The sequence below is a fragment of the Sorex fumeus genome, unplaced genomic scaffold (assembly GCF_029834395.1).
Source record: "Sorex fumeus unplaced genomic scaffold, SorFum_2.1 ptg000019l, whole genome shotgun sequence".
Classification (NCBI taxonomy): domain Eukaryota; kingdom Metazoa; phylum Chordata; class Mammalia; order Eulipotyphla; family Soricidae; genus Sorex; species Sorex fumeus.
In genome coordinates, this window is record NW_026606076.1 from 808,448 (window position 1) to 876,652 (window position 68,205).

The 68,205-nt window shown below is 58.2% G+C and overlaps 4 protein-coding genes across 4 annotated transcripts in view; all 4 read right to left on the reverse strand.

The window, feature by feature from the left end:
- Positions 1-1,012: 1,012 nt before the first annotated feature.
- PNPLA6 (patatin like phospholipase domain containing 6) lies at positions 1,013-27,375 on the reverse strand. The gene is made up of 32 exons (XM_056113148.1): positions 27,136-27,375; positions 26,878-26,960; positions 26,682-26,779; positions 25,354-25,494; positions 25,110-25,269; positions 23,861-23,941; positions 23,557-23,685; positions 22,475-22,555; positions 22,196-22,358; positions 21,785-21,871; positions 20,702-20,814; positions 20,438-20,605; positions 20,261-20,338; positions 14,883-15,088; positions 14,634-14,765; positions 14,378-14,501; positions 13,771-13,884; positions 13,480-13,555; positions 12,097-12,237; positions 11,690-11,753; positions 10,647-10,815; positions 10,342-10,524; positions 10,109-10,227; positions 8,671-8,827; positions 8,020-8,136; positions 7,840-7,909; positions 7,224-7,340; positions 2,850-3,151; positions 1,936-2,052; positions 1,578-1,674; positions 1,355-1,464; positions 1,013-1,270 (listed from the first exon to the last, which is right to left on the reverse strand). The coding sequence occupies exons 1-32, from the start codon at positions 27,347-27,349 to the stop codon at positions 1,196-1,198; spliced, it is 4,086 nt and encodes a 1,361-aa protein (XP_055969123.1). The 5' UTR covers positions 27,350-27,375; the 3' UTR covers positions 1,013-1,195.
- Positions 27,376-29,164: 1,789 nt separating this feature from the next.
- Positions 29,165-46,080, reverse strand: MCOLN1 (mucolipin TRP cation channel 1). Its single transcript, XM_056113153.1, has 14 exons — positions 45,930-46,080; positions 41,308-41,516; positions 38,525-38,692; positions 38,268-38,433; positions 36,862-36,970; positions 36,517-36,613; positions 35,784-35,883; positions 35,546-35,652; positions 34,318-34,467; positions 33,482-33,583; positions 33,249-33,371; positions 32,027-32,242; positions 29,515-29,645; positions 29,165-29,356 (listed from the first exon to the last, which is right to left on the reverse strand). Exons 1-14 carry the CDS (start codon positions 45,958-45,960, stop codon positions 29,320-29,322), a joined length of 1,746 nt encoding a protein of 581 aa, XP_055969128.1. The 5' UTR covers positions 45,961-46,080; the 3' UTR covers positions 29,165-29,319.
- A 3,685-nt stretch (positions 46,081-49,765) lies between these two features.
- Positions 49,766-54,846, reverse strand: ZNF358 (zinc finger protein 358). Its single transcript, XM_056113154.1, has 2 exons — positions 54,600-54,846; positions 49,766-51,351 (listed from the first exon to the last, which is right to left on the reverse strand). The coding sequence occupies exon 2, from the start codon at positions 51,308-51,310 to the stop codon at positions 49,766-49,768; it is 1,545 nt and encodes a 514-aa protein (XP_055969129.1). The 5' UTR covers positions 51,311-51,351; positions 54,600-54,846.
- An 11,094-nt stretch (positions 54,847-65,940) lies between these two features.
- The window catches only part of SAXO5 (stabilizer of axonemal microtubules 5), a 9,287-nt gene continuing 7,022 nt past the window's right edge, over positions 65,941-68,205 (reverse strand). Inside the window, exons 7-8 of the mRNA XM_056113251.1 lie at positions 66,931-67,016; positions 65,941-66,168 (exon numbers count right to left, since the gene is read on the reverse strand). Of these exons, the coding sequence (XP_055969226.1) occupies positions 65,941-66,168; positions 66,931-67,016 (314 nt within the window). The remainder of the gene's footprint in view (positions 66,169-66,930; positions 67,017-68,205) is intronic.

Below are 68,205 nucleotides of genomic sequence, written 5' to 3' on the forward strand. Positions count from 1 at the left end.
ATGGGCCGCACCCGGCGGTGCTCAGGGCTAACTACCAACTCGGATCACTCCAGGCGGGTGCCAGGGATCGATCTCATCTTGGCAGCGAGCTGCAAGGCTGCTCCATTATCTCCAGGTTCTTTCCTTTTTAATTGCTTTCTGGCCCACACCTGACAGTGCTCAGGGCACCTTATTCAGTGCCAGGAATCAAATTAGGACTGGCTACCTACAGGGCAAATCTTAATTCCCCTACAATCTCTCCAGACCCTGGCCCTAGATTCATTTTATTTTGGACGGAGGGGCTCAACCAGTGGTGCTCAGGACTTACTCCTGACTCTGAACTCAGGAAGGACTCCTGGCAGTCCTGGCGGGACCCTGCGGGGTGCTGGGATCAGATGGGGCTGGCAGCTGGTAAGGCAAGTGCCATCTCTACTGTACCATCATTATGGCCCTTCAGGTTTTATTTATTTTGCTTTTTGGGTCACACCCGGCGATGCTCAGGGGTTCCTCCTGGCTTTGCACTCAGGAATCGACTCCTGGCGGTGCTCAGGGGACCATATGGGATGCTGGGAATCGAACCCAGGTCGGCCGCATGCCAGGCAAACGCCCTACCCGCTGTGCTATTGCTCCAGTCCCAGGTTTTTTTTTTTTTCCCGTCCGGGGAAAGCTCCCAAGCAATGCACAAGGGGCGTGGGGAGCTCTCTCCGGGCTAAGCAGACAAGAGGGTTCAGAGCTGTGCTGCTCTGTGTATGCTGGTGTGTGTTGGGGGGGGGGGAGTGAGGAGTGCCCAGGGCGACAGGTGCTGGTGCTCAAAGGCGCGCACTGGGGGAACTTGGCGCGCATCCTTGTGGATGCAGAGCCCAATGCCAAAGAGTGGTGGGAACCAGTCAGGAGAATGAGGGGTGCCAGGTGGGGCCAGCAGCGCTCGGGGCACGGGGGAGGGAGGGGTTGGTGGCTGCCGAGCAGCCCGTGGGAGGAGCTGGGGCCCAGCGGTGCACCCCCAAGATCACGAGAGAGAGGCCACTTCCAAGAGGGCAACTTTATTGGGAGGACCCAAGGTCTCAGTGCAATGTCCTTTTAGTAAGGGGACCCCACGAGGGTCGCAGGTAGAGCAGCAGGCAGCGGGGGGCGCGCGCCACCCCAGAGAGGCCTTCCCCCAGCCCTGCCCCAGGGGCGTGCGCGGGCAGGGTGGGAGTCGGGGGCCAGTGTTAGGTCCTTAGGCTTCAGCCGTCGAACTGGGCACGTCGGAGGGCGCACAGCGCCGTTGGCGCAGAACAGACTTCTCCTCTTCCTGTGGGCACGGGCCAGAGTTGAGCGCGTGTCACCCCTGTCCGCCACCCCGCCCCGCTTCCCCCCAGGACCCCTCAGTTCTCACCTTCTCCGAGGCGGTGCTGGGGCTCGCGCCCTCGGGGGACCCGCCCTCGTCCCGCGAACAGTCGGGGCCCGCATCCTCCTCGTACTCCGTCAAGCAGTCCGACTCCTCCCCTGCGGATGCAGGGGGCGCAGGCAGGTGAGGAGGGTGGGGGTGGGGGTTCCCCTCTATCTAGCCAAGCTCCCCGGGATCGCCTCCCCACACCCCTCCCTGGTCCGCCCCTCACCGTCGGCGCAGCCGTCGGACACGTAGCTCGTGGGAGGCTCAATGCGGGACACGATCTCAGCCAGGTCGGTGAAGCCGGAGCTGGGGAAGGCCAGGAGCTGGGGGGAGGGGCGAGGGAGACGCATGGGGAGGGGGTCTCGGGACTGAGGTCTTGGGGGGAGCTCAGGGAGCCCCAGGGGGTTTGCAGAGGCAGGGGGGTTTGCAGAAGCAGGGGGGTTTGCAGAAGCAGGGAGGTTGCAGAAGCAGGGGGGTTTGCAGAAGCAGGGGGGTTTGCAGAAGCAGGGAAGGGAGTGAGATGGGGATGTGCAGGGGGTGGGACCTGCAGCCCCGTGGCCGGCCACCAGGGGGCGCGCGCTTACGTCGGTGCGCCGGCTCTCCTGCAGGTCCGCGGAGCGCCGGTCTCTGAGCATCTTCTCAATGATGTCGCCCCGGCTCCAGCCCCCGAACACCGCCTTCCCGTACTGGTAGCCCACATCCTGCGGGAGACCCAAGAGGGGATGTAGGGTCTGCCTGTGCCCGACCAGGGTTCAATCCCCGGCATCCCACAGCAGGGTCCCCTGAGCCCTGCCAGGAGAGATTCCGGAGTGCAGAGCCAGGAGGAAACCCTTATGCATCGCTGGGTGTGACCCCAAAAAAGGGAAAAAAAAAAGAAAAAGAGAGAGCTCCAGGTTTTATCCTCCACATGACCCTCTCCTCCCCCCCAGCACCTCAAAACATCATCCTGGGGGTGGGAGGGATACTGGGATCCGTGGTGGTGGGAAATGGGCACTGGTGGAGGGATGGGTACTAGATCATTGTATAACTGAAACCCAAGCACAGAAATTTGTAATTCTACAACTGTACCTCACGGTGTTTCACTAATAAAAATTTAAAAAAATTTTAAAAAGAATATGCATATATAAACCAGTCTTAACCAAAAGGAGAGAGAACAAAAGGGAATGCCCTGCCACAGAGGCAGGGTGGGAGGGATACTGGGATCCGTGGTGGTGGGAAATGGGCACTGGTGGAGGGATGGGTACTTGATCATTGTATAACTGAAACCCAAGCACAGAAATTTGTAAGTCTACAACTGTACCTCATGGTGTTTCACTTAAAAAAAAAAAATCATCCTATGTGAATCCCTACAGAGAGAGCACCTGCAAAGCTGCTATCCCTATAGACGCGTCTGATCGGTCGTTACTGTATCTGCCCTCCACGATGGGTGCTCCTCTGGGAAGGGATCCCCGGGACCCTCTGACCCCACTCTGGCCCGGGGCCGGTCCCATGGGCTCACATAGATCTGGTCGAACTTCCCGAAGTCCATGGTCTTGAAGCAGTCGATGGGCGGCCGCAGGTACTCGCAGTAGGAGCTGGACTTGACCACCTCTAGCTGCCGGACGCAGGACACGTAGGCCAGGCGGGACTGGATCTCCGCCATGTCGGGCACCTTGATCTTGTCGGCCCAGGGGTTCAGCCGCTTCCACAGCAGCCACCAGCCCGACAGGCTGTCCCCGTAGGTGCTGAGGTCCGTCTCGTCCTGGCTCCCCACGTCGATGGCGATGACCGTCTTGGCGCCCATGCTGCGGGCGATATCCGCTGTGGGGCCAGGGCATGGTCAGCATCTGGCCCCCCGCTTCCCCCCCTCACCCCCAGGCGGGTTGAGCCAGTTCCACCGGACTCCACAGACACTGGTATGGGGATGGTCACATGCGCGCGCACACACACACACACACACACACACACACACACACATAGACATAGACATACACAGATACAGGAAAACAAACAGACATGCAAACACCATGTGAACATGGGAATGGCACAGAAGTGGAAATCCAGGATGGGTTTGGGGGGGATGGGGAACTTTGGGGGTTCGGGCTCTGAGGGATGGAGGAGATGCAGGCTGAGGGGCGAAGCTGCCAGGACAAAAGGGAAGGGCGGAGGCCAGAGTGAGATAGCACAGCGGGGAGGGCGTTTGCCTTGCACGCGGCCGACCCGGGTTCGACTCCCAGCATCCCATAGGGTCCCCCAGAGCGCCGCTAGGAGTAATTCCTGAGTGCAAAGCCAGGAGGAACCCCTGTGCATCGCTGGGTGTGACCCAGAGAGAAAAAAAATATGATAAACCAATAAAATCAAGAATAGGTTATGGAGACTTTTTAACTGTACACAGAAGTATAAATCCAGCACGTTTAAAACATTCATGGAGGGGCCGGAGCGATGGCACAACAGGGAGGGCGTTTGCCTTGCACGCAGCCGACCCGGGTTCGATTCCCAGCATCCCATGTGGTCCCCTGAGCACCGCCAGGGGTGATTTCTGAGTGCAGAGCCAGGAATAACCCCTGTGCATCGCTGGGTGTGACCCAAAAAGAAAAAAAATATTTTAGGGGCTGAAGTGATAGCACAGCGGGTAGGGCATTTGCCTTGCACGCGGCCAACCCAGGTTCGATTCCCAGCATCCCATGTGGTCCCCTGAGCACCGCCAGGGGTGATTCCTGAGTGAAGAGCCAGGAGGAACCCCTGTGCATCGCTGGGTGTGATCCAGAAAGCAAAATAAATAAAATAAAATAAAATAAAATATTCATGGAGGGGCCGGAGCGATAGCACAACAGGGAGGGCGTTTGTCTTGCACGCGGCCGACCCGGGTTTGATTCCCAGCATCCCATAGGGTCCTCCAAGCACCACCAGGTGTAACCCCTGAGCATCGCTGGGTATGACCCAAAAAGGAAAATAAAAAAAAAACAGGGAAGGGTGGACACGTGAGGAAGAAGCAATGGCAATGTGGACAGAACCAGCAGATGGGGTACAGGAGTGAGAGCAGAGCACCAGAAGCACAGGAAGAGGGGACCGAGGACGGGGACAGCAAGGAAGGTTGCGCCTTGACTGTGACTGATCCAGGTTCGATCCCTGGCACTGCCCAGTACCCTGAGTGCCAGCCAGAGTGACCCCTGTGCATTGCTGGGTGCGGCTGAAACTCCTCCTCCCCCCCACTCCCCCCCACCAAATGAACAGGAGCCGGAGCGACAGCACAGCAGGGAGGGTGCTGGCCTTACATGTGATTCGATCCCCGGCGTCCCAAAGGGTCCCCTGAACCTGTCAGGAATGATCCCTGAGCGCAAAGCCAGGAGGAAACTCAGTGCGGCTGACGTGTGCCCCAACCCGATCCCCCCCCCAAAAAAAAAAATCAACCCACAGAAACAGACCCAGAAACTGAGAGTCGGAGAGTCAGGGAAGAGTTCGGGAAGGGAAAACAGATTGGGGAACAAAGATGAGGTAATAGAAGGTTCTAGGTGGTAGGGCCCGAGCCATAGGACAGCGGGGAGTGCATTTGCTTTGCACGTGGCTGACTCCCGACCCCCCAGCATCCCATAGGGCCCCCCTGAGCACCACCAGGAGTAATTCCTGAATGCAGAGCCTGGAGGAGCCCCTGAGCACTGCCAGATGTGACCCAAAAAAGTCGCCCACCCCCCCAAAAAAATAATTTGGGTGGAAATGGTGTAGTGTAGGAAGAGGAAGGATGGGGGCGGGGGGCTGAGGGGAGATAGTTCCAATGAAGGGTGTGTTCCTGCTGGCTCCATAGAGGAACTTGGGGTGCCCGGTGCTTCAAGTCAGACCTAGGCCCCATGACCTTTACAAACTCCAGCACCTGCGGGGACCCGGTGGCATCTGTCACTGCCAGGCGCGTCCTGTCTGTGTATGAGCACCGCGTCCCTACGCTCCGCCCCCGTCCTTGCCCCTGCACCTGTGCCAGCATCTCAGGATGGGACCTGGGGGTCTCGGGATGGGACCTGGGGGTATCGGACTTGGCTGCAGAGTTTTGGCCCAGCGCGGGTTTCTGTGCATGCCTCCCCGCGCCTCACATGCCTGCTCACGTGGGTGGGGCTGCTTCAGTGGCCCTCAGCCCGCCTCACCCCTGCCCCCCACCAGGAACTGGCCACACCCCCCCCCCCACCCCCAATCAACAGGCAGGCAAGGAAACTTGGTCCCAGACCCTGGCTCCCAGCTGCCTCAAGTCTCAGAACGCAAACCGGGTTCAGAACCATAGGTCAGCGGGGAGGGCGCTTGCCTTGCCTGCAGCGGACCCAGGTTCGATCCCCAGCAGCCACTGGGTCCCTCGGGCCCCACCAGGAGTGAACCCTGAGCGCAGAGCCAGGAATAAGCCCTGAGCACCGCTGGGGATGGCCCTCGAGCCAAAAAGAGAAGGAATAAAAGAAAGGAAACCCCTGGCCAGAGAGCAGGGGTGCGGCGGAGGGGGAGAAGAGGGTGGCAACACTTACCTTGGTCACCGAGGTACCCCACCTGCGGGCGGGCGCGGGGCGTGCGCGCCAGAGGCCGGAGTCCCAGCGCCCCGACTCCTCTGCGCATGTGCCCCCTCCCCAGCGCCCCCCACCCCAGCCCTGCCCAGAAGCTTCTGTGAGCACGTGCGCGGGTCTGTGCCTGGGCGTGGCTGGGGCCCACGCACAAAAGTGTCTCTCTTCCACGTGTGTGCGACTTGCTGCATGTCCCTGCTACTAGTTTTTTGGGGGGGAGGGGCTGGGGGCTCCCCAGGGCTGCTGGGAGGGATAACCCCACCCACACAGGCCAGGGTGGTGAAAATTCAACGGTCATTTGGGGCCTGGAGGTGCTGGGTGGGGGGGGGTCACCGGGGTCCCACTTAGCTGTGCTGGTGTGGGGAGGGGGGGAGCTTGCGGTGCTGGGGATTGAACTCGGGGCCTCGGGAGCACGCCAGGCATGTGCTCCTGTCCCCATAAACCATTTTCCTGGCTCTTAGATCGGGCGGTTTCTGACAGACAGGGGCATGGGCTTCGGGCACAGCCAGGTGGCTGCTGGTGCCCCCGCCAATAGATCCAGCGGGGGGCCGAGAGCGGTAGCACAGCGGGGAGGGCATTTGCCTTGCACACGGCAGACCTGGGTTCAATCCCCAACATCCCATAAGGTCCCCCAGGCACTGCCAGGAGTAATTCCTGAGTGCAGAGCCAGGAGGAACCCCTGAGCATTGCCGGGCGTGACCCAAAAAGCAAAAAGAAAAAAAGGAAAGAAAGAAAGAAAAAAAAAGGGGGGGCTGGAGCAATAGCACAGCGGGTAGGGCATTTGCCTTGCACGCAGCCAACCCGGGTTCGATTCCCAGCATCCCATAGGGTCTCCTGAGCACCGCTAGGGGTGATTCCTGAGTGCAGAGCCAGGAGGAACCCCAGTGCATTGCTGGGCGTGACCCAAAAAGCAAAAAAAAAAAAAAAAGGGGGGGGTGCTGGAGCAATAGCACAGCGGGTAGGGCGTTTGCCTTGCACGCGGCCGACCCGGGTTCGATTCCCAGCATCCCATGTGGCCCCCTGAGCACCGCCAGGGGTGATTCCTGAGTGCAGAGCCATGAGTGTAACCCCAGTGCATTGCCGGGTGTGACCCAAAAAGCAAAAAAAAAATTAAATAAATAAAATAAAGAGATCCGGAGGGCTGGGCTGGCCGGTTCATTTCACAGGGCGCAGGCGGGTGGGGGTGCGGGGAGGGGAGCGGGGCGCCTCGAGGTGGGCGCCTGTGTATGCCGGGGGGCAGGTGCGGGCTTGCAGGGGGGAGCGGGGCTGGGCCTCTGGGTGGGCACGTGGGCACGTGGGCGCAGGGGGCCGGGGCAGGGGGCGGTGGGGCCGGGGCCGGGGCGGGGCGGGCAGACACTTGCCTGGCAGGTTGTTGATGTAGCCGCCGTCCATGAGGAGGTGCCCGTCCTTGGGGTCGCACAACGGGGGCAGGTAGCCCGAGAGCGTCATGCTGGCGCGCACGTACCGCCACAGCGAGCCTGCCCGTGGGGGGGGACACACACAACAGACACGCGCAGACACGCTCAGACACGCTCGGAGGCCCCCGGCCAGCCCAGCGGGCGGGCTCGCTGACCTGGCACGTTGTTGACGTAGCACCCGTCCACCAGCAGGTGCCCGTCCTGGGGGTCGCAGAGTGGGGGCAGGTAAGGGCAGTAGGAGGCGCTGGCCCGGACATAGCGCCACACGCAGCCTGCGGGGACGGCGGGGCAGGGCATGAGGCGCCCAGCTCGGCGGCCGGCTCCCCGGCCCGGGGTGGGGGGACGCACGTACCTGGGGGCCGCTGGGGCATTAGTGGGTGGAGGTTAGTGGCCGGCAATTAGGCCGCGGGGCTGACGGTCACTCGTGTTAACAATCGGTCCCCGGCGCCCGCCCCCTGCTGCTGCGCCCCGCCCCCCCGCCCCCATGCAAATCATTGTGGCCCTTCCGGGCTGGCTGGTGGGACGGGGGGGCGCGCGGGGGGCGGGGTGGGCAACGCACCATCTTTGTGGACACGCATGGCCGAGGCAGTGATGTCCGTGGTGACGTTGAAGTAGGGTAACCACAGGTCCTGGGGGGTGGCGGGGAGGGGGGGAGAGAGAGGGTTTGGCGGGTGGGTTTGGAGGTGGGACCCGGGGGGTGGGGGGGTGGCCGCGATGGGGTTGCCGGGTCGCGGCGCACCTCGATCTGTTTGTCCTGGAAGACGCGGTGGATGCTGCGGTTGAAGGCGGAGCCGGTGAACATGGACGTGACCGGGTACGTGAGGTCCAGGACGGGCTCCAGCACCGAAGTCATCCTCTAGAGGCAAGGTGGGGCCCGGGGAGGAGGGCCGCGTCACGTGGGAGTCCCTTGGGGGCGTGGCCACCGGAGGACACGCCCACCGGGAGGCTGGGCGGGGAGCCAGGAGGAAGAGTGGGGGCCCCCCCAGGTTTCAGCCTAAGGTGATTTGTCCTGTTTGGGGGCCACATCCGGCTACGCTCGGGGTCTTTGCCTGGTTCTGCACTCCAGGATGTTTCCTGGTGGTGTTGGGGAGACCATACGGGGTGCCGGGGATCCAACCCGGAAACCACTCTGGTTTCCTATTTGTTTGGCGGGTTGATTTGCTTTTGGGGTGATAACCCGGCGGTACTCAGGGCTGACTCCTGGCTTTCCGCTCCACTTCTGGCAGAGCTCGGGGGACCCTATGGGGTGCTGGGTTCCGAACTTGGGTGGGCCAAATGAAAGGCCCATTTCTCTGGGCCTGGGGCCTGGTTATTTGAACTGGGGGAGGGGAGGTAGTGGGGGGAACTGGGGGTGGCGACGAAGCAGGAGGGGGTGGGGGGAGACACACACCTTGGCCCACTCCCGGGCCCTCTGCTTGGTACGGCTGGCGCTTCGTTCCTCCGCGTACAGGGCACCAATGAAGGAGCCGATGGATGTGCCGCCCACCAGGTCGACAGGGACCCCCGCCTCCTCTAAAGCCTTCAGCACCCCTATGTGGGAGCAGCCCCTACAAGGGAAGGAGCCCTAGTGACCTACTGGGATCCCTGAGGTCTGGATCCCAGGAGCTCCCCATCGCCCGAGGCTGCACCAACAGCTTTGGACTCAGACCTCTCCCTGGGGGGCAAGCCCCGCCCTTACCCAAGTATGACCACGCCCCTCTACTGGCCCCACCCTCAGCTCCCAGTCCCAGGTCCTCACCGAGACCCACCCCCACTGCTAAAGCATCCTGACACTGTCCCCCATTCTGACACTGTCACCCGATCTGAGCCAATCCTTCAGGGCTACCCAAATATTGCCAACCCACCCCTCGCAGCGCCCCTACAGAGGGCCCCATCAATTCCCCTGGGTTCTTCACAGTGCCCCACGGGGGCGGGGAGGGGGCTCCAATTTGACCCCGCCCTTCACCTGGCCCCACCCCCCGTGAAGTCCCATCAATCCAACTTGACCCTGCCCCTCACCTGGTCCCGCCCCTGAGGTCCCACCAATCCAATTTGACTCCGCTCCTCATCTGGCCCTGCCCCGTGAGGTCCCACCAATCCGACTTGACCCCGCCCCCAATTGGCCCTGCCCCTGAGGTCCCACCAATCCAATTTGGCCCCGCCCCTCACCTGGCCCCACCCCTCAGGTCCCACCAATCCAACTTGACCCCGCCCTTCACCTGGCCCCACCCCTGTGAAGTCCCATCAATCCAATTTGACTCCGCCCTTCACCTAGCCCTGCCCCCGTGAGGTTCCAGCAATCCAATTTGACCCCGCCCCCAACCGGCCCCGCCCCTGAGGTCCCGCCAATCCAATTTGACTCCGCCCCTCATCTGGCCCTGCCCCGTGAGGTTCCACCAATCCAATATGACCCCACTCCTCACCTTGTCCCGCCCCCCCCCCCCCCCCCGTGAGGTGCCACCAATCCGACTCGATCCCATCCCTCACCTGGCCGCGCCCCCGTGAGATCCCACCAATCCAATATGACCCCGCCCCTCACCTGGCCCCGCCCCCTGAGGTCCCACCAATCCAACTTGACCCCGCCCCTCACCTGGCCCCGCCCCCGTTAAGTCCCATCAATCCAACTTAACCCTGCCCTTCACCTGGTCCCGCCCCTGAGGTCCCACCAATCCAATTTGACTCCGCCCCTCACTTGGCCCGCCCCCGTAAGTTCCACCAATCCAATTTGACCCCGCCCCCAACTGGCCTCGCCCACCCCCCCCGTGAGGTCCCACCAATCCAATCTGACCCCGCCCACAACTGGCCCCGCCCCTGAAGTCCCACCAATCCGGCTTGACCCCGCCCCTCACCTGGCCCCGCCTCCGCCCAGCACCAGGGCGATGGTGTTGCCCGTGAGAACCCGCGCCAGGCGAGAGAAGTCGCTGTGCCGATCGGCGCGCCTGGAGAAGACCTTCTCGTAGAGCTCGTGCTGGGAGGGGTAAAAGCGCGGTGTAGGACGCGGTCCGTGGACCTCCCCGGCCCCCCTGGCCCAAGCCCCGCAGCTCCCCAAACAGGCAGCCCCTTGAGAGAACCCGGCCCTCACCAGCTTGGCGGGGCTGCGGCGGGAGAAGAGGCGGCGGGGACAGCGCAGGTGCAGGTGCCCCGAGCACCAGCTGCGCATGTTGAGCCACTCCACGGTGCGCGTGGGCCCTGCGCCCTCCTCCCGGTGCAGCAGCACCAGCTGCTTGAGCGCGCGCACGGCCGTGTTTTCCAGCATCTGCTCCAGCTGCGGAGAAGGAGGGGTGGGGGGTGGGGAGCGGAAGTCACCGGTCTGGGTCTTTTCCTCCCAGCTCTGCCCCACCTGTCCAGATCGGGTCCCCGGGGTGAGTAGCCACAGGCCCTCCGAACCTGGCCGAGTGTGGGCTCCTGGTCGCCCAGCCCCACGATGAGGATGCAGTCGGCCTGTCGCAGGCAGCGCACGGTCCAGGGCGTCAGCGACGCGTCCGTTTGGTAGAGGACGATGCGGTGCGCGTCTTCCTGCTGGGCCAGCCACCCGGACAGGCGGAATTCTTGGATACTGGGGTGGGGGTGGAGCCTGTCACCTCGAGGTTGTTCTGGGGTCCCCCCCAAAAAACAAATGTTCATTGCTAGGGGTGGGGTAGGGAGGGACCCCCACAGGTCTGCGCCCTCCAGGGAAATCGTCATTGCGTTGGCAACCCGTCGGTGAACCGAGTGGAGGCCCTACTGCTCCGGGCACGCCTAGAACTGGAACCAGAGCCGTAGGAATCTGAGGATCCAGGGAGTTCAAGCCATCGGATGGCGGGCAGGACCCAGGTTCGATCCTCGGCACCCCATATGGTCCCCTGAGCACTGCCAAGGATGATTCCTAAGCGCTGAGCCAGGAGTAACCTCTGAGCGTCGCCGGAAATGGCCCAAAAACAAATTAAGAAAAAAACAAAGGAAGAAAGAAAATTCTACGCTGGGGCCTAAGCGATAGTACAATGGGTAGGGCATCTGCCTTGCACGCGGCTGAACCCAGTTTGATTCCCAGCAACCCATATGGTCCTCTGAGCACTGCCAGGAGTAATTCCTGAGTGCAGAGCCAGGAGGAACCACTGAGCATTGCTGAGTGTGACCCAAAAACCTAAAAATTCAAAAAAAGAAGAAGAAGAAAAAGAAAAGAAATAAAAGAAAACGAATCCTAGGATGAGCCCAAGCAACAGCGCAGTGGGGAGGGAGTTAGCTTTGCACATGGCAGACCCGTGAGACCCCAGAGGGTCCCCGAGCCCACCAGGAGTGATCCCTGAATGCAAAACCACGAGTAAGCCCCAAGCACCGCCGGGTGGGATCCCCAAAACAAAAACAAAACAGAAGAATCTGGGCTTCAAGCCCACACCTGTCCTCCCTTCCTCCCTTCCCGCCCCCCGCTCTGCACCCCCCAAACAGCATACCTATCCAGTGCAGAGGCCCCGAGGCGGGCCCGGATAATGTCACTATTGAGAAGTAGTGTGGGACCTGAGGAGAAATTAGGAAGCAAGGTTAAGGGGCCCGCGAGTCAGAGAATACCACCCCAACATTTCACATTCCACTGTCGAATGGGACTGGAGAGATAGCACAGCGGGTAGGGCGTTTGCCTTGCATGCGGGTAGCCCGGGTTCGATTCCCAGCATCCCATATGGTCCCCTAAGCACCGCCAAGAGTGATTCCTGAGTGCATGAGCCAGGAGTAACTCTGATGCATTGCTGGGTGTGACCCAAAAAGCAAAAAAAAAAAAAAGGTTCCACTGACCACAGCCCCATTGCCAACCAATGGACACGCCCAATGCCCCGCCCACCCACGCCCCGCCCCCCTCACTGACCAATGGCTCGCAAGGCATGTTGCAATTCCAGTGTGAAGGCCACCATGGGCACCTCGGCACATACGGGCAGGACCGCGACTGTGGACAGGTTGCTGGCCGGGTTGGTGAGCTCCGAGTGAGCGGGGACACCAAGCCCAGAACCTGCGGAGACAGCGACAGATCAGATCAGCGGGGCACTTCTGGGTCCCGACGCCTCCACCCCCAGTTCCCCAGCTAATGTTGGGAAAAGTCTGAATGAGAGTTCTTTTTGGCTGGAACCATAACACAACGGGAGGGGCATGGGTTTGATCCCCGACATCCCATAGGGTCCTCCGAACACTGCCAGGTGTAATTCCGGAGTGCAGAGCCAGGAGTAACCTCTGAGCATCGCTGGGTGTGACCCAAACATAAGTCAAAAACCAAAAATCATGGCCCCAGACAAAAATCCTGCTGCCCTACGATCACATCCGAGCTAGGAGTGAATTGGCAACTCCGTTTCCCAGCATCCTGTGCTCTCGGCTTCGCTGTCCCAGAATGTCCAAGGGCTGGACTTTGTTCCCCAGGCAAGCCCGGACACCCAGAACAACCAAGCTCGCCTATTAACGGCCAGCCCCTTGGCACAACATCTTTAGACCTCACCAGCCCTGGGTCTAGAACTCCCATTTCCTGGCAGGATCAGGAACCCATCCCCGTCAAGCACCCAAACAGGTTCCGCTTCAGGCTGCAAAACACCCCCCAGAGCAAGAGCTGGAGGCTCAGACTCCTGTTTCCCAGCATGTTCTGGGGTTAGCTCTGGGTCCACTGCCCTTCCCAAGCACCGGACTACATCCCCCAGCATGCTCTTGGCCTTGCCCCACCCCAGGCTGCCTTGGACTACATCCCCCAGCATGCTCTGCTCTGCTCAGCCCTGCCCTTGGCGCGGGCTAAGTGCCGGACTACATCCCCCAGCATGCTCTTGGCCTTGCCCCGCCCCAGCCTGCCTTGGACTACATCCCCCAGCATGCTCTGCTCTGCTCAGCCCTGCCCTTGGCGCGGGCTAAGTGCCGGACTACATCCCCCAGCATGCTCTTGGCCTTGCCCCACCCCAGCCTGCCTTGGACTACATCCCCCAGCATGCTCTGCTCTGCTCAGCCCTGCCCTTGGCGCGGGCTAAGTGCCGGACTACATCCCCCAGCATGCTCTTGGCCTTGCCCCGCCCCAGCCTGCCTTGGACTACATCCCCCAGCATGCTCTGCTCTGCCCTGCCCTTGGCGCGGGCTAAGTGCCGGACTACATCCCCCAGCATGCTCTTGGCCTTGCCCCGCCCCAGCCTGCCTTGGACTACATCCCCCAGCATGCTCTGCTCTGCCTAGCTAAGTGCCGGACTACATCTCCCAGCATGCTCTGGGGCAGACCCGCTCTCACCTGGAAAAGGTCCTTGTAGTTGCTGCAAGTCCCCCAGGATTTTCTGGCTCAGAAGGTGGATGAGGCGGGTCACAACCTGTAGCGTCGGTCCAGTAAGACTGGAGAAGCAACTCTGCCAGTCCCACTTCCCCCTCCTCTCCCAGAGTCCCTGGGTCCCCCGTGATTTGGACTCCCGACCCCCCAAAGCCCCGCCCCCCCCGCTAGCAGGTTGTGGCCACCTCCTTTAGGGCTCCACCCCCCCATGCCGGACCCTGCTGCATCCAGGTCCGGGTGCCTCCCACGGGGTCCCACCTGGGGGTAGCGCCGCTTGATGTGGCTCAGGGTGCCCTCGGGGAGCTTGGCCAGCTCCGTGTCCCGTACTGCATGCACCGTGGTGGCGCGCGCCTGCCGCGTCAGGGCCTCCACCTGGGGGGGAACGCAGGTGTCAGTCAACAGGGCTTCTGGGCCCCGGGAGCCCAGGTAAGGGGCAGGCACCCCGAAGCCGAGGACTCCTGTTTAGCCGGGCTCTGGAGAAGGGACGTGGAGGGGGGGCTTCTTTGGGGACCTGCATCCCACGGTGATGGAGACGTGGAGACGCAACCACCCACCACCCAGAGCAGGGATCCTACCCTGCCCTTGCCCCCCCACCGGCCAGAAAAAGAGCTGGGAAGAGGGGCTGGAGCAATAGGACAGTGGGGAGGTACTTGCTACCCCGAATTCGATCCTTGGCACCCCCTGGGCCCCTCTGAGACATGCCAGGGGTGATCCGTGGGTGCAGCGCCAAGAGTCAGCCCTGAGCACTTTGCCGGGTGTGGCCCCCAACTCCCCCCCACACACACACACCCCGCCACGAAAAAAAAAGAAAAAGCAGGGAAGAGTTGCCTGGGAGAGGTCAGAGGTCAGTGGGGTGGGGGCTCACCACGCCCACGAGGTCCCCTCGGCCGTACTCGCCCACCAGCTCCTTCTTGCCACTGCCCCGTTGGATCACGCTGCGCAAACGCCCGTTGAGCACGATGTAGGTGCAGTCGGAGCGGTCGCCCTGCCTAGGGGAGGGGAGGGGTCAGCTGGGGGCCGGGAAGGGTCCCGGGCAGGGCCCTGTGCGGCCAGGGCGGGCCAGCCCCCCCCAACACACACACACACACACACACACACACACACACACACACACCCCGTACCTGTACAGGGCGCGGCCGGCCTCCACTGCGGTCCAGTCAATGGCAAAGTCCATCTGGCGGACAAAGGACGACATCCTGGCAGCCACAGTGTGCGCGGCGCTCAGCACCACGCTGGGCTGGGCACGCATGATCCTGCGGGTGGGGGAGAGGTGACTGGATGAGGGGGGCTCCGGGCACAGCCTTCAGGCAAGGGAGAGGGCCTGGAGGTGGGACCCACCAACTCCCTGCACCCCCCGCCCCCAATCGTACTCATAGAAGTCGGACTTGGAGATGCGCAGGAAGGTGCAGTCGCGCTGGGCACGCAGCGTGAAGATGAGGGGCTCGCCCGTGAGCACTGCCAGCTGCCCCACCAGCTCTCCGGGCTGGGCCACGAACAGGCACACGTCCTCCGCCTTGTCGATCATCCGCTGGTACACGTGTAGGCAGCCCCAGAGCACGAAGTGCAGGCTCGCATCCTGCGGGGGCAGGGGGACACGGGAGATGGCCACTGGGCAGGACGGTCCACCCCCAACTCGGAGCAACCCACTCTGAGGGGGAGGCCAGAGCCACTGGGGCCGAGGGCCGCTGTGTCAGACCCAGGTTCGATCCCCGCACCCTGTAGGGTCCCTGAGGCCCGCCAGGAGTGATCCTGAGCACAGAGTGGGAGTCAGCCCTAGCACTGCTGAGTGTGGCCTAGCTTATTCTGTACATAAGTCATATTACATAACAATATAATCTGTAGCACCGTAGCACTGTCCTCCCGTTGTTCATCGATTTGCTCGAGCGGGCCCAGTAACGTCTCCGTTGTGAGACTTGTTGTTACTGTGTCTGGCATATCGAATACGTCACGGGGAGCTTGCCAGGCTCTGCCGTGCGGGCGAGATACTCTCGGTAGCTTGCCGGGCGCTCCGAGAGGGGCGGAGGAATCGAACTCGGGTCGGCCAGGTTGGCCACGTGCAAGGCAAAAATGCCCTACCGCTGTGCTATCTCTCCAGCCTGAATATATTCAAACATAATATTATTTTATTTTTATTTATTATTTATTTTGCTTTTTGGGTCACACCCAGCAATGCTCAGGGGTCATTCCTGGCTCTGCACTCAGGAATCACTCCTGGCGGTGCTTGGGGGGACCATATGGGATGCCGGGGATTGAACCCAGGTCGGCCGCGTGCAAGGCAAACGCCCTACCCGCTGTGCTATCGCTCCGGCCCCCATAATATTATTTTAGAATGTCTTGAAATAATATACTTATATAACACTTATGTAACCTATGTAAGTTATATAACAATATCTAACTATAACTATTATATAACAGTTCATATGATAATAGTTACATAGTTCATATATATTATCATAGTCATATTTATATTATTTATAATAGTTATTATACTGTTTGGACTCCACGCCAGGCTGTTTTCACTTGGGGTGCCCCAGGGGGGTCGGGCGAGAGCCCTCCTGGCCCCAAAGGACCCATCCCCGGCAGCCGACCTCCACTACCCAACCGCCGCCACGCTCCAGGCCACTTTCCGGACACATCATAAGATACTTCCTACCCATTTTCCGTAATTACCACACCATGTTTGATGGCGTTCAGACAGTAGGCAACAAATCATAGACCAAAAAAAAAAAAAATATATATATATATATATATGCCTCTCGGATAGCCCGGCAAGCTACTAAGAGTATCTGTCCGCAAGGGCAGAGCTGGCAAGCTCCCCTTGGTGCATTCGATATGCCAAAACCAGTAACTATAACAGGTCTCATTCCCCTGACCCCGAAAGAGCCTCCCATCATTGGGAAAGACGAGTAAGGAGAGAGAGGCTGCTAAAATCTCAGGTCTGAGAAGAATAAAGACGTTACTGGTGCCTGTTCGAGTAAATAGACATCAATAAACTGGGATGACAGTGATTATACTATTATAATTTATATCATATATGTTATATTATATATTATATTATATGATATATTATATATCATATAATGAAGAGCCTCAAACCGATCATTCAGGGTCTTGACGAAGAAGTCTGACCATCTCGTAGGATAACATATATAATATATATAATATATTATAATTATATTCCAGGACTGGGACTGGAATATAATTATAATATATTATATTTTATATATGTTATATATGTTATCCTACGAGATGGTCAGACTTCTTCGTCAAGACCCTGAATGATCGGTTTGAGTCTCTTCATGTTCCTAGAACGAGCAGATGCCATTGGGCTACGCTAGCACGCAACAGGGATGAATGGAGACGTTGCTGGAGCCCGCTTGAGCAAATCGATAGGTATCAAGTGATCAAGTGATATATGTTACATATTTAATATATTATTATTATTATTATTCGCTTTTTGGGTCACACCTGGCAATGCACAGGGGCTACTCCTGGCTCTGCACTCAGGAGTCACTCCTGGCGGTGCTCAGGGGACCCTATGGGATGCTGGGAATCGAACGTGGATCGGCCACATGCAAGGCAAACGCCCTACCTGCTGTGCTATCACTCCAGCCCCTATATTTAATATATTAAACTCGTTTATGTTACATATAATGCTTATACAATTGGATATAGATATAAATGTTATGCATAATGTAAGCTAAATCATACATAATAAACACCGTATTGTAAATAATTCTATCATATATATGAACCCCTCCCTTTTCCCCATCACTCCCCAGGTCTGTGGACATCCTTTGGTTTCTGAGAAACTACCTCTTTTCTTTTATTTTCTCCCTTTCTAACCCCCACAAAGTTGCACAAGCTCTGTCCTCAACCCCCAAAGCTTCTTTTTCTGGGGGAGGGGAGGGGGTTCATACCCGATGGTGCCCAGGGCTCACTCCTGGCTCTGTGCTCAGGAACCCTACAGGGTGCCAGGGGTCCAACCCCATCCGTTGTGCAAGGCAAGCGCCCTCCCCACGGTCCTATCGCTGGGGCCCAAGCCCTGACGACTCTTATCAGTCCCAGTCCTGGGTGGTTCCACCCGCCTCTGCGGTCACTTCCTCAGAGACCTGCCCAATGGGGTCTGACTTCGATCTGTCATCTCTGCTGCCGGAAACACCCAGGATTTGGCAAGCCTTTGCTTCCCCGGGGCTGCCGCCCCCCTCACTGCTGTTGCCTGCCTCTGTGGGGGAACAGACAGGGCACCCACGTCTTCTTCTCCAGCTAGTGGCCCACAAACACCTCCCAGCCTCACCCTGGCAGGTGTCTCAAAGGCGCCGTAGAGAGAGAGATTCCCCATCCTGGCAACGCACCAGCGGGACCCCCCCAAACCCAGAAGCCCATGGGGTGGGGCCATATGAAACACAGAACTCCGAGACATAGCCAGGATGTTCGATTTTTTTTGTTTGTTTTGCTTTTTGAGTCATACCTGGAGATGCTCAGGGGTTCCTCCTGGCTCTGCACTCAGGAACTACCCCTGGCAGTGCTGGGGGACCGCATGGGATGCTGGGAATCGAACCTGGGTCGGCTGCGTGCAAGGCAAACGCCCTCCCCGCTGTGCTATCGCTCCAGCCCCCTGATATGATTTCTGGTACCCCAATGAGTGTGTGCCTCCCTCATACCCCCCACAAAAAAACAGGGAGAAAATGGGGCTGGAACAATAGCACAGCGGGGAGGGCGTTTGCCTTGCACGCAGACAACCCGGGTTCGATTCCCAGCATCCCATAGGGTCCCCTGAGCACCGCCAGGGGTAATTCCTGAGCGCAGAGCCAGGAGGAACCCCTGTGCATTGCTGGGTGTGACCCAAAAATAAAAAAAACAAGGAGAAAAGGGAGGCGGAAAGAAGTCTGGGCATTGCCTTAGGAGAAGGCGGTGGTGAAAGCGTCTGGGGGTGGCATGCTGGGAGGAAAAGTCCAGAAGGAAAGGGCTGGGGGGCTGGGCCTCGCGCCCACACAGGCAAGAGTGACAAGAACTCCCTTCCTGGTTCCTCCGCCACATGCCACCACGAACGACCATAGCTTCCTGCACAGCTGCCACGACCCGCTGGAGGCCAGGGCTGAATCAAACTGGCCGAGCTGCCAAGCACCTGAGCCACAAGCAGGCCAAAGACTTTCTAGAAGCCTCCTCCCCACCTCTGCTGGTCCACCCCCACCCCACCCCTGGCTCTGCCACCTGTATAAGCCCTCAGACAGCACAGGACTGAGCCTCTTGGATCCTCCAGGCCCTTCAAGCAGGTGGAAATGGTTACAACCGCCATTCTGCCACTTGGGGAACTTTCTAGATCTTTCGAGAACTTTCTAGATCTTTCCCCTGGCGCTCACAGCGGAAGTGCGGAGGAGGTGAGACCCAGATATCATACTGGGTCTTCTCGCTCTGGTGCTTTCTGGCTGTGCCATCCTGGCCGAATTGCTGCCCTCGGAAGGCCTCAGTTTCCCTTCTTGGAGGGTAGAGGGGTTGGCAGGATATGACTTTCTGTACCTCCTGGAATCCAACTCCCGGAGCTGGTTCCTGGCCTTTGGGACTGAATTCTGACTGGGACACATTCACTGAGAGCCCGGGAGCAGAATGTCAACCGGAAATAGAATGTCAAAGCTGACTGTGACGCAGAGGGGTCAGAAAATCGGAGATTAATGAAAAGGTTGGGGGCGGCAAAAAGCTTTAGAGGGCTGGAGAGATAGCACAGCAGGTAGGGCGTTTGCCTTGCACGCGGCCGACCCGGGTTCGATTCCCAGCATCCCGTAGGGTCCCCCGAGCACCGCCAGGAGTGGTTCCTGAGTTCATGAACCAGGAGTAATCCCTGTGCATCGCTGGGTGTGACCCAAAATGCAAAAAAAAAAAAAAGAAAACAGCTTTAGAGCTTGGAGCTGGGTAAGTGTTCGGGTTACTCCTGGCTCATGCACTCAGGAATCACTCCTGGGCAGTGCTCGGGGGACCCTATGGGATGCTGGGAATCGGACCTGGGTCGGTCACGTGCAAGGCAAACGCCCTACCCGCTGTGCTATCGCTCCAGCCCGGACCCTCAGCACCTTAATACCTAGGAGAGCACCAGTGGGTGAAATGCCCCCACAACAATCCAAAGAAAAGGGGTGAGCAGAGCAATGGTAAAGTGGGTAGGGTATTTGCCTTGCATGCAGTAGACTTGGGTTCAATCCCCAGCAACCCACAGGATCCTCCAAGCCTGCCAGGAGTGATCCCTGAGCACAAAACCAGGAGTAACTCTTGAGCACCCCCGGATGTGCCCCCAAAATAGAAGAAAGGGGGTCAGAGAGAGAGTCCGGGAATTAAGGCACTTGCCTTTCACAGACCCCTAGTGAAATGCAAGGCACTCCAGAGGGTCCCCTGAATCCCACCGGAAGTGGATCCCTGAGCACAGAGCCAGGAGTAAGCCCCGAGCACTTCTGGTGTGACACCCAGAAACAGACGAGGGGCTGGAGTGACAGCACGGCGGGTAGGGTGTTTGCCTTGCATGCGGCCGACCCTGGTTCGATTCCCAGCATCCCGTATGGTCCCCTGAGCACTGCCAGGAGTAATTCCTGAGTGCATGAGCCAGGAATAACCCCTGTGCATCGCCAGGTATGACCCAAAAAGCCAAAAAAAAGAAACAGACGAAAAGTATGAGGGATGAGATAGAAGGGTAACAGGTCCAGAAGGTGTGAGAGGCAGCAGAGAGGTCAAAGAGCAAAGAGAGATCGGAGGTCAGCCCTACCTGGTCCCCTTGGCGGGCAATGATGGTCCCAGCCTTGGCGTGATGCAGCAGGACACGGCTGTTCAGGAGGGAGAGGTCCTGGGGAGGACGAGGCAGGGGCGTGGGGCGGTGAGGCGGGGTTCCTGCCAGCCTCTGCACCCTCCCAGCACCCCGGGTACTGCCCTGGGGGGGGCCCACCTCGATCCGCATCAGCTTGGCCAGTTCCCGCTTGGCCGCCTCGAAGATGCTGCTGGTCTGGCGGCCCTGATAGGGCCCGAAGGGGCAGCCGCCACTGGCCGACTCGTCCTCGCTGTAGCTGTACTCACAGGCGCCCGCCGGCTGCTCGCGGGTCTCCTGGGTGGGGGTCTACGGGGAAGAACGGCGGGGTGGGTCACCTCCCTGCTCCTCCCTGGGGCGGGGCGGGTGCAGTGGGGTGACGTGGTGCACAGGGCAGGGTCTCACCCGAGCGGGCGCTGCCGGGGGTGCCCCGGAAACCTCTTCCTGCAGCGACACGGAGATGCGGCCACGCTCACAGGCCATGTCAAAGTCGGAGCGGGGTCCACTGCCCTGCAAGCCTGGGGAGGGGCGGGCGGGAGCCACACAAGCCATGAGGACAGCGCTGGGCGCAGGGGCTGACCCTTATCTGCAAGCCCCACCTGGGGCCAGGGGCTGTGTTCCCTGCAGACATGACTAATGGATCCCAGCTGGTGCCCTGGGCCACAGCTGGGATTGTCGGTGGGTTGATTTCTCAGATTAGAAAACCAGTGACAGGGGCCGGAGAGAGCACAGCGGGTAGGATGTTTGCCTTGCATGCGGCCAACCCGGGTTCGATTCCCAGCATCCCATATGGTCCCCCGAGCACGGCCAGGAGTAATTCCTGAGTGCATCAGCCAGGAGTAACCCTGTGCATCACCAGGTATGACCCAAAAAGCAAAAATAAGTAAATAAATTTAAAAAAAAGAAAGAAAAAGAAAACCAGTGACAGGGGCTGGAGCAATAGTATAGTGGGTAGGGCGTTTGCCTTGCACCCGGCCGACCCGGGTTCAATTCCCAGCATCCCATATGGTCCCCCGAGGACTGCCAGGAGTAATTCCTGTGCATAGCCGGGTATGACCCAAAAAAGAGAAAAAAAAAAAAACTAACAGGGGCTGGAGTGATAGTTCAGTGGGCCGCGGGTAGGATGTCTGCCTTTCACGCGGCTGACCCGGGTTCGATTCCCAGCATCCCGTGTGGTCCCCTGAGCACCACCAGAAGTAATTCCTGAATGCAGAGCCAGGAGTAACCCCTGTGCATCGCCAGGTGTGACCCCCCCAAAAAACAAAACAAACAAAAAAAGAAAACCAGTGACAAACAACAGCCCTAATTCCACCCGCAACACCACACAGTGTCCCCAGGAGTGATCCCTGAGCACAAAGTCAGGCGTCAGCCCTGAACACCGCTGGGGGTGGCTCACCTCCCTCCCCGGAACAGAAGACCGAGGACTCTACACCTCAGCCCCAGAAGCCTGAAGCCTCCCCCCCATCCCTTCCATTTTGCACCCCAAACCTGAGATGTCCACAGGCATGGAGATACAGCGACTCAGCAGGGGGGCAGCGGGGGTGTCCAGGGAGGTGGGTGTCTTCACAGGGTCTCCTACGGGAGAGAGGGGTTCAGGCGACTGCCCCCCTCTGCCCCAAATCGCCAGGTATAAAAATGTGACGGAGAGGGGATGGAGTGGGGAGACTGGGAGGGGGCAGCGCTGAGTCTCTGGGGCCCTGGGACAAGGCAAAGTCATTCCAATGGGTTTGTGGGGCCCAGTCCAGGAGACCCCAGGGGATGCGCAGGCTCAGATGGGGGCAGGGGACACTCAGCTAAGAGGGGAAGGGGGGGGGTGAAGCGGAGTCTGAGAGAATGGGGTGTTGGGAGCTGGACTTTGGGGGAGATGGGCTGGGAGCCGGCAAGCGTGGGCTGGGGTACCTGCAGGTCCCGGCAGGGGGGCCCCGGTGGGGTCTGGAGGCCGGCCTGGGTTCTCCCGGGGCTCCTCCGTGGCCGAGGTGCTGACCACGCGCTTGGAGCCCCTCACAGGGCTGGTGCGGGCAGGCAGGCCGGGGCTGGGGAAGAGGCGCAGGGGCTGGATCTCCTGCGGGGTGGGCAGCGGCGTATGTGGCAGATCTGGACAGGGTGGGGCCATCTAACCCCCCCCCCCCGACCCCCACGACACACCCCGACCGGCCCGGGGTCTTTCCCCCAACTCACATGGCTGAAGAGTTCATTGGTGAGTCCCAGGTAGTTGTGAAGCGCAAGGAAGGTGACCCGCTGCAGCCTGACCATGATGATCTGGAGGGGGGAGTGTGGGGGGTGGGCGTGGGGGCGTGGTCAGAGGGTGTGATAGAAAAGGGGGCGTGTTTGGAGGGGGTGTGATAGAAACGGGGGCGTGGCCAGAGGGTGTGATAGAAACGGGGGCATGGTCAGAGGGGTGACAGAAAAGGGGGCGTGGTCTGAAGGGTGTGGTTAGATGGGATTGGTCCGGAGTGGTCAAAGGGGGCGTGGTCGGAGGGTGTGATAGAAAAGGGGGCGTGGTCTGAAGGGTGTGGCTAGATGGGATTGGTCCGGAGCGGCCAAAGGGGGCGTGGTCGGAGGGTGTGATAGAAAAGGGGCGTGGTCAGAGGGTGTGATAGAAAAGGGGGCGTGGTCTGAAGGGTGTGGTTAGATGGGATTGGTCCGGAGTGGCCAACGGGGGCGTGGTCGGAGGGTGTGATAGAAAAGGGGGCGTGGTCTGAAGGGTGTGGTTAGATGGGATTGGTCCGGAGTGGTCCGAGGGGCGTGGCCAGAGGCGTGGTTGGGGCGGGTGTGTTTGAATGGGCGGGTCAGGGGTGAGGCTGGGAAAAGGTGTGGCCAGGCGGGGGCGTGGCCAGGGAAGGGTGTGGCTGGGCGTGGTCAGGAAAGAACAGGTAGGGCGGGGTGGTTGGCTCAAAGGGTTGGGGCACAGGCTCCTGCATGTCTGCATAAGGAAGGTCCTATGATGCCACCTCCCCTGCCCCCCCAAAATACAAGGAAGCATTTTTCAACCCCCAGAGTCGCTCCCCCACCCGCACCCCAAGACAGCAAAATAAAACAACAACAAGAATTCTGAGAGTGGGTCCTGGGTGGACGAAAAGACTTTTGGCAGTGCAAGGCTGGACCTGAAAGAGGCCTCTGAAGGCCGAGGGGCCAGGGGGCCCGAGGCAGCTGCAGGAGGCGGGCGGGGTGCTCGGGGTGCTGGGGGCTAGGTCGCCTGCAGGCTGCGGGGCGCCAACCCCAGGCCGACAGCCGGCACACGGGGCGGGGGGCTCACGCACCTGCACCACGCGCACCAAGCTCTCCGGGTACTTGGTGAAGACGGTGGAGAAGGCCTCCACCGGCAGCCGCAGCACCGTGGAGTCGCGGGCGGCCCGGGCGGACACGGTGCGCTGGGGGTGCTGGTGCCCCTGAGGCGGGATGATGGGGTGGAGAGGACCAAGGTCAGGGGCTGTGCAATCTCCTCTGGATCACGACGGAAAACCGGCAGCAACAGGGATTCCCAGGGGTCCCCGCTCCAAGACCCCCAACCCCCCCTCGCTGGGCGAACCCCCCTATCCAGCCTCCCCACGGCCGGCCACTCACAGTGATGACGTCCAGGATACTCAGGAGGCTGTTGACGCTGTCCCCGGGGACCACCTCCTTCACCACACATTCCTTCCCATCCTGAGACACCAGGGGGCGCTGCTGAGCTGCGCTGCCCACGCCCCCCCCAGCCCCACCCCTGGAGTTTTTCCCCCCTGACCCTCACCACTGTAAGTTATCAATGAGGCAGTGGTCTCTAAACCCACTGACACATGAAAAGCAGCACCCCGGACGCTCTGGGCATCCCCACACTCCCTCCGCCAGCCTGCCTGCCTGCACATCTCAAAAGCCAACACAGCTATTAAAAGGAGAAGGTTCAGGGGCTGGAGCGATAGCACAGCGGGTAGGGCGTTTGCCTTGCACGCGGACGACCCAGGTTCGATTCCCAGCATCCCATAGGGCCCCCCGAGCACCGCCAGGAGGAATTCCTGGGTGCATGAGCCAGGAGTAACCCCTGTGCATCGCTGGGTGCGACCCAAAAAGCAAAAAAAAAAAAAAAAAAAAAAAAAGTTCAAAGCGCTACTTGCACAGATTTTGCTGATGGAAGGTTTAGGTTGGATACTTGGAACTGGCATGGTCTCGAACGCCAAACCTGGTATGGCGCCCACCCCCACACACACACTTAAGCAAAAATAAATTAAAAGACCACCAACCCTGGGGCTGGAGCAATGGCACAACGGGTACGGCATTTGCCTTACACGCGACAGAAACGGGTTCGATTCCCAGCATCCCATATGGTCCCCCAAGCACCCGCCAGGAGTGATTCCTGAGTGCAAAGCCAGGAATAACCCCTGAGCATTGCCAGGTGTGCTCCCAAAAGCATAAAAAAAAAAAAAAGTCATAGGCTGGAGCGATAGTACAGCAAGTAGGCTGCTCAAACTGCACACAGATGACCTGGGTTCAATCTTTGGCAACCCTGATGGTCCCTGGAATCTTCCAGGAGTGATCCCTGAGCATAGAGCGAGTAGTAAGCCCCGAGGACAGCCGAGTGGGGCCCCAAAAACACAAAATCAAGGGGGCTAGAGTGATAGTCCAGCAGGTAGGGTGCTTGCCTTGCATGCAGCCAACCCAGGTTCGATCCCTGGCACCCCACATGTCACGAGTGATTCCTGAATGCAGAGCCAGGAATAAGCCGTGATTGTCGCCAGATGTGGGCCCAGAACACAAGTTAAAAAAATTAAGGCCCCAAGCCCTGCTGGTCTCCCACTGCGCCTCCTACCAACCCCCTCGCCCTGCAGTGCCCACTGACCGGTCCTGGTAGACAGAGTTCCAGCAGGCCGTCTTGCACCACGTAGATGCTGGCATCCGGCTGGCCTGGCCGGAAGACGTAGTCGCCCTGGCTCAGCCGCTGGAAGACCATGTGACGACACAGCTCCAGGAACAGAGGCTTCTCAAAGTGACCCAGCACCCTGCAGGCGGGATCAGGGATGCGTGAGGTCAGACTGGCCCCCGGGGCTCCCTGGCCCTTCCCCTCGTGGAACCCCGACACTAACCGGACGTTCTTGAGCATGTACAGCACCTCGGAGGGCAGGTGGGAGTTGGCCAGGTCCCCCTTGGTCAGGTCGGCCTCCAGCACTGAGGGCGGGGGCTCCTTCCGCTGCAGTGTGGGTGTCTCCTTCTGGATGCGCAGGATCCTGGGGAGAGGGGAGGACAGGTGTGTGTGTGGAGGGAACAGGGAGAATGTTCAGGCATCCTCGGGACCCCCTCACCCCCACACGGTCCTTCTTGACAGGCACGCGGGGCAGGAGTCAGCAGCCTGGCTCTCTGCTCAATCAGACCTGCCTCATGTTTCTACAAATAAAGTTTTATTAGCACACTGGCCCGCTTCCCAAGGAGGCCTGCCACTTGTTTGCTACAACTAAAGTTTTATTGGTAACCCCTATTCACTCATTGTCCAGAGCTCAGTCGTTATTGCGGAGTGGCAGATAGTCAGTACAGCCTGAAGTATTTACTAACTGGCTTTTACTAAAAAATAGCACTGTAGGGCTGGAGCAATAGCACAGCGGGGAGGGCGTTTGCCTTGCACGCGGCCGACCCTGGTTCAATTCCCAGCATCCCATAGGGTCCTCTGAGCACCGCCAGGAGTAACTCCTGAGCGCCGAGCCAGGAGGAAGCCCTGTGCATCACCGGGTGTGATCCAAAAAGCAAAAAAATAAAAATAAAAATAAAAATAAAAATAAATAGCACTGTATAGCACTGTCCTCCCAGTGTTCATCGATTTGCTCGAGCGGGCCCAGTAACGTCTCCATTGTGAGACTTGTTATTGTTTTTGGCATATTCAGTACATCACAAGTAGCATGCCAGGCTTTGCCATGCGGGCACGATACTCTTGGTAGCTTGCCGGGCTCTCCGAGAGGGACCGAGGAATCGAACTGGGCTCGACCCGGATCGGTTGAAATAAGCAAAACAAAGTGGTCAAATCCCCCAAATGGGAATCCCAAGGTGGCCTTTCCACCAAGCCCCTGAGATAGACCTAAGTCCGCAGCTTTCCAAGGTGTGGACAGGTTCCCCAGAAATGTCACTTCTTTGTGTGTCTGCGGATGCCCCAGAGTCCAGCCTGGGCCAAGTGGCCTTGTTGACACAAGGCAGATGTCTGGCATAGCTTCCTATCAGAGAAAAGTCAATGCCGGCTTCCTTGCTGATGTCTGCGACCGGTGAGCCAGCTCTCCCCTGGGCTCTGCAGCCCGGGAGGAGACTCCCAGCAGACTCCCAGCTCCCAAGGCCGACCAGGGAACATCAAAGAACCTTCAGATCTGCCCTTGGTGGGGGCCGCTCCCCGTCCCACCCCCTCTTGGCGCCAGACACGCTCCCGCCCCCTCACTTCTTGGCAATGTTGAGCATTTTAAGCTTCTTCTTCATGCGTGGCCGGGAAGCAGTGGAGACGGAAGCATCCACCAGGGAGGAAGTTGACTGTGACACCTGGGAGGATGAAAGAGAAAGGGGGAGGCAATCAACCATCAGCCGGGATCAAAAGGGGCCTGGGGGGGACCCTAGGGGGGGGGGTCCCTGCAACTCACCTTCCGCATGATCTTCCGCCCATAGAAAAGCACTTTGTCCCTTTTCCGGAACCGGTACCGCGGGCCCTCCGGGGCTGGGGTTTCTGGGATGAAGTTGGGGGGTCAGAGAGGGCAACTCGAGTCTGGGGCTCTGCAGAGCCTGGGGGTGGGTGCGTGGGGGGGTGCTGCGTTGCAGATTCCAGCGGACCCCCAGTTCTCCGGCCTCCCACCCCGCGGGGTCCCCACCCCACCCCACCCCACCCCGGGGCGGGTTCTCACTGGGCACGCGGAGCCTCCGCACCAGCAGGAGGATGAGCACGGCCGTGACCATCACCGCGACTCCGGCCCCGATCATCATCCCCAGCACCTGCGGGACGAACGGCACCGGCTGCGGCTCGCACCCGCGCCCCGCCGCGCCTTCGAGGGCCCCATCCCCCTCCGGCCCCTCCGCCCCCGAGGAGGTGTCCGGCGACCCGGGACTCGACGTCCCCATCTGCAGAATGGGCGGGCGCGGCTCCCTCTCCGCCCCCCACCCCCCGCCCCCCGGGGGGCGCAAACTCTTTCCCCCGGAGGAGGGCTGGCCCCGGGGCCGCGGGGCACGCCGGGAAACGCAGTTCCGCACCCCCCACCCCCAACAGACGTAGCCGAGTTCTCGCGAGACCGCGGCGGCGCGCGCTGAGCATGATGGGAGTTGTAGTTCTCCCGCGCGCCGGGAGTTGTAGTTCTTGGGCGCGCCGCTGCCCCCCACCCAAGGCAAACCTTTCCGCAGTCCTCACCATTCCGGTTTGCAGTGGGGCGTCCATGGCTTGCTTCGGGCCGGCGGCAGATCGAGGGGTCCCGACTCTTGGGGGATCCAGAAGCTGGAGGAGGAAGCCGAGCAGGTCGTGTCTCCCGAGTCCGCCCCCTTTCCCCCACCCCCCACCCTCCCCACCCTCCCCACCGGCCGGGCTCCTGCACCCAAGCCCTGCCCACTTCGCACCCGCCGCCGGGGCGGCCCCTCTGCAGGCCCTGGGTGGTGGTGGTGGGGGGGGGGTTAGGGCTAACACTGGAGCGACGCGGAGGAGCAGAGGGGTGGGGCAAACTGACCTCGGGACCCGGGCTGGGGAGGAAGGAAGCGCCCCGGAACGTTGGTCTGGGTCCCCTTCACCTACTTACCGGGGCGACGCCCCAGCCCCACCTGGGTCCAAAGGGCGACCGGCCGAGCACCAACAGTCAGCAGCCAGGCGCTTGGGGGGTCCGTGCCCAGGCCTGGCTTCTTCTCCGGGGTTGATCTCTCATGATCAACCGACCCCCTGGACTGTATTTCAGGCTCTACTGTGAAGGCTGAGGTCTCCCCCCCCCCGCCCCACCCCAGCTCCACTTAAACAGGGTCCCTCGAGCTGGAGCTGCGGAGGGCTGGGAGACACCAGGGCCCCCCGCGGGGTGGGGGGGAGGGGAAGGAGCTGGGGTACGCTGGTGCACGACCCCGAGCTCCCACTTTAGAGGTGGGGGCCGGGGAAGGGGCAGTCGGAGGTGTGAGATAGGTCCCGGGGCGCTGGGGCTGGAGGTGGTGGACACTCGAGGTGGCCAGTTATGCGTTACACGAAAGCAATCCGGTTAGGGGGTCTCGGAAGGGGCGGAGGGAACATCACTAGGTCTCTGAGAAGGGTGCTGGCCCCATTGCTGGGCGATGTATCCAGGGACGCTGAATTACTGGGTGCGGGGAGGGGGGGGGAGGGTGCCCACTGCTGGAAAGTTACTGCGAGATTCGAACGAACGCTGGAATAATACTGGGACTTTTCTGAGGGTGTTTCTGGCACCGTTAAGAGTACTCGTGGAAATTGGGGAGGGCGGGGAGGGGGGTACCCGTTAGACCCTACCTGGAAATCAGACACTACCTAGTCCCCCTGCCATCCTCGGGCGCACCTGTCTACCGTGGCGGAAACACCTGCCTGGAACGGGGAGGTAGGGGGATGGGAGTAGCAGAAAGTCGGGGACTGGCAGGAGCCGGTGGGGTACAGATCTTGGGAAAGTCGAGGGCTCGCGAACGACCCTCGAAGGGACGTCCCTCCAGTGCCGACTGAAACCCCGGACTCACCCAGGGACCTGGTAGCTGCGGTCCACTCTCGCCAACACCGCTAGCCTTCCGCTTGGCGCCGCAGGCGCGGCCCCTTTAAATTGCTCGCCGCAGGGCGCGCCGCAGCCCCGCCCCCGCCATGCTTGGAAGGTCGGGTCGGGGCCCGCCCTGTCGAGTGTGGCAGCGACTTAAAGGGCCCTAGACCAGCTTTCTACGGACGGCCAGCCCTCCCGCGAGAGATGAGCTAAGACGTTCGTTTTCCCTTTTATTAGCACCCATCCCCAGTGTCCGACCAACTGGCCCGGGGCCTGACCGGGCGCGGCAAAGGGTCTGATCTGTTTAAAGTCAAACTCTTAAAAATAAATAAGCGTGCGTCTCAGCAGTCCGATCGGAGTCCGGGCTTGGAGTCAATTCACCAGCAGGGAGTGTTCCTCGGAGGTGTCCCTGGAATGGGAGCGGGGCGACAGGATCAGCCTCTAAGGAAGGCGAGCAGTGCATCCATCCCGCTGGCCGCTGGCTGGCGTCCTCCCCTTCCTCCAGCCGCGTTGGGGGAACCCACCAGAAGAACCGAGACCCCCCCCCCCCCCCCCCCCGGATCGCACCTGCCGCAGCAGCAGAGGAGGCTGCAGGCGGAGCCGCTCCCGCGCCGGAATTTGCCAGAAGTGGGGCTGTCCTGGCACTGTGCAATGTAGGCCTGCAGCTCGCTCTGCTCGGCACCGCCACCTCCGGGGTGCTGGGTGGTGCAGGGAGGGGGGAGATGCAAGTAAGCCCCTTGGGAGCCCTGGGGGGTGCTTCCAAGCCCCTTCAGGTCAGCCTGTCCCTCCACCTCCTGTCCAGTCACCCTCTGGACAGGGCTCCTCCCTCTTCCTCCAGAACCACTTGCAGCAGGCTCTGCCCACGCCTGGGCACTGCCTCCTCCTGGTCCCTTTTTTTTTTCAATTTTTAAATTTTATTTTATTTTATTTTATTTTTTCTTTTTGGGTCACACCTGGCGGTGCACAGTGGTTACACCTGGCTCTGCACTCAGGTGTTACCCGCTGTGCTATCACTCCAGCCCCCTCCTGGCCTTTTTTTTTTTCTTTTTAGGTCACACCCGGCGATGCACAGGACCATGCAGGATCATGCACTCAGGAATTACCCCTGGCGGTGCTCAGGGGAGACCATATGGGATGCTGGGAATCGAACCTGGGTTGGCTGCATACAAGGCAGACACCCTCCCCGCTGTACTAGCGCTCCAGCCCCACCTCCTGGTCTTGCACCGTGTGCACGTAGCCCCATCTTTGGGGTGCGTGCCTTCTGATGTGTAACTACCGTGCAAAACACCTGCTGGGTAGCTGAGAACAACCTACTGTGTTGCAGGGGTAGGAGGAAAGGGCGGCAACTTCTGTGCTCCTGCATGCAAAGCAGACACAGGCTGTGGGAAGGCTGAATACAGGGACAGTGGGACAGGACCCATGAGCGTCCTTAGGGCTGAATGCCATGTGGCCACATATTGAGGGGAAGGGGGCTGGAGGAAGTATTTGTGCATGTATAACCTGAATGAATATTTTGATTTTTCACCCATGATCTATACCTTCCCAACCTTGGGGAAACCCATACTATCTCGCGCGCGTTTTTTTTTTTTTTTTTTTTTTTTGCTTTTTGGGTCACACCAGGAGATACTCAGGGGTTACTCCTGGCTCTGCACTCAGGAATTACTCCTGGCGGTGCTCGGGGGACCATATGGGGTGCTGGGAATCGAACCAGGGTCGGCCGCGTGCAAGGCAGACGCCCTACCCGCTGTGCTATCACTCCAGCCCCTGCTCTTTTTTTTTGTTTGTGATTGTTTTGTTTTGGGGCCACTCGCAGCAGTGTGCAGGGCTTACTCCTGTTTCTGAGGCACTCGGGTATCACTCCTAGGGAGTCTAAGGGAACTATATGCAGTGACAAGGAAGGAATACTATCCATGCTCTAGAGAGATAGCTCAATGGGCTGGAGCCCAGGCTTTGCACGAAGGAGGCTCGGGCTCAGTCCCTGGCATGGTCCCAGGAGCACTGTGTCAGGAGTAGCCCCGGAGCAGAGTTGGGTGTGCCTGCCCCCCTTTAAGAAAAGGATCCTGGGGATGGGTACTAGAGTGGGCAGGGTGCTTGCCTTGTCTGTGGCAGATCTAGGTTCGATTCCTGGCATCCCATATGGTTGGTGTCCCATCCCATATGGTTGGTAACCACCCCATAAGGTTACCTCCAGGATTAATTCCTGAGTGCAGAACCAGAAGTAACCCTTAACACCACCAGGTATGGCCCAAACCACCCCCCACCCTCCAAAAAAAATTCTGTTTACCAGCTGGGAGGAGATACTGCAAGTGAAGGGCGCATACAATCAAGCACAAGACCCCAAGTTCTACTGCCAAGCACTGCCAGGTATTGCCCTGGGGGGGTCCCTGAGCTCTACTGGGCCTCAGCATTGAAGCATCCAGCACAAGTGGCCAAAATGTTCCCTGGGGTAGCTCCAGGGGCCCCCCCTGCGTAGTGTTTGGGAACCCCACCCCCCCTAAAAAAAATAAAGCAAACAACCTAGAATCCTGAGTAGTGTTTGGGAACCCCACCCCCCCTAAAATAAAAAAAAGCAAACAACCTAGAATCCTGTCTACCTGCCACCCCCATATTCTGTTGAAATAATTGCTCTTCCGGGGATCCAAAGAGCCCCCCTAACCTGGGCTCTCCCCAGCAGAACTGAGGGATCAGGAGAAGGGGCTTCTAGAATCAGGCTGAGGCACAGCCTGGGGCTCAGTAGTTGACCTGGGGTCTCTGAGTTACAGAAAGTCTATTGGGGGGGAGTCTCCAGCTGGGAAAAAGCACTGAGAGGCCCCGGATGGGCGGGACAGGGTTGCCACCAACGTCGGACAGAGCCAAGAGCAAGTGTTCCCACACCCTGCTGGCCCCGCCCCATCACTAGGCCCCACCCACTTAAAGACCCCGCCCCTTCCCGGGCCCCACCCACTCAGCTGCCCGCTCCCGTTCCCGGGCCCCGCCCCTTTCCCAGGCCCCGCCCCTTTCCCCAGGCCCCGCCCCTTCTCCAGACCACGCCCCTTCCCCAGGCCCCGCCCCTTCCCCCAGGCCCCGCCCCTTCGCTGACCTTGATGGTGTCATAGGCGCCCGTGATGAGCGCAATGAACAGGCTGAGCACCATGTAGATGAAGAGGCTGATGAAGGAGTAGAGGTAGAGCTGGGAGAAGAGCCACACCAGGCCGCTGCGGCCCTGCTGCGCCTGCATGGCTGCGAACGTCACGAACATGTCGTCCCCGTTGATGAGCGAGAAGAGGCACTCGGACACCATGGACAGGGAGCGGAACTGCCGGAGAGCGGGACACGGCGAGTCAGGGGAGGCCGCGGGGGCGGGGCGGACCGTGGGCCACCGGCCCCATCACAAGGTCAAGGCCACCTTGGCCAGCGGGAGCCCAGGGTTCCGGCCCTGGCACCGCATGGTCCCTTGGGCACCTCTGGGGGCAGCTCCCGTGGGGAGGAAGGGTCACTCGAGAATCTGCAAGACTCCACGGGCCAGAAATGGGCCTTGAAGTCTAAGAGGTGGACTTGGAACAGAGACGACACAGAGGCTAAGGTGCTGCCCTTGCACACAGCCAACCCCAGCACCACAAGGTCCCCCCCGAGCACCTCCCCGGAGAGACCCCCAAGCAAAGAGTTGGGTGGAGACCCTGAACCATCATCAGGTGTGATCCAAAACCCAAAGAGAAGGAAAAGAAAAACCTCCACTGGAAAGGCGAAAATAATAGGGGCTGGAGCGATAGCACAGCGGGTAGGGCGTTTGCCTTGCACGTGGCCGACCTGGGTTCGATTCCCAGCATCCCATATGGTCCCCCGGGCACCACCAGGGTAATCCCTGAGTGCATGAGCCAGGAGTAACCCCTATGCGTCGCTGGGTGTGACCCAAAAAGCAAAAAAATAAAAAATAACTACTGTCTTCAATAACAAAGACTAAAAGTAAAAAAAAAAAATAGGCAAAAATAATAATCAGTTTAGGATCCAAAGGAGGGCACCTGGGTTAAGGAGCCAGTCTCGCACATCGTGGCTGACCCTGGCCAATCCCAGACGCTTCATGGCTCTGCCTTGCATTTAAGCTGATCCTAATTCAATTCCTGATAGCACATATGGTCTCCTGAGCACTACCAGGGGTCACTGGCGAGGGTCTGGGGGTGGGCTGGAGAGGCAGTGCAGCAGGTAGGCAGCAGCTAGTCTTGCACGTGGCTGACCCAGGTTCCAACCTCCCTGGCACCCCAGATGGTTCCCCCAGGCCCAGCAGGAGTGATCTCTGAGTGCAGGACAGCCGGCTCGCTCCCTACCTTCACGTGGTAGGGCCCCAGAACGATCCAGCCGCAGAAGCAGTAGCCCAGATAGATGACGGCCACGCAGCAGCAGAAGCGCATGACGCTGGGCAGGGCCACCCGCAGCGTGGCGATGAGGATCTGCAGTGCAGAAGGCACCGATGGGGCTTTAGGGCCAGGAGGGCCCAAGTGCCGGGGAGCGCAGGAGGGGTGGAGGGGAGGGCACCCCCTTCCCCCTGCCACGGCCTTACATTGTACTTGTGGAAGAAGGTCAGGTACCGGATGACGCCCACCCAGACGAGCAGCGTGGACGTGCCCAGGAGGATGCTGCAGACGTCATAGCTCGCCAGGTTCTGGGGGCGGAAAGTGTGGCTCAATTCCTTGGGGTCGGGGAGACGGCACTGCGAGGCTGTGCATGCTGCAGGGGTGCCCGGGTTTGAGCCCTGGCACTGCAAAGTCCCTCAAGCCTCCCCCAAAGAAGGCGCGACCCCATCCAGGAGGGCCCTGCCCCAGACAGGCAGCCTAAGTATGAAACCGGGGGGGCAGTAAGGAGAAGAAGATTCCGACGACTCCGCCCACCGCAGGCCCCACCCACAAACCTGCCCACCATTGGGCCAACCCACAGCCACTCACCACCGGCCCCACCCACTTCTGGCCACGCCCACAACCCTGCCCACCATCGGGCCAACCCACAGCCACTCACCACAGGCCCCGCCCACTTCTGGCCACGCCCATAACCCTGCCCACCATCGGGCCAACCCACAGCCACACCCACCACCGGCCACGCCCACAACCCTGCATACCATCGGGCCAACCCACAGCCACACCCACCACAGGCCCCACCCACCGCCGGCCACGCCCACAACCCTGCATACCATCGGGCCAACCCACAGCCACACCCACCACAGGCCCCACCCACCACAGGCCACGCCCACAACCCTGCCCACCATTGGGCCAAACCACAGCCACACCCACCGCAGGCCACACCCACAGCGCCCCATCCACAAAGGCCACACCCACTACCAGTTCAGATGACCACGCCCCCTGCATGTCCCCGCCCAGTGACGCATCCCCCCCAGGGCTCCACCTTGGCCTCGATGCCAATCTTCATGATGGTGCCCGTGATGGTCAGCACGTCGCTGGTGACCAGCAGAATGTACCAGCCGTTGACAAACTCCAGCCGCTCCCACAGGCTGATGACCCGGCCTCGCTGCCGCCACATGAAACTGACAAACTCCTGTGGGAAAGTCCGCCGGGAAGGGTCAGCGGCCAGTTTCATTGCTGGGCCCGGGGCCCCTCGGTGCATGAGCAGAGATTCTTGGCTACTCTGCCTTTAGGGATCCAGGAAGCCCCCTCCCGCCCCTTCTCTCACCCACACAAAATTGAGAGAGCCCTGTAACTATGCTCCTGTGACCTCTCTGGTGATTGCAGTGACAAAAGGGGGAAGGAAGGGTGGGAGGGATACTGGGATCATTGGTGGTGGCGAATGGGCACTGGTGGAGGGATGGGTACTCGATCTTTATATAACGGAAAAATTTGTAAGTCTACAACTGTACCTCATGGTGCTTCACTAATAAAAATTAAAAAAAAAAAGAATTTTAAAATTTTCAAATGAAAAAAAGGGGGGGGGGAAGGTGAATTAAAAATAAAACCCAGGGGGCTGGAGAGATAGCACAGTGGGTACGGCGTTTGCCTTGCATGCGGCCAACCCGGGTTCGATTCCCAGCATCCCATAGGGTCCCCTGAGCACCGCCAGAAGTAACCTGAGTGCAGAGCCAGGAGGAACCCCTGGGCATCGCCGGGTGTGACCCAAAAAGCAAAAAAAAAAAAAAAAAAAAAAAAAAAAAAAAAAAAATCCAGGGCTCGAGCAATAGTACAGCAGGTAAGGCACTTTGCCATGCACGTGGCTGACCGGGGTTCAACTGCTGGCTTCCTGAGCCTGGCAGAAGTGACTCTGAGCAACCCCTGAGCACTGCAGGGTGTGACCCTGAATATTGCCCCCCTTCCGGGGGGATACAAAAGCTAAAAGCCCCCAGGGGATCAGAAAGGTCTCAAAGGGCTGGAGTTTCAGCCCAGGTTTCATATGCGGGAGGCTCCGGTTCCACCCCTGTTACCGCAAGGTCCCCTGAGCACCACTGAGAGCAACCCCTGAGCACTGAGCTGGGAGTGCCACTGGCTATTGCCCCACACAAACAAAAGACCTCTTACTGGTGGCAGGGCTGGGGGGGAGAGCCCCCCACTGGCCTTCCCGTGCCCCCCGCCCTTACTGCCCGCCTGCTGGTCAGCCCTCCCCACGCTCCCGGAGCTGGGCTCACGGTCTGCAGCAGGAAGCCACGGAGCAGTGAGCGGGCGCAGAGCAGGAAGGAGAAGGAGCAGGTGAGGATGACAAGCATATCGAACAGGAGTCGGAAGCTGTTGTCACCTGTGAGGAGGGGCGAGAGGTAAGTGCGGGAGGCGGAGGGGCCGAGGAGGTGGAGGGGGGGCCCATGAACCAGGTGACTCGGGGTGCATCAAGGAGCTCGGTCAGTGCAGGGCCCGGATTCTGGGGCTCACCGTGCCGGAAGACGCTGGGGTGCTTACACTCCTGGATGTGGGCCTGGGTCTCGAGGCGGATGGGGACACGCCCGCTGTGTGCTTTATTGTCGAATGTGATCTGGGGAAGGGGACACGGCAGGACGGTTGGGGGACGGTTGGGGGACGGGGAGGAGGCGCCTGGGCTGAGCCGCTAGAGCCAGGGTCTGTGCGCTTGTCTCGCATGTGGTCGACCCGGGTTCGACGCCTGGCACCCCAAGGGATCCCCTGAGCATTGCCAGAAATGGCCCCTGCACGCAGAGCTAGGAGTCTGCCCTGAGCATCGCTGGGTGTGGCACAAAAATTAAATAAATGAAAGCAGCCTTGGGGCCTGAGAAATGATAGCACAGCTGGGAGGGCCCCAGCCTTGCACACAGACACCCAGGTTCAATCCCTGACATCCCCCATAGGATCCGATCCAATCGCCAAGAGTAATTCCGGAGGGGTTGGAGCGATAGCACAGCGGGGAGGGCGTTTGCCTTGCATGCGGCCAACCCAGGTTCGATTCCCAGCAACCATATGGTCCCCTGAGCACCACCAGGAGTAATTCCTGAGTGCAGAGCCAGGAGGAACCCTTGAGCAAGAACGTGTGTGGCCCCCAAACCAAACACCCCAAAAGGGAGCCTCTCATGATTGCATTCACCCATCATACCCCAGAAGGCTGGGAGGGGCTTCCCCGGAGGGCACCCCCCCTGCCTCTCCCGTGTGGTCTCACCAAGACGCTGAAGGTGTAGCAGTCGGGAATCTCGTTGTTGATGAGACTCTGCAGGTTGATGGTTTTCAGCTGGAAGTGGATGGTGACGTTGATCAGCCTGGGGGGGACGGGGGAGGCTCGGGTGAGAGGGGGGGGCTGTCCCCGGCGCCCCCTACTTCCCTGTCCCTGTGCCCCAAGCTGACTCGGCAGCAGCTGGAGGAAGTACTGAGCCTGCTCCTTGCAGCTGGTTAGGAAGGAACTGTCAGGGGGGGCCTGAGGACACCCGATGTCTTCCCTCTGCCCCCACCCCTGCCCCCCTATCCCGCCTCCCCCCCACCCCCTGGCTTGGGACGGAGGCGGAAATACTTGTGGAATTTGAGCGTGAGGTTCTTGTAACTGGCGCTGTTGTCCACGAAGGAGAAATCGTCCTCGGGGGGCACCGGGGGCCGCTCGGGGGGGTCCACCAGGATGCAGTCTGTGGACAAGGAGTCGGGGACAGCTGTGGGACTCACTTCCCTCTTACCAACTCACCACCCAGAATATGCCCTGCAGGACAGGCCCTGGGCAGAGTGTCCCACCCCCAACACACACCCAGTCATGGGGCCTGAGATGGGAGTGGAGGCGGGTTGGCAGGGGGTGTGGATTCACGTGGATTCACCGGACACATTCGTGGGGCTGATATGGGAAGTGTGTGTGTGGACAGGGTGTGGGCACCTTGCATTGTTGGGGGGGGGGTGGGGAGGACAGTGCCAGGATCGGAACCTGAGCCCAGCAGAGACCAAGAGTCCCAGGGGACTGCCATCCTCAGCAGAAACCACCAAGCACCTGAAGCCTTTATCCTTTTATTTTTTTTAGGGGGGGGGAGGGCACAACCAGTGGTGCTCCCAGTGGTGCTCAGGGCTACTCCTGACTCTACACTCAGAGATCACTCCTGGCGGAGCTTGGGGGTAGGGGATGATGACAAATCATACTGGCGTGCCAGGGATCAAACCTGGGTCGGCCACATTCTAAGCAAGCGCCCTCCTTGCTGTACTGTCACTGGACTCTTGAAATTTTCTTTTTTTTTGGGGGGGGAGGTGTTGGGGGGGGGTCACACCCAGCGGTTCTCAGGGCTGACTCCTGGCTCCACCTTCTTTTTTTTGGGGGGGGGGTGTCACACCCGGCAATGCACAGGGCTGACTCCTGGCTCTTGCGCTCAGGAATTACCCCTGGCAGTGCTCAGGGGGACCATATGGGATGCTGGGAATCGAACCCAGGTCGGCCGCGTGCAAGGCAAACGCCCTACCCGCTGTGCTATCGCTCCAGCCCCATGACTCCACTTTCTGATTGCTCCAGGATCACTCCCAGCAGAGTCTTGGCGGGGTATGTGTGTGTTTGTGTGTGTGTGTGGGGGGGGGGGGATGTCGCACCCTATGAGGTACCAGAGATGGAATCTGGGTGTGGACCTTGGGCAAGACAAAGGCGTTGTCTTCTGTACTTTAGCACCAACCGACTTTTTTTTTTCTTCTTTTTCCCGTTCTGGGGCAATAATGTTGGTTCAAAGGGGGTGTGGATTCACGTGGATTCACAGGACACATCTGGCTTGGGGCTGATACGGGACGTGTGTGTGTTTGTGTGTGTGTGTGTGTGTGTGTGTGTGGACAGTCGTTGGTCACTCCCCAGTGCTCCCACCCACAATTCAGCAGACCAGGCTGGAGAATCCCCAAACAGGCGCCTTGGAGATCTGAGCCTTTAATCCCCGGGGGCGTGGGGGGGGGGGGCTGCCCACTTACCCGCGACCACCAGGGGGTCGATGTCAAAGGTGTCGTTGGCCGGGTCCACGTGGCCGTGTCGGTAGTAGTGCTGGCAGAGGGCCAGGGCCGAGCCATTGGCCCCCGGCCCGCCCCCGCCGCGCACATAGGCGTAGCGGCCCAGGGACACTTCTGGGAGCAGCAGGTACTGGGCACAGAGCAAGTGATGGTGGGTCAGCGACCCTCTGAGTGCCCACCTGCCCTCACCCCCCCCCACCTCCACACTCTGCCCGCCACACCTGGTCCACGGCGTGGAAGATGGCCTGGTAGAGCTGCTCCCGCGTGTACACGGCCAGCGTCTCGTCCGCCCCGTCGGAGTAGCCCAGCAGGAAGAGATGGTGGAAGGCCACGGTGTTCTCCTCCCGGAAGGTCACGGCCAGTTGGTTGCTCAGTCCGAACAGGATGAGCTGGAGGGCGGGACGGTGCTGCCGGGCTGGAGCCTCTCTGCACACCCGTGGGGCGGCGGGGTTCCCCCTGGAGGGCACCGTTGCCCCCGCATGCCCAGCGCAAGGTGGGCAATGCCTCGAACTGCCTGCAGGCTTCATTCGTCTGGTGTTGCCGGAAACTGGGGTGCGGTCACCCAAACCCAGGGGATGAGGACTATTATGGGGTCCTTTTTTTAATCCCTGTATATTTTTGGGGGGAGTCACACCCAGCGATGCTCAGAGCTTACTCCTGACTCTGCACTCGGGAAGTACTCCTAGCAGAGCCCCCAGGGGACCCTCTGGAGTGTCTAGGATTGAACCCCCCGTCGGCCACATGCAAAGCAAGCACCCGCTGTAGTGTCTCTCCCACCCTAGGACATCTTGGGGCGGGGGGTTGATTTGTCTGTTTGGGGGCCACATCCGGAGGTACTCGGGGATGACTCCTGGCTCTGCGTTCAGGGAATCACTCCTTGTGGTACTCAGGGGATCCTACAGGATGCCGCGGATCAAACCCAGGTTGGCCGCATGCAAGGCAAATACCTGCTGTACTATGGCTCCAGCCTCCCTCAAATTCAAAAGAGAAAATTAAATTTTTAAAAATTAATACTCTGGGGGCTGGAGCGATAGCACAGCGGGGAGGGCGTTTGCCTTGCACGCGGCCGACCGGGGTTCGATTCCCAGCATCCCATATGGTCCCCTGAGCACCGCCAGGGGTAATTTCTGAGTGCAGAGCCAGGATTAACCCCCTGAGCGCCTTCGGGTGTGACCCAAAAAAACAAAACAAAACAAAACAAAACAAAAATACTCTGGGGGCTGGAGCGATAGCACAGCGGGTAGGGCGTTTGCCTTGCACGCGGCCGACCGGGGTTCGATTCCCAGCATCCCATATGGTCCCCCTGAGCACCGCCAGGAGTAACTCCTGAGTGCAGAGCCAGGAGTAACCCCTGTGTATCGCCGGGTATGACCCAAAAAGCAAAAAAAAAAAATAAATAAAAAAATAAAAAATAAATAAAAATTAATACTCTTGGGCCCTGCCACAGAGACGGGGGGATGGGATGGGAGGGATGGGGGGTGGGAGGGATACTGGGATCTGTGGTGGTGGGAAATGGGCACTGGTGGAGGGATGGGTATTGATCATTGTATAATTGAAACCCAAGCACAAAAATTTGTAAGTCTACAACTGTACCTCATGGTGTCTCATTAATAAAAATTAAAAAATAATAATAAAAAAATAAATTAAAAAAATTAATACTCTCAGGCTGGAGCGATAGCACAGCGGGTAGGGCGTTTGCCTTGCACGCGGCCGACCGGGGTTCGATTCCCAGCATCCCATAGGGTCCCCCGAGCACCGCCAGGAGGAATTCCTGAGTGCAGAGCCAGAAGTAACTTCTGTGCATCGCCGGGTGTGATCCCAAAAAGCAAATAAATAAACAAATCTGTCAAAAAACAATTAATACTCTTCGTTCAACTGTTTGAGGGACCCACTGGTGCCAGGGAAGGAACTTGGGGTTCCTGCATGTGTTCTTACACTTTGGAACAACCCCCCCAGCCCTCTTAGACGCTTTAGCCGAGGAGACATTAGAGGCTGCATCACGTGATCCCAATTTCTGCTCTCCACCTAATGAGAACATGGCAAGGTTTGATTCATCCTGGGGGTGCCCCAGAGCCTCAGCACAGGTTCTGGCCCAAGGGAGGGGAGAAGGGGGAGGGGGGTGAAGGAGAGTGGAGCATTTGAGCATCCACACAGCATCCAATGGCTTGGGTTCAAGTAGAACCCAGGCTTTATGTTTTTTTGTTTTGTTTTTTGCTTTTTGGGGTCACACCCGGCAATGCTCAGGGGTTACTCCTGGCTCTGCACTCAGGAGTTACTCCTGGCGGTGCTCAGGAGTAACCATGTGGGATGCTGTGATTCGAACCACGTGCATGGCAAACGCCCTACCCACTGTGCTATCACTCCAGCCCCTTCCACCTAAAATTTTAATGCCAGAAGCCCAATTATCACAGCAGCTATGTAAGGGAGGGTAACTTAGGAGCCCCAGTCTGGTATTTTTTGTTTGTCTCTCTTCTCTTTTTTTTTTCTTTTTTGGGTCACACCCAGCAATGCTCAGGGGTTACTCCTGGCTCTGCACTCAGGAATTACTCCTGACGGTGTTCAGGGGACCTTGTGGGATGCTGGGATTCGAACCTAGGTCGGCCACGTGCAAGGCAAATGCCCTACCTGCTGTGCTATCGCTCCAGCCCCAGAACCCAGGCTTTGCCACCTGCTGCGTCTGACTTGACTGCTGTGTAACTTTGGAAAACAGGTTTGACCTCTCTGGGCTTCTTCGGGTGCAGGTGCCAGTATCAACTCCAAGAACATTTGTTGACTACTTACCCATTTCTTTTTTTTTTCTTTGTTTTTTTTTTTTTGGGTCACACCCGGCGATGCACAGAGGTTACTCCTGCTTCATGCACTCAGGAATTACTCCTGGCGGTGCTCAGGGGACCATACGGGATGCTGGGAATCGAACCCGGGTTGGCCTCGTGCAAGGCAAACGCCCTACCCGCTGTGCCATCGCTCCAGCCCCTACTTATCCATTTCACCTGACGTCGCTCACCTGCACGGTCACCACCAAGATCTTCACCACCTGCAGCATCAGCTTGAAGGGCTTCCGGCCTTTGGCGCGAAACTTGTCACAGGGGCTCATGAAGAAGTACTTGAGACGGCGACGAAGGTCTTCCTCTTCCGGTGCGCCGGGCGGAGCCGGCGGCGAGGCCCCCGCCTGGGTCCCATACCCGGGGCTGGGGGTCAGGAGACGCTCGGTCTCTGTGGGGATACGAAAGCCCAATGGGGACCAGATCCCCGGCAGAGATGGGGAGGCAGGACCCGGCATCTCCCCGGCAGCTCCCTTGACCCAGAGTAAAGCTTCGCCCAGATTAAAGCTTCAGTAATTCTGCAGCTGTTTCTGGAGGTCTTCGGCTCTCCACACTCTCCACACGCATAAAGGTACCGGCAGAGGAACAGAGGCATGCGGATCCCGGGGCTGAGATCTCCAAACCTGCTCGGATCGGGGCTGAGCATCCTCCACCCAGATCTTCCATCTTCCAGGAGGCAGGGGTCACACCCACCAAGTGGCCCCGTGGAGTCGTGTAATCCCATCAACGGCCAAGACCCAGAGACTATAAAACCCAGCTCCCGGAAGCGCGCAGCCACATTTGCGGCCGCGGGACATCTTATTATCTCATTCTTACTTTGGACAAACTGGCAGGCTACCGAATTTAACCTGCTCACACGGCAGAGTCTGGCAAACTCCCCGTGGCGTCCCCAATATGCCAAATACCAGTAACAATGATGGGTTTCATTCTCCTAACCCTGAAAGAGCCTTGAATATGGCACTTTAAAAAAAAAAACTCAGGGCTAGGAGGAAGGAGACGTTACTGGGGCCTGCTCGAGGCAATCGACGAACAACAGGATGGTCATGATCTTGATTGCGAATTCTGCAGCATGGCCAAGGGGCTGGGTCATGAGCCAAGGGGGTCAGGGTGGAGACGGGTCAGTGGGGAGATAGTTTGGTGGACCAGATTGCAGGCTTTGGGGTTGGAGCAATAGTACAGTGGGTCAGGCATCAAGTTGGATCCCCCAGCACCCCTAGGAGGGATTCCTGAGTGCAGAGCCAGGAGTAATCCCCTGGGCATCGCGCTGGGTGTGGCCCGCAAACAAACAAAGAAAAAAAACAAACAAATAAAACCAGATCTGCAGATCTTACCCAGGTTCAATCTCTTCCCACACCTACACACTATCAGGTGAAGCCCCCAAGCCATAAACAAACCAAAAACGAATAAATAAATGAACTCCACTGGCCAAGCAGCTGAGAAGCCCCTGGTTACAAAGATGCCCTGGTTACAAAAATCCCCGTGCGGAGAAATTGTATGGGGGCTACGGGGCTTCCCTTGTGGTCCGCTGGCTCTGACGCTGGCTCTGATTCCATCCCCAGCACCACGTATGGTACCCCCAGTATCACCAGGGGTCGTACCCCAGAGTCAGGACTAGCACTGTTCTCCCGTTGTTCATCGATTTGCTCCAGCGGGCACCAGTAACGTCTCCATTGTGAGACTTGTTGTTACTGTTTTTGGCATATCGAATACACCCCGGGGAGCTGGCCAGGCTCTGCCGTGCAGGCGGATACTCTCGGTAGCTGCCGGGCTCTCGGAGAGGGACGAAGGAATCGAACCTGGATCGGCTGTGTGCAAGGCAAACACCCTACCCACTGTGCTATCGCTCCAGCCCAAGTCAGGTGTTTAAAAAACTGCCAAGGGGCTGGAGCGATAGCACAGCGGGTAGGGCGTTTGCCTTGCACGCGGCCGACCTGGGTTCGATTGTCAGCATCCCATATGGTCCCCAGAGCACTGCCAGGAGTAATTACTGAGTGCATGAGCCAGGAATAACCCCTGTGCATCGCCGGGTGTGACCCAAAAAGCATAAATAAATAAATAAATGAAAAACTGGGAAGGGATTCAGAGATAAGACAAGACAGGATAAGACAGCGGGGAGGGCACAGGGATGCTTGCCTTGCATGCTGCGGACCCCCTGGGCACTCCCCTGAGCCCACCAGGAGTGATCCCTGAGTGCAGAATCAGGAGTAAGTCCTGAGCATAGCCGGTGTGACCCAAAAACCATCAAAAACCAAAAAAAACCTTCCAGGAGTCAGAGCCATAGAACAGTGTGTGTGTTTGGGGCCCGGGGGGGGGGGGGGGGAGGGCTTTCCTAGCACATGGCATTTGTTGGTAGCATCCCTTATAGTGCTCCAGGCACAGAGCCAGGAGTAAGCCCCGCTGGCTGTGGTTCCCAAGCCAAAAAGTCAAGAAATAAAATTAGCTGCCGGACCGGAAAAACAGTACAGTGGAGAGGGCATTTGTCTTGAACGTGGCCAACCTGGGCTCATTTCCCAGCATCCCATTGGGTCCCCAGAGCACCGCCAGGAATGATCCCTGAGTGCAGAGCCAAGAGTAACCCCTGAGAAATGTCGGGTATGGCCCCACAGGAAAAATACACTGCCTGTTATGTTTATGAGTAGTTTTTTATTTATTATTATTATTTTTTTCCTTTTTGGGTCACACCCAGCGATGCACAGGGGTTATTCCTGGCTCTGCAGTCAGGAATTACTCCTGGTGGTGCTCGGAGGACCACGTGGGATGCTGGAAATCGAACCCGGGTCGGTCGGCCGCGTGTGAGGCAAACGCCCTACCCGCTGTGCTATTGCTCCAGCCCCAGTGAGTAACTTTTTATTTATTATTATTATTTTTTCCTTATTGGGTCACACCCGGCAATGCACACACTCAGGAATGACTCCTGGTGGTGCTCAGGGGACCATAAGGGATGCTGGGAATCGAACCCGGGTCGGGCCGCGTGCGAGGCAAACGCCCCACCCGCTCTGCTATCGCGCCAGCCCCCGTGAGTAGCTTTTTCATCCCCCACACAAGCACTGGGAAGTCACACAACCCTAGGACCAAATTCCAGACCTGTCACTTCCCTGTCAGGTGACTGGGGCAAACGTCTAGGCAAGTCTGATCCTCTGAAAAGCCGTGCAAAGGAACATCACGAAATAAATAAACCAAAACAAGTACCAATGTTTTTGGCAGGGGTGGACGTGAGGATTCAGGGAGCGCCAAGCAGTGCCAGGGGACAGACAGGGGCTGCAGCTACTCCCAGAGATACGGGGTCACCCGAGGCAGGAGTTCAGTGCTAAGCCCCAACGGTATGACACTGTGGAGTCCCCCCAGAGCTGTACTCCGAAATGCTAAGGTCATGTGATGCCAAGGCGGGACTCCAGTCTGGTACATGCAAAACCACGTCCCCTGACCACTGAGTTCCCCGGTCTCCTCCAGTCTCATTCTCGAGTAAGCTGAGATTTTCAAATCCAGCCAGTCTGTGAACTGGAGCCAAAGCTTCCTTCACTTGGGATCAGAGGACCTTCTCAGCAGCCCCTCTCTGACATCCTGGGGACCACCCCTACATACACACACACACACACACACACACACACACACACACACACGGGGACTGGGAGGACCTTGCTTAGCAAAGGCACCCAGAGGAATGTGGACACTCTCAGAACCTGTCCTGGGAGGGACGGCAGCGGGCTGATCCCTTGGGAACCAGCCAGATCCCACATACTTTTGCAGTGACTGTGTACAAGAAAGCTTGGATGAACGCCGGCGGTGGGGGTGGGTGGGGGTGGGGAGAGGGGGGTCGGCTGGTCCCGCCGACCCTGCCATCCCATGCACCACTTCAAAAAATCGACCAGAATCGGGGCCAGAGATCAAGACGACAGAAAGGCTCTTCAGGGGCTGGAGCAAGAGCACAGGGGTAGGGCGTTTGCCTTGCAGGTAGAAGACCTGAGTTCGATTCCCAGCATCCCATAGGGTTCCCTGAGCACTGCCAGGAGTAATTTCTGAGTGCAGAGTCAGGAATAACCCCTGTGCATTGCCGGGTGTGACCCAAAAAGCGAAAAACAAAAACAAAAACTGGGGGCTGGAGCGATAGCACAGCGGGTAGGGCATTTGCCTTGCATGCATCCAACCCGGGTTCGATTCCCAGCATCCCATATAGTCCCCAGAACACTGCCAGGAGTGATTCCTGAGTGCAGAGCCTGGAGTAACCCCTGTGCATTGCCGGGTGTAACCCAAAAAGCAAAAAAAAAAAAAAAAAAAAGAAAAAAAAAGAAAAAGAAAAAAAAAAAGCGACGTCCCGGGGCGGCCCTGCCTTCGGGGAATCTGACATTGAGTTTGACACCTGCATTGCCTACAGCGCTCGGGCTAAATCTCGAGCGGCTCCCGGCCTCGACTCCCGAGTCGCGAGCCTGATTCGGGGTTGGGAAAAAAAAATAAATAAATAAAAAATAAAAAAGCTGCAGCCAGCTTGTTTCGGTTCCAGCGCACGGTGAGCGATGCCAGCCCGGGCTGGGGATGGGACGGCCGGGAAGTCCGGGGATGCTGGCGGGCTGCCCGCTGGCCTGGTTTGGGGGGCTCAGAGCGGGGCTTGGGGTCCGGCCGGCTGGGAATCCGGAGTCCCGACGCCCCCCCTTATCCCGGGAGCTGCTGGAGCCGCCGATCGGCCCCGGATTCGGGGCGCAGCCAGGACCGAGCACCAGCCAGGCTCCCCCGCGCCAGGCGGACCAGCTGGCTGCCCGCCCGCCTCCCGCGTCCTCGGGGCCCCCCAAGAGGCCGCCCGCGCCCTCACCTGAGCCGCGCCGCCCCGCGGAGGCTGCCATGCCCGGGCCGGAGCGCCGGACCCCGGCGGGCGCGGCGGGGCAGCCTCGGTCCAGCCGCTGTCACCGCGGCCTCGCTCCCTGGCGGCGCCGCTTCAAACCCTCCCGCATCAGCTGACTCGCGCCGCCGTCACGTGACACGAGAGCCCGCCCCTGCGCAGCACGTGACCGGGCGAAGCTCCGCCCTCGGCCGAACAGGGTCGCGCCTCCGCGGGCGGCTTTGGGGCCGAGGGTGGGCGCGGGGTCCTAGCGCCGATCGGCCAAGCTGGGGTGGTGCAAAGCGTGTTGGCTTTGCCTGTGTCCAGCGCCGCTTCTGGAATTCCTTGTCCAGGGCTTGCTTGACCTCTCTTCCCCTCTGCGGCGTCTCTTATGTCTGTTCTCTCCCAGGACTGCCCACCGGTACCTGATCCTCCCCCAAATCCTTTTCCACCTGTCTCATCCAAACTACCGCCAAGGGGCTGGAGTGATAGTACAGCCGGTAGGGCGTTTGTCTTGCACGGGGCGCGACCCGGGTTCGATTCCCAGCATCCCATATGGTCCCCCGAGCACGGACAGGAGTAATTCCTGAGTGCATGAGCCAGGAGTAACCCCTGTGCATCGCTGGGTGTGACCCAAAAAGCAAAAAAAAAAAAAAAAACCAAAAGCACACACACACAAAAAAACTACCTACCGCCAAATCCTAGTTTCATTTCCTTAGTATGTCCAACACTTCTGTGATCATTCAGAGACTCAGAGTTCTCCGGGATCAGACTCCGACCCAGTAACAACTGGCTCTCATCTGTGATCATTCAGAGACTCAGAGAACCCTGGGATCAGACTCCAGCCCAGTAACAACTGGCGGGGAGGGTGTTTGCCTTGAACACAATTGATCCGGGCTCCACGTAGGGCCCAGAGAGCATCGCTCGGAATGATCCTTGAGCCAAGAGTAAGGCCTGAACATCCCCCATGTGTTGTCCACCAAGGAAAGTAGTTCCAGAGCTGGAGAGATAATACAGTGGGTAAGGTGCTTGCCTTGCATGCAGTAGACCTGGGTTGGATCTGCAGGGTACCAGAGGGTCCCCTGAGCACCATCAGGAGTGATCCCTGAGTGCAGAGTTAGGAGTCAGCCCAGAGTCAAAATAAGAAAGGAAAAGTCCCTATTCTCTAGGAGGGAATCTCTGTTCTTCCCTCACTCATCCTTCAGTGCTCCAGACTCTTTGCACTCAGGAATCCAGGCTCTGGAGACCAGGGAGATAGTGGCTCAGAGGTCTGAAGCTCATGCCTATCATACATGAGACCTTGAATTTGGTCCCTAGTATCAATTAACTACCTGATCACATAGTATAGGGGCTGGATTGAGGAGGGCATTCTGAATTCAGGACGGCCAACCTGAATTTGATCCCCGACATCCCATGTGGTTCCCTGAGAACTTCCAAGAGTGATTCCCCGGTACAGGACCAGGAGTAAGCCCTGGGTGTGACCCAAACCCCTCCCTGCAAAAAAAAAGGGGGGGGGTCTCTGGAAGGTAGGCAATTCAGAGGGGTTTTTTGTTTTTTGAGGACAGTCACGTTAGGGGTGCTCAGGGGCTATTTTCTCATGCTAGGGTGACCATGGGGTATTAGAGCTCAAACCTGGGCCCTGATACCTGACATGCACTCTCCTTGACCCAACAATTTAGGTTAAAAAGTAGATGCAGGGCTGGAATGATAGTTCAGCAGTTAGTGCATTTGCCTTGCACCTCTGTCGACCCAGGTTCAATTCCCAGCGTTCCATATGGTCCCCTGAGCACTGCTAGGGATAATTCTTGAGTAGTGCAAAGTCAGGAGTGACTCTGAGCATCGCTGGGTGTGACCCAAAAAGCCAAAAAAAAAAGCAGATAAGTAGATGTTGGGTCTGGAGGGATAGGAAAGGTGCCTGCCTTGCATGTAGCTGACCAGGGTTTGATCCCTGACATCCCATATGGTCCTCTATGCACCACCAGGAGTAATTTCTGAGTGCAGTGCCACTCAGTGCCAGGAGTAACCCCTGAGCACTGTGGGTGTGGCTCAAAAGGAAAAAAGTGGGTGCAGGTGGGACCAGAGACATAGTACAGCGGGTTGTTGTGTGTGCTTTGCATGCGGCTGACACAGGTTTGATCCCTGGCATCGCATATGGTCTCCTGAGTCCACCAGAAGTAATCCCTGAGGACAGAGTCAAGAGTTATTCCTGAACACCAATGGATGTGGCGCCCCCCCATACACACAAAAAAGTAGGTGTTGGGGCTGGAGATATATACAGGGTTAAGGTTATAGGAAGTTGCCTTGAATGCAGTCAAAATTTGTTCAACCCTTGGAACTGCGTATGGTCCCCCCCAAACCCTGAGCACTGCCAGGTGTATCCCCCCACAAAAAAAAATAATTAACAATAAAACGGGCCCAGAGAGATAGTACAGCACACAGCCATTTGCCTTGCAGGCAGCCAACCTGGGTTCAATCCTCGGCATCCTATATGGTCCCTCGAGCACTGCCAGAAGTGATTCCTGAGTGCACAGTCAGGAGTAAGCCCTGAGTATCTCTGGGTGTGGCCTCCCCCCCCCCAATTTTTTTAAGTAAATAAATTCTAGCTGCTGGGACTGGAGAGGTTTACTGGGGTTCAGGCATGTGTCTGGAGGGCAGCTGACCCTAGTTCGACTTCCCAGCACCATTTACGATCTCCTGAGCACAGAATCAAAGCTAGCCCTTGACCACTTACAGGTACAGTGGAACCCCAAAAAGTTAATATTTTCAAAATTTGGAAAGTAGGTGTCGCCAACTACATGTCTGTATCTTCCAGAGTGCTCTAAACTCCATGTGCCTGTTTCCTAATTTGCAAATGAGATAACTCAGTGACAGCTTCTAAATAGTTAAATGCAGGGATGCCGCCGATCAAGGTTTGACCCCCGCATCTCATATGACCTCTGCTGAGTCCTGCCCGAAAGGGATTCCTGAGCACAGAGCCAGGAGTAACCCCTGAACATCTCCAGGTGTGCCCCCGCTCCAAAAAAAACACCCCATAAAAACTGTTCCTGGGACCGGAACGATAGTACAGCAGGTAGGGCGTTTGCCCTGCATGAGGCTGATCCGGGTTCAATCCCCGGCATCCCATATGGTTCCCCCAAGCACCACCAGGAGTGATTCCTGAGTGCAGAGGCAGGAGTGACCCCTGAGCATTGCTGGGTGTGACCCAAAAAGCAAAATAAATAAATAAACTGTTCCTGATGGTCACTGCTGGGTGTGGTCTTGGCGTCCCTAGCACTGCCAGCTGGAATACTGGAGGACAGGCACTGGGGAGATGGCACTTGCCTGGCACATGGCCACAACCCCGCTTCCACCAATTCCTAGCCACGTATGGTCTCCCAGGCACTGCCAGAAGTGATCCCGGAGCACAGGGCCAGAAGGGCACAGCTGGGGGACCCCAAAAACAAAACCGCCCAATCCCACAAAACGTCAGCGGTCCAGATAAAACCATCGACAAGGCAAAACCTTGCTCTTCCGTCCAAGAGATCCTGGCCCCGGGGCGCGGGGGGGAGCCGAGTGGTGCTGAGGAAGTAGGACCAATAAGAGACTGAGTGGGAAGCCTGGCGGACTGCCGGGGAGAGGAAGCCCTGACACTGGCGCTGCAGAGGTAGAGCTGGTCCAGGCAACAACCCGCACCGCCGGAGGTTGGGGCTGCGAATCGGGTCAGGAAGAGAACCAGGACACAGAGCCAAGAGGCAGTGGGAGGAGTTTACTAACTGCACGACACACAATTCCCCGCTCCCGGGCGGGCCGGCCGGTGTCCCCCCGCCCCAAAAAAAAAAAACACACCATCGTCAGCCATCCGGCCCCAGCAGCGCCCCTGGCTCCTGTTGCCAATCGGGACTCTCCCCGTTGGGGGGCGCCGCGGGGCTGCCCGGGTGGTGGGCGGGAGACCCCGACTCTGAGCCGGGCTGGGGCTGGGGGCTGGGCACCGGGCTCCAGGCAGCATCCCCGCGATCGGACGTGGCATCCGGCCGGGGTTTGGGCTCAGACGACCCGGGGCGCAGCTCGGGGGCGCACGGGAGACGGGCTTGGGGAGGCGAGCCCGGCCCGGAGCTGGGGCCCAGAGCCGGGCCGAGCACGGACGAGCCCGGCCCGGGTCGCAGCCCCGAAGCCGGGCTCAGCGCCGCCGCTGCTGCGGCCGCCGCTGCGGCCGCGCCCTCGTGCACCCGCTTGTGCTTGGTGAGGCTGGAGGCCTGGCCGAAGGCTTTGCCGCACAGCTGGCAGCGGTAGGGGCGCTCCCCGGAATGCACGTGCAGGTGCTGCAGCAGCGCCGAGCTCTGGCCGAAGGCCTTGGAGCAGTGCGGGCAGGCGTAGGGCCGCTCGCCGGTGTGGATGCGGAGGTGGTGCTGCAGGTTGGAGCTCTGGCCGAAGGCCTTGCCGCAGTGCGGGCAGCGGTAGGGCCGCTCGGCCGTGTGCGTGCGCTGGTGCTGCAGGAGCGCCGAGCTCTGCCCGAAGGCCTTGCCGCACTGCGGGCACGGGTAGGGCCGCTCGCCCGTGTGCGTGCGCAGGTGCTTGAGCAGGGCCGAACCCTGCCCGAAGCCCTTGGCGCACACGGGGCACTTGTGCGGCCGCGGGCCCCCGTGCGTGCGCAGGTGCTGCGCCAGCAGCGAGCCGTGGCCGAAGGCCTTGCCGCACACCGGGCAGTGGTGCGGCTTCTCCCCGCTGTGGCTGCTGCGGTGTTTGAGCAGCGTGGAGCGCCAGCCGAACGCCTTGCCGCACGCGGCGCACTGGTAGGGCCGCGCGCCGGTGTGGATGCCCCGGTGCTGCGCCAGCGTGGCACCGTGGCTGAAGGACTTGCCGCAGTCCGGGCAGCGGTAGGGTTTCTCCCCGCTGTGCGTGCGGCGGTGCTGGCTCAGCCCCGAGCTGCGGCGGAAGGCGCGGCCGCAGTCCGGGCAGCAGAAAGGCCGAGGCGGGCTGGCGGGCGCGGGCAGCGCGGCGGGGCCCGCGCCGGTGCCAGGTGGCACGGGGCTGCGCGCGTCCCCGTCATCGGAGGCGCCGGCCAGGGGGTCCGAATCCGGGGCGGGCGCGGGGCTGCTGAGGGTCTCGCTGTCGGGGTCGAGGATCAGGGGCACCGGGCCGATGACGTCGGGGTCCGGGTCGGAATCCTGAGGGTCCGCGTCGGCGGGGATGGGGAGGGCGCTCGGGGGCGCTGGGGAGTCCGGGTGGGGGACGGGGTCCGCATCGTCAGAGCTGGCGTCCTCCGGGTCTTCGGGGAGCAGCGGGCTCGGCTCCCCTTCCCGCGTGGGGTCCGGGTCGGAGTCGGAATCGAGATCTCCTGGCGGGGGGTTCTGCTGCCCTCCGTGGCGGGGGTTTCTCACCAGGACGGAGCGCCGCATGCTGCCACGCGGCGGGGTGCCCGCGCCTTCCAGGACACAATCTGGAAGGGAATGCAGATAGAGTGGGTAGAGGCACGTTTGGGGCAAGGAGCAGAAGTGGGCGGGGAGGGGGTCTGTTTGGGAGTCTGGGCATGGAGGGAAGGGGGCCCACCACGCCCCATCAGTCTCCAGAATCTACGTGATGCTCAGGGGTTACTCCTGGCTCATGCACTCAGGAACTACTCCTGGCAGTGCTCAGGGGGCCATATGGGATGCTGGGAATCGAACCCAGGTCGGCCACGTGCAAGACAAACGCCCTACCCGCTGTGCTATCGCTCCAGCCCCCTTGATAGAATTATTGCTTTGTTCCCTAGGGTGCTCTGGACCATGTCATGAAGGCGCGGACCCCAAGTTCCTACATGGAAACCCTCAGCTCTCATTCAGGGACGGAGTGATCCAACGGTGACTAGGATGCTTGCCTTGCTAGTGGCCGACCTGGATTTGATCCCCGGCACCCCATGTGAACCCCCAAATTCCCTGTCAGAAGTGACCCCTGAGTGCAGAGGCAGAAGACACCACTGAGAGTGGCCCCCAAACAAACAAACAAAAAACCCTGAGCTCGGGGGCTGGAGAGATAGCACAGCGGGTAGGGTGTTTGCCTTGCACGCAGCCGACCCGGGTTCGATTCCCAGCATCCCATATAGTCCCCTGAGCACTGCCAGGAGTAACTCCTGAGTGCATGAGCCAGGAGTAACCCCTGTGCATTGCCGGGTGTGACTCAAAAAGGAAAAAAAAATAAGAAAAAACCCTGAACTCTCTAATTTCCAACTTCAGATCCTTCCTGTCTTAGAACCCGGGGAAATTCTTGTTTTTTCTTTTTCTTTTTGGATCACACCTGGCAATGCACAGGGGTTACTCCTGGCTCTGCACTCAGGAATTACTCCTGGCAGTGATCCGGGGACCATATGTTTGCAAGGCAAATGCCCTACCCGCTGTGCTATCGCTCCAGCCCCAGAACCCAGGGAAATTCTTGGCTCGCCATAGACAGGACGGGAAGGAGGAGGGCCCCGGTGGGCAAGGGGGACCCTCCCTTCTCAGTTCCACACCTGTAAGGTGCTCAGGGGAGCCGGCCATAAAGATCTGTGATCCCCAACTTCAAGGCTCTGCCCTTCTGTCCATGCTGGGCTCCCCACCCGAGAAGTTGGGGTCCTGTGGAGGTCTCCCCCGTTCTAGTCGTGTGGGAAAGCTGGGGGGGGTCAGGTTCCCGTGCTGGCTCACAGCTGGGGGACCATGCTCAGGGGTCCTGGCCTCGAAGGGGGGTTCTCTATCTCTGGGGTTTTGGCGCCTATGTCGAAGGGTGGCTGGAACCACATCTGGCTGTCTTCTTGGGTCACTGGGGACACTCAGGGGCATCCTGGGACTGCTTTCTAGGGAACCGAGTACTTGAAGGCCAGACATCACAGTTCCAGCCTGGCAGTCAATGTTAAGAACCTGGGGCACAAAGTACCCTTGCGTGTCCCCACCCCCAATGACAAAATGTTAAGAATCCCTATCCTTCTATATTCATAAATTCATATTCTTTTTTCTTCTTTTTGGGTCACACCTGGCGATGCACATGGGTTACTCCTGGCTCTGGACTCAGGAACCACTCCTGTCGGTGCTCAGGGGACCCTATGGGATGCTGGGAATCGAACCCGGGTCGGCCACATGCAAGGCAAACACCCTACCTGCTGTGCTATCGCTCCAGCCCCAATAGGCTACTTTTTGTTTGTTTGTTTATTTGTTTTTGGGTCACACCTGGCCATGCTCAGGGGTTCCTCCTGGCTCTGCGCTCAGGAATTACTCCTGGCGGTGCTCCGGGACCCTATGGGATGCTGGGGATCAAACCCACGTCGGCTGTGTGCAAGGTAAATGCTCCGGCCCCTACAACCTATTTTTTGGTTTGGTTTGGGTCACACCCGGAGGGGCTCAGGGCTCACTTTTGGCAGGGCTCTTTGGAATGCCTGGGATCAAACCTGGCAAATATAGTTCCCGTTGCATGCGATACTTTAAGGCCAGAGGGGGGTTGGGGAGGAAAGATGTGGGAGCCCACTGGGTGGAGGCGAGAAAGTGGGGGGAAGGGAGAGTTGTGGGTCCACTTGTTTGCCCAAGTGGATGGAAGAAGCTGACTCCTCAGCCCTGGCCATTGGGGGATAACAATCATGTTCCTGTTGGGTTATTGGGGGGACCCCTGTGGCCTCTCTCAGGAAGGGAAGATTCCTGGGGCTCAGGGCTGCACATCAGGGTGCCTTTGCCCCTCCTCAAAGACGGATCCTGAATTCTGGCCCACCAGGGTTGGAGCTGGGAGAAAGAGAGAGAGGATGGGGGAGACAGAGAGAACAAATTCTATGGGGGAGCCTGCCCCCCCAGGAGCAGAATGACCCCCTACAGGTAAGCTATGTGCCTTGAGTTACCCTCCCTCTTGCTGGGCAGTGGCGGGGTGGGGGTGGGGTGGGCGTCAAAGCAACAGATGGGTTTCTGAGCCAGGAGGGTGGCTGACTCCCCACTGGGGAACCCACGGAAACTCCATACTGGGGTGCTGCGCAAGCAGGCTGAGCGCCGAGGGGTACAGTGTGGGGGGTTGAAGTGCACGGGGGGGGGGGGTCCCCTCCTGCATTCCAGGAGGGCAATGCAGGGGTCTCTGAGATCATCTCCCGATTTCCTACCTCTAAGCTGGAAGGAGACACAAGTGGGGTTCTGTGGAATAACCAGGGGAGCAGGTGGACCCCCCCCCCCCAAAATAAATCACCTTCTGGGGACGACGGGGCTTGCAGAAACTCTGCAACCCGGCTGGCGAGCGAGCGAGCGAGACGAACAATGAGTAGAGAGAGAAAAGGGGGAGCTCTGGTCCCCCTCCGGGAGGCCTCCTGAACTCCCGGCCCCAGGCTGGAGGAGGGGGGAAGAACAATGCCTGGGGTCCTTCTGGGGTGCCAGAGCGCCCCCAGGGCCCAGGGGAGGCACCGCTCTGCCTCCCGCTCCCCGAAGCGGCCTGGTCGACCCCCGCCGGCCACGACCCCCCTCCGGAGCCCCAGATCTCTCCGTCCCCGGGGCCGAGGCGGCCAGGCCCACCCCCTCGGGGGCCGCGCTAGGCCGCTGGACCGCGCGCCCCCTCCCACCGCGTCCCGATCCCCGCCCCCGACCCCCCGATCTCCCGCAGGCGGGGGCCGAATAGAGGTCGCCCCGGGCCGCGCCCCGCGGGCCCCCCCCTCCCCGCACCCCTCGCACCCCGACCCCCTCCCCGCCCGGCCGGTCCGGTCCGGGGGACACTCACCCGGCGCCCCTCGCCCCTGCCCGGCCGCCGGCGCCCCCCGGGCCTGCAGGAAGCCCCCCGCCCGCCAGCCCCGCCGGCGGCCCCCTCGGCCCAGCGGCCCCGCCAGGCGCTCCCGGGGAGCCAGAGGGGCCGGCCGAGGGCCGCAGCGGGAGCTGCTGGGACTTGTAGTCCAGCCGCGCCGCCACCGCTGCCCCCGCCCCCCGGGCAGCCTTTGTCCGCGCCCCGCCGCCCCGACGCCCCGACGCCCCGACGCCCGCCCGCCGGCCGCGCCGCGCCCCGGGCCCCGCGCCCTCTCGGCACCCCCGCTCCGGCCCGCCTGCAGCTCCCGGCTCCGCCCTGAGCGTCCTGGGTCTCCCTCCACCTCCTCGCTTGGCTTTTTGGTTTTGCTTTTTGCTTTTTGGGTCACACCTGGCGATGCACTGGGGGTTACTCCTGGCTCTGCACTCAGGAGTTACTCCTGGCGGTGCTCAGGGGACCAGATGGGATGCTGGGAATCGAACCCGGGTCGGCCGCGTGCAAGGCAACCGCCCTACCCGTTGTGCTTTTTTTTTTTTTGCTTTTTGGGTCACACCTGGTGATGCACTGGGGGTTACTTCTGGCTCTGCATTCAGGAGTTACTCCTGGCGGTGCTCAGGGGACCCTAGGGGATGCTGGGAATCGAACCCGGGCCGGCCGCGTGCAAGGCAACCGCCCTACCCGTTGTGCTATCTCTCCAGCCCCTGCACTTTTTTTTTTTTTTTGCTTTTTGGGTCACACCTGGCGATGCACGGGGGTTACTCCTGGCTCTGCACTCAGGAGTTACTCCTGGCGGTGCTCAGGGGACCCTATGGGATGCTGGGAATCGAACCCGGGTCGGCCGCGTGCAAGGCAACCGCCCTACCCGTTGTGCTATGGCTCCAGCCCCTATCTTTAATTTGAAGGCCACGCTGGCGATGCTCAGGGGTTCCTCCTGGCTCTGCACTCAGGAATTACTCCTGGTGGTGCTGGGGGTTGGGGGCGGGGCATGTGGGATGCTGGGAATCGAACCCGGGTCGGCTGCATGCAAGGCAAACACCCTACCCGCTGTGCTATCTCTCCTGCCCCTCCTTGCCTGGTTTTGCTTTGTGCTCCTTGTCTGCCCCCTAATCTGCTGTCTCTTCCCCCCCCCATTTCTCTTTCTGTCTCTCTGTCTCTGTCTCTCTGTCTCAGTTTTCTTTTCTCCTTTTGGGTCACACCCAACAGTGCTCAGGGCTCAGGGATGGCTCCTGGCAGGGTTCGGGAACCCTATGCAGTCCCAGGGTTTGAACCTAGGTGGGCTGTGTGCCAGGCAAGTGCCCTCCCCACCACTGTGCTTTCTCTCCTGCCCCGTGGTCCAAAAAAAATGTTTTTATATTCTTCAGCCCTAAACCATCTCTGGATTCATCTCTCTCTCTCTCTCTCTCTCTCTCTCTCTCTCTTTCTCTCTCTCTCTCACACACACACACACACACTCAGTCTCTCATGCACACATAGACACACACACATTTTTCTTTCTCTCTTCTCTTTTTCTCTCTCTCTTCTTTCTCTCTCTCGTTCCCCAAACACGCTATGGAAAAGTGCTTCTCTCTCTCTCTCTCTCTCTCTCTCTCTCTCTCTCTCTCTCTCTCTCTCTCACCTCCCCACCCTCATCTCCTAGTACAACCAGAACTCCAAGAAGTTCTTCCCCTGTGGTTCCTGAGCGCTTAGCAGCCCTGACCCACTCACAGTTACTCACGGTTACGGCCAACACCGGCGGACACGCTCTGGGGAAGTTCTCAGAGTAGCCAGGGCCAACCTGGCTTGAGTAGTTAGTTCTGGGCACATGCTACCTGGAGACAGGGCTCTCCGCCAAGAGGGAGGGGCAAACCTGCCGGGCAGCTGGCCGTGGGCTGGGATATTCTTTCCTGAACATCAACAACAGTCACAGAATATCAACAAACACCAGACAAGGCCACGCTGTGACCGTGTTGGAACCCAGATAGAGACAAGGCCAAAATTTTTTTTTAATTGTTTTGAATGCATGGTCTGTCTCCCAAGGAACACCCAAGCTGCCGCTTCTAGACTCTGGCCTGAGATAAGCATCCCCCAAATACGAATTTGCGGGGCTGGAGCAATAGCACAACGGGTAGAGCGTTTGCCTGGCACACGGTCAACCCGGGTTCGATTCCCAGCATCCCATAGGGTCCCCTGAGCACTGCCAGGAGTAATCCATGAGTACAGAGCGAGGAGTAACCCCTGTCAACATCACCAGGTGTGACCCAAAAAGCAAAAAAACAAACAAACAAACATATGAACTTGCTCCCCAAGTCTTTTCGCTTTTGTTTTGGAAGCCATACTTACTCAGCAGTGCTCAGGAGTTACTCCTGGCTTTGCACTTGGGAATTACTCCTGACAGTGCTTGGGGAGCCCTATGGAATGCTGGGGATTGAACCCAGGTTGGCCATGTGCAAGGCAAGCACCCTCCCCTTTGGGTACTACCGATCCAGCCCCTGCTCCCCAAGACTGTTTTTTTCTTTTTGAGGGGAGGCTTTCGGACCACACCTGGCGATGATGCTCAGGGGCTACTCCAGGCTCTGCACTCAGGAATTAGTCCTGACAGTGCTCAGGGGACCATATGGGATGCCGGGGATCGAACCCAGGTCAGCCACATGCAAGGCAAACACTCTCCCCACTGTACTGTTCCTCTGGCCCCCTCCCCAAGTCTTGATCGTACCCACCAGTTTTCTCTTCTACTTTCTTTAAAACCAGCCGGGGGGTGGGGTATGATGCCGCCAGCGGTCAATCTGTACCTGTGAGGCGAATGCATCAACAGCCTGATGGCGCCTTCAGACTTCCAGATACCCCCAAATTGCTGCTGTGCCTTTGGCCAGACCCCAAAAACTTGGGGCAAAGTTTACCAAGAAAGTAAATGGCTAAAAGTTAGGTATGTGGGAAACACACCCACAAACCACCTCCGGCTCAGCTATATAATTGGAGGCAAGGCCTCTCTGGTTCCTGATCGAACTGCTTAATGGCCATGATCCCAGAGACTCAGAGACAAATCTCAAAACCCAGCGGCTTTTGGCAGAAATGTATCTGGACCCCGCAGTAGGTTACTGTCGCCAGGCCTCCTCAGGAGGGAAAGGATGCTGTCCCTCTACCTGCTTTCCTCTGGTGGTTCAGTGGCCGTCATCCTTCAGAGGCCATTGGACAGTCAGGCTTGGGCCCTCAGTGACGAAACTTGTTGGGCCTCACGGGATGAGGGTGGAGCCGGTTCTGTCCTCCCCGTCCCAATGAGACCCCAAGTCATCGTCCACGAACAGCCTCTCTGCCTCCTGATCAAGCTGCTTAACGGCCATGATCCCAGAAACTCAGAAACAAATCTCGAAACCCAGCAGCTTTTGGCAGAAATGCGTTGAACCCCACAGTAGGTTACTGTTGCCGGGCCACCCCAGGGGGGGATAGGGTGTTGTTCCTCTGCCTGCTTCCCCCTGGCGGCTCAGTGGCTGTCATCCTTCAGAGGCTATTGGACAGTCAGGTTTGGGCCCACGGTGATGAGACATTTTGGGCCTCACAGGTTGGGGGTGGAGCTGGTCCTGTCCTCCCCACCCCAATGAGACCCCAAGTCATCACTCACGAACGGCCTTTCTGGCTCCTGGTCAAGCTGCTTAACGGCCATGATCCCAGAGACTCAGGAGCAAACCTTGGAACCCAGCAGGTTTGGGCAGAAATCCCTCCAGATTTAAGTGTTAAAATTTTGGAATTTCAAAATCGCACGGCCACTACTGCAGCCATGCGACATCATATGTTATTCATAACCAGCAATAGAAAACGAATTGTCTACTGTTGCCTTTTCAGCAGATCTGAGTGTTGGGGTAAAATCTCAAATCATAATGGTGGGTCTGGTGTCAAAATATTGAATGTGATCAAAGTAGAGAGTGAGAAATGTGGAAATCATCTGCCCCACAGGTTGGGGGAGGGTGTGGGATGGGGCTATACTGGGGTTGTTGGTGGTGGAGAATGGGCACTGGTGAAGGTACGGGTGTTTCATTGTATGATCGAGACTTAGACCCGAAAGCTTTGTAACTGCTCTCACGGTGATTCAATAAATAAAATTATAAAAAATAAAAATAAAAAACCAGCCAGGGGCTGGAACGAGAAAGTACTACAAGGCAAGTACAACTTGCCTTGCACAAAGCAGACATAAGTTTGATCTCTGACATCCCATAGGTCTCCTGAGTACAGGCGTGATCTCTGAGCACAGAGCCAGGAGTAAGCCCTGAACACATACCTGGGTGTAGCCCCCTTCAAAAAAATTTTCAGGGGGCTGGAGCAATAGCACAGTGGGTAAGGCGTTTGCCTTGCATGCGGCCAACCCGGGTTCGATTCCCAGCATCCCACATGGTCCCCTGAGCACCGCCAGGGGTAATTCCTGAGCGCAGAGCCAGGAGGAACCCCTGTGCATCACTGAGTGTGACCCAAAAAGCAACTAAGGCATTGGTCTTACATGCAGCTGATCTGGGTTCCATCTCTGACATCCCATATGTTTCCTCAAACACCGCCAGAAGTAATTCCTGAGCACAGAGCCAGGAGTAACTCCTAGGCACTTCTGGGTGTGACCCCAAAACAACAGCCAACCCCCCCCAAAAATCCAGCCTGAGGAAAAGAGATGACGTTCAGTTTGGGGGGAGAAGGGGTGCATGCCTTGCATGTTCAAAGCCCTGGGTTGCATCCATGACATCTCCTGGCCCTTGAGCGCCACCTAGAAGAGGCTTAGTGGCCTCCTGATCACCCCGGTGAGTGCATCCCTAACCCCAAAAGAGCATTGCAGACCTGAATCCCATGAGTTTCTGCCACTACTTTTTTTTTTTTGCTTTTTGGGTCACACCTGGCAATACACAGGGGTTACTCCTGGCTCTGCACTCAGGAGTCACTCCTGGCGGTGCTCAGGGGACCCTATGGGATGCTGGGAATCGAACCCGGGTCGGCCGCGTGCAAGGCAGACGCCCTACCCGCTGTGCTATCTCTCCAGCCCCGCTGCTGGAGAGATGACCTTCTCTATAAGAAGTCACCAGCAGAGGTGACCCCTCTGCTGGTGACTTCTTATAGAACCACCTCATCCCATGATTCCTGGGGCTCTCGTTGTTGAACAAACTCTTTTTCTTGGGGGTGGGGTGGGGACTTGGGGTATTGGGAAGCTCCTGGTGATGCTTCGGGGGTGGATAATCATTGCTCAGGACTGAATTCAGGACTCCTGCATGCAAAGCCAGTGCTCCAGCCTTTTGAGTCACTTCAGGTCTTTGACACCAGCTTTAAAAACCACATTTGGGGGACGGGAGAGGCATACAGTGGGGAAGTCACTTGCCTTGCACACACGTAATCGCTAGCACTGCATAAGATTCCCAAAGACCCACCAGGAGCGATCCCTGAGCACAGAGCCAGGAGGAAGCCCTAAACACCATGGTGTGTGGCCCCAGGACCAAAAAAGAAAAAGGGCGGAGCGAGGTGAGGGTTAGCATCTTATACATAGACGTTATAGAGCCCATGGCGCTTCCAAATTTGTGCAGGGCCCGAACCTGCTTGGATGTGTGTGTGGCTGTCTTGCAGAGCTCAGCCTCAGGAAATGAGAAATCTGTGATGATTCTAACCGTGTGTCTCCTGAGACGGTGTGGCTGGACTGCGGGGCTCCGGAGAGGAAAAATTACCAGGCTGCTGGAGTCTGTGGGCGTTCTCACCAAGCGTCAGGCAAGACAAGACACCATCTCCCTTCCTAAAAGGAGACTCTCACATCGGCTCGATTTTGTCTGCCAGCCCAGCTTCAGCCCCAGCCTGGAGCTATAAAGGGAAGTTGGTAAATGTCTTAGGAGATAAAATAAAGACTGGGGCTGGAGTGACAGCACAGCGGGTAGGGCATTTGCCTTGCACGCGGCCGACCCGGGTTTGATTCCCAGCATCCCATATGGTCCCCCAAGCACGGAGTAATTCCTGAGTGCATGAACCAGGAGTAACCCCTGTGCTTCGCTGGGTGTGACCCAAAAAGCAAAATAAAAATAAAATAAAATAAAATAAAGATTTTATTATAAAATAAAATAAAGATTGCCAGGGAAGCGGGAAGGGGCTGCAGCACCTGATGCTTCAGGGGACTGCAGCCTGAGAAAGTTTACAATTACCCTCCTGGGAAAAGTTTATTCGTGCAGCCGTTCTGTACTGCAAGACTATAACCTGGGGGCAAGATAGGGACTAACCGGAAATTGACAGGGGATGTGGCGGGGCGGAGATCTGTTGCTAGGAGACCAGGTAGAGCCTCACACTCCACGATCCAGATGCGATTCCCAGAGCCCAGGACCCAGGAGTGGGCATTGGAGCTGGTTTATCCAATCACAAGCTCGTCTTCCACCGGGCGTGTTGTGATTGGTTAATACTGTGGATGTGACTCAAAATGACCAATACATGCATTGCTTTAAATCTTGGGGCCAGGACTGGAGCGATAGCACAGCAGGTAGGGCGTTTGCCTTGCATGCAGCCGACCGGGGTTCAATTCCCAGCATCCCATATGGTCCCCTGAGCACCGGCACGGGTAATTCCTGAGTGCAGAGCCAGGAGCAATTCCTGTGCATCGCTGGGTATGACCCCAAAGGCAAAATAAATAAATGAATTTAAAAAAAAAAGATTTCCAGCCTTTAAAAATAAATAAATAAATAAAATAAATCCTGGGGACTTCGATGGGCAAATCTTGCTTTGGGAGCGTTAATCCTGAGGATAAAGGGGTACCAGCACAGTTCTGTGCCCGCAGTTAGGAGTCGTGGCTATGGAACCGACAGGCTTGATGTTATCTCTAATCCCAATTTTCTTGCTTCCTAATCAATAAAATCCCGTCCTGCGGAAACTGGAGCGAGCTGGGGTTTTGTCCCTCACAAACTCCATAACTTAGAGGCCAGCCGGGTATCCTAGAGGAAAGGGCTATTCAGATAGAGAAGGGAGCACCAAATAAAGGATGTTTGGAGGATCCTCCCAGGAGGGGAGATGCATGTCGAAAGTAGACTATGGACTGAACATGTTTGCCACTCAATGCCTCTTTTGCAGACCACAACACCCAAAAGGAGAGAGAGAACACAGGGGATTGCCCTGCCACAGAGACGGGGGGAAGGGGGAATGGGGGTGGGAGGGATATTATCCATGGTGGTGGAAAATGGGCACTGGTGGAGGGATGGGTATCTGATCATTGTATAATTGAAACCAAAGCACAAAAAATTGTAAATCTACAACTTTAAAAAAAATAAAATAAAATAAAGGGAAAAAAATTAAAAAAAAAAAAAAAGCAAATGATCTGAGACGTTTAGAAACGCGGGACGCCTGGCGTCGACCTGCAGGCAACGGCTAGATCCTCCTACTCTAAGAAAGTTGCGTGTCTAAACACCCCTTGCACTTACTCTTCGAAGAGTAAACGGGCGTGTCTTCATTTCGCGATGGAGAAAGGGGTCAGAAGGCGGCTTCAGTAACCCCAGGACAGAAACACAGGTTAAGGAGCAGGTCTCGGTTCTGCAGCTTGGTGATGCTTGTTGAATTTTTCATTTTTCATTTTTATTTATTTATTTATTCTTGCCTTTTGGGTCACACCCAGCTTTGCACAGCGGTTACTCCTGGCTCATGCACTCAGGAATTACTCCTGGCGGTGCTCGGGGGACCATATGGGATGCTGGGAATCGAACCCGGGTCGGCCGCGTGCAAGGCAAACGCCCTACCCGCTGTGCTATCGCTCCAGCCCCAATTTTTCATTGGTTTGGGGCCAAAACACGGGGTGCTCAAGGTTTACTCCTGGTGGTGCTCAAGGGACCCTATGGGGTACCGAGAAACGAACCTGGATCAGTTGCGGGCAAGGCAAGTGACCTTCCCATTGTGCTAGTGTTCCAGTCCGTTTCTGTTTGTTGTTGTTTTGTTTGGGGGCCACTCCTGATGATGCTGAGGGGTTACAACTGGCCCTGTGCCCAGGAAACACTCATGGCAATGCTCGGTGGACCATATGGGTTGCCAGGAACTGAATCAGGGTCAGTAGCATGCAAGGCAAAACACCCTCTCCGTTGTAATAGCTCTCTCGCCTTCTGTTTCTGTTTTTTTTCTGTTTGTTTTTCTCTTTCGTCTGTTTCTGAATTTAATTTAATTTATTTATTTATTGTTTTTTTTGGTCACATCCAGCGATGCTCAGGGATTACTCCTGGCTCATGCACTCAGGAATCACTCCTGGCGGTGCCCAGGGGATCATATGGGATGCTGGGAATGGAGCCCGGGTGTTTCTGTATTTTAAAACTCATTGGTTGGAGATAGACAGTCCAGGAGATAAGGCATTTGCTTTTTATACAGCTGACCTATGTTGGATCTCCAGAACCACATGTAAGTCCCCTGAGCACCACCAGGCACTTTCAGATGCCTCCCCCCAAAACAAACAAAAAAACAAACAAAGTTGGGACTGGAGCAATAGCACAGCAGGTAGGGCGTTTGCCTTGCACGTGGTCGACCCGGGTTCGACTCCCAGCATCCCATATGGTCCCCTGAGCACCGCCAGGAGTGATTCCTGAGTGCATGAGCCAGGAGTAATCCCTGAGCATTGCCTGGTGTGACTAAAAAAAGTAAAAAAAAAAAAAAGTCAAAACCAAACCGGGGCGCTAGTAATAGTACAGCAGGTAGGCGACTGTCTTGCATGCAGCCGACCTGGGTTCGATCTCTGGCACCCCATACGGAACACTGAGTCCCTCCAGGGGTAGGTTCTGAGCACTGCCTGGTGTGCACCCCTCACCTCCAAAAATCAATGTGTCAGGCTGAGGTAGAGAAACTGGTTAACCACGAAACTGTTGATGCCAAAGCCACCGCCATCAGCCGTGTGATTTGTAAGCTGCCAGGATAGTTACAAGGGCCGTGTTGTCCCCTGAGGACTCAGAACGGGACTCTTATCCAGGACAACCTGGCCTCAGTTTTGCTGCCTCACATGCCCTCGGTATAGGGTTCCTAGCCACACCATAGGATCTTTTCTCTCTTTTTTTTTTCTTTTCTGGTCACAATCAGCGATGCTCAGGAGTTATTCTATTTTTTTTTCTGTTCGGGTCACACTCAGCGATGCTCAGGGGTTACTCCTGGCTCCGCACTCAGGAATTACTCCTGGCGGTGCTCAGTGGACCATATGGGATGCTAGGAACGCCCTACCCGCTGTATTATCGATACATCCCCTCAGGAGTTATTCTTGGGACTCAGAACTCAAGAATGAATCCCTGGTGGTGCTCAGCATCCTATGGGATGCTGGGGATCAAACCTGGGTTGGCTGCTTGCATGGCAAACACCCTCCCCGCTGGACTATCGTTCCAGACCAAAGAATTGTTTCTTAAGTGGCCCACTGATGGGTGGGGTATTATTTCAGAAGGTCTCATGCCAGGATTTCCATCCATTCCTGTTTGCTGGGTTTTCAGTAGCTGGCAGGGCTGAAACTAGGCACAGACAAAACCCAGGAGGACTGGGTTCCAAGGAAGGGGTGCTCTCCAAGGTACCAACCACCTCGCACCTCAATCACCCATGTGCTACCTCATTCTCCTTTCCACCCCCTGTCTGTGTCTCCCCCACTCCTCAGTTTTGGGGCCACAACTAGTAGTACTCATGATATGTGTATGTGTGTATATATATGTATGCATATATATCCTAGATGATTAAGCTCACTTGGATTTATTGTTCTCCCTCTGACCTGCTTTGCTTATCAAGATTCTCTCCAATTCCATCAAATACCACAAACTTGGGGGGTGGGGGGACAACTTCAGCTGAGCTTACTCCTGGCTCTGTGCTCACAGATATTCTTGGAGGAGTTAAAGGGACCCTGTGTGGCCCTAGACACGAAACTAGAACCAGAGAGAAAGAGAGAGAGAGTGAGAGAGAGAGAAAGAGAGAGAGAGAGAGAGTGCACAGCTGGTAAGACACTTCCCTTGCATGTGTCTGATCTAGGTTCAATCCTCGCATCCCACAGGGTCCCCTGAGCACTTCCAGAAGTGATCCCTGAGTGCAGAGCTAGGAGCAAGCCCTGAGCTTCACCAGGTGTGACCCAGAAACAAAGAAATAAACCAAAAAACCCATAGACGTGAAACCAGAATTGTCAAGTGCCGTCACCCCTAGAATATTATTGCTCCAGCCCCAAGAACAACAATCTCCATTTGGGAGAGAAGACCCCCAAGAAGAGCTCAAGGTGGGGGCTGGGGACTTCCCGACAATCCTGAGGTCAGCGGGGTTGAAGGGTCAATGCTTGGCTTGGCAATACAGCACATCTCAGAGTCGGCAATGTTGGGGGCCATCAGGGTCTCCGTGGTTTGGGGGCACCATGAAGTGCCGGAAATGAAGCGTGTGCCCCACTAAGCTCTCTCTCTCTCCAATCCATATTTATTTCCATTTTACTTATTTTTTGGTTTGGAGGACACACCTGGCGATGCTCAGGAGTTAGTTCTGAGTTCTGCACTGAAGAATCCCTCCTGGTACTGCTCAGCGGATCCTAGAGACTGCGGGGATCGAACCTGGGTGGACCATATGCAAGGCAAGTGCCCTCCCCATTGTACTATATCTCTGACTCTCTTATTTCTATTTTATAGAGTAGAAAATGGAGGCTCAGAGGAATGAAAAGACAGACCCACGGTTGGAGAGGTAGTACAGTGGGGAGGACACTTCTCTTGCATGCAGACAACCTGGGTTTGATAACCTGGCACCCGATAGTATCCCCTGAGCCCTGCCAGGCGTGACCCCTGGGCACAGAGCCTGGAGTCAGCACTGAGCACTGCTCGGTGTGGTCCAAAATAAATAAATAGATAGATAGATAAATATACTGACCCAGGGCGGGAGAGATAATACAGGGGGTCACGATCCTAGTTCAATCCCTGGCACCATGTACGACCCCTGGAGCCCACCAAGTGTGATCTCTGAGCACAGAGCCAGGAGTCAGCCCTGAGCACTGCCAGATGTGAGCCCCCAAGGCTGGTGTGCAGGGCATGGGCATCAGGAGGGGTTGGTTCTATTGTTCAGCGCCAAATGCTTTCTTTCCCCTCCCCCCCCGCCCCCCCCCCCCCCCCGCTTGCAGCTGTATAACTCCACTGTCTCCCTTGACTTTTTACCGGTGTCTACACTGGAGCTGGTGTCTCTACCACAGTTCCCTGCAGAGACATCTCTGCGCAATTCTCATTCTACCCAGGGTGGGGGTTCTTTCCCATGCTCCTCCCACAGTGCTCGGGTCTGGAGTCCTGACTCCAGGGAATCCCCCACCCGCCGGCCTCCAGACCCCGGAGCTGCCTTCCGGTGTGGCTGTGGGCTGAGGAACGGCGAGCGAGTGGGTTCGAGGGTTTATCGCTGTTTATTGCTGGCTGGGGCAAGGGTAGTTGGGAAACTGCTGTGCCTGCAGGTTGACCTTGTTGGCCAGGCAGCTTCGCTGATGCATGGTGCCCAGGGGCAGGTGGCTCTCCTGGTTGGTGCCCACAGCCAGCACTGCGGGGCCCTCGAATTTCCAGGGGTACTTGTGGTTGTAAAGGGTGGACAGGAAGCGCTCTGTCCCCAGCGGGGGTTCTATGTGGCTGTACTTGCACTGTGGAGTCAGGATGTTTCTGGCTAGTTCCAGAAACCCCCCACGGACCACCCACCCTCAAAACCCTGGGGGAGAGGTTCAGCCCAGGCTGAGCGATGGATGCCCTCCAGGGGAGTGGACAGGGGGGCCCTACCCCCTGGTTTGGGCCAGCCCAGGAGAGGAAAAGAAACCAGAGGGCTGGAGCAATAGCACAGCGGGTAGTGCGTTTGCCTTGCACGCGGCCAACCCGGGTTCAATTCCCAGGATCCCATATGGTACCCCAAGCACCGCTAGGAGTAATTCCTCAGTGCAGAGCCAGGAGTAAGGCCTGAGCATGCCAGGTGTGACCCAAAAGCAAAAAGAAAAAAAAAGAAAAGAAAAAAATGAAACCAGAGAGAGATGGAGATGGGAGAGAGCCGGGTCCTGGGGGGCTGACAGTGGACGATGCTGAGCTAAGCCCTGGCTCGGGGCATAAGAGGCTGTGATGACAGCAAGGTGACTCGGGGCTGGAGTGATAGTACAGCGGGCAGGGAGCTTGCCTTGCATGCAGACGATCCAGGTTCAATTCCCAGCACTGCACAAGGTCCCCGGTGCTCGGCCAGAGTGCAGAGCCAGGAGTAAGCCCTGAGCATTGCTGGGAGGGCCCCCCCCATCAAAAAAGATGGCCCTGGAGAGAAGCCTTAAAGGGCTGGAGTGAGAGGATGGTGTAAGCATCCTGAGGGAAGCCTGGACTGATCTGGAAGCTCCCTGGCTTGGAGGTACCTCCTCCCACTGTCCCCTCACCCTCTGAAGCTGCTCCTCAGTTATGGTGGCTGGACATGGTCTGTGTGGCTTCATCATTTTCTGGTGCAAGGTTAAGAAATCTGTTTCTGGGGTGGGAGAGAGGGTGAAGGGGGTTATGTGCTGCCCACCCTCATTCTCAGTCCCCAGCATTGCGGGGTGGGAGGTGGTGGGGGGGTGGTATGGCCCTTTAAACCTCTCCCTTCCTGCCTGCACCATGAAAAGGAGTTAGGACCAAAAGAGGAAGGATACGGAAAGAGGCGGGGTTAAGGATATGGAAGGGGTGGGGTTGAGGATATGAAAGGGGCGGGGTTAGGCCCAGTAGAGGGGAGATATGGGAAGGGGCACGGTTAAGGATGGGAAGGGGCGGGGTTAAGGATATAAAAGGGGTGGGGTTGAGGATATGAAAGGGGCGGGGTTAGGGCCAGTAGAGGGGAAATATGGGAAGGGGCGGGGTCAAGGATGGAAAGGGGGCGGGGATAAGGATATAAAAGGGGTGGGGTTGAGGACATGAAAGGGGCGGGGTTAGGGCCAGTAGAGGGGAGATATGGGAAGGGGCGGGGTTAAGGATGTGAAGGGGCGGGGTTAAGGATATGGAAGGGATTGGGTTGAGGACATGAAAGGGGCGGGGTTAGGGCCAGTAGAGGGGAGATATGGGAAGGGGCAGGGTTAAGGATGTGAAGGGGCGGGGTTAAGGATATGGAAGGGGTGGGGTTGAGGGCATGAAAGGGGCGGGATTAGGGCCGGTAGAGGGGAGATATGGGAAGGGGCGGGGTTAAGGATGTGAAGGGGCGGGATTAAGGATATGAAAGGGGGTGGGGTTAAGGATATGGAAGGGGCGGGGTTGAGGACATGAAAGGGGCGGGATTAGGGCCAGTAGAGGGGAGATATGGGAAGGGGCGGGGTTAAGGATGTGAAGGGGCGGGGTTAAGGGTATGAAAGGGGTGGGGTTGAGGACATGAAAGGGGCGGGGTTAGGGCCAGTAGAGGGGAGATATGGGAAGGGGCGGGGTTAAGGATATGGAAGGGGTGGGGTTGAGGACATAAAAGGGGTGGGGTTGAGGGCATGAAAGGGGCGGGGTTAGGGCCAATAGAGGGGAGATATGGAAAGGGGCGGGGTTAAGGATGTGAAGAGGCGGGGTTAAGGATGTGAAGGGGCGGGATTAAGGATATGGAAGGGGTGGGGTTGAGGACATAAAAGGGGTGGGGTTGACGGCATGAAAGGGGCGGGGTTAGGGCCAGTAGAGGGGAGATATGGGAAGGGGCAGGGTTAAGGATG

What these genes read in the sequence shown, in the direction of transcription:
- MCOLN1 (XM_056113153.1), bottom strand. Translation starts at nt 45,960, where the DNA reads ATGGCAGCCTCCGCGGGGCGGCGCGGCTCAG. An exon ending in TCTTGGTGGTGACCGTGCAG is followed by an intron (nt 38,693 to 41,307) that starts GTGAGCGACGTC and finishes CCCGCCCTCCAG; the next exon opens with CTCATCCTGTTCGGACTGAG. An exon ending in GTGGCTTCCTGCTGCAGACC is followed by an intron (nt 34,468 to 35,545) that starts GTGAGCCCAGCT and finishes ACTTTCCCACAG; the next exon opens with GAGTTTGTCAGTTTCATGTG.
- PNPLA6 (XM_056113148.1), bottom strand. Translation starts at nt 27,349, where the DNA reads ATGGGGACGTCGAGTCCCGGGTCGCCGGACACCTCCTCGGGGGCGGAG. An exon ending in CCAATGAACTCTTCAGCCAT is followed by an intron (nt 22,359 to 22,474) that starts GTGAGTTGGGGG and finishes CCCACCCCGCAG; the next exon opens with GAGATCCAGCCCCTGCGCCT. An exon ending in GGGGCCTCTGCACTGGATAG is followed by an intron (nt 10,816 to 11,689) that starts GTATGCTGTTTG and finishes CCCCCACCCCAG; the next exon opens with TATCCAAGAATTCCGCCTGT.
- ZNF358 (XM_056113154.1), bottom strand. Translation starts at nt 51,310, where the DNA reads ATGCGGCGCTCCGTCCTGGTGAGAAACCCCCGCCACGGAGGGCAGCAG.